The sequence below is a fragment of the Odontesthes bonariensis genome, chromosome 7 (assembly GCF_027942865.1).
Source record: "Odontesthes bonariensis isolate fOdoBon6 chromosome 7, fOdoBon6.hap1, whole genome shotgun sequence".
Classification (NCBI taxonomy): Eukaryota; Metazoa; Chordata; class Actinopteri; order Atheriniformes; family Atherinopsidae; genus Odontesthes; species Odontesthes bonariensis.
In genome coordinates this window covers 14401068-14460743 of record NC_134512.1, presented here as the reverse complement: position 1 = coordinate 14460743, position 59676 = coordinate 14401068, and the positions used below count along the sequence as shown (strand labels likewise).

The following is a 59676-nucleotide window of genomic DNA, read 5'->3' as shown; positions in this document are numbered from 1 at the left end:
TTTCGGAGGAAGATGTGAGAACACAACACCTCTTTGTATTCTCTGTGTGTTTCCACATGCATGCCATAGTGTGATATGGCTTTTTATTCCTATGTGATGATTAAAAATGTTTATGTAGGAATAGAAGCCATTTCACACGTGGTGAGAGAGCAACATGACAGAAGCATGACACAAGTGAGGGCTCCATGGCGGCCTGCTGAACGGCACTCGTGGAGACAGACATATGGTTGGATAAATGTATCTATCTTCTGTTAAACGTTTCCCTGTAGTAAAGGTACATTTATGCTCATCTTTCAGATGATGACTGAGCTCACTGAAGTGCTCTTCTGAGGGGGAAAAAAAAGAAAGTCAGACTTTGTTGTGAGTGTACCTGTTTTTTGCCTCCAGACACAAGCACTGCTTCCCCCATTTGATGCATATGGTGACAGATGCAATCCGCAGGGAAGCAGGAACATTTGCAAAAGTTTCCATGAAGAAAAGAAGAAAAGAGCAAGGAGAGACCAATACAGATCTTTAATGACCAACTGTAAAACAGGCACTTAGTGAACCACTTTACAACTCGCAAGAGGCACTGCATTTCCCTTTCTTTTCAATCTGATTCATTTTGCACATTATTAAAATAAAACTTTGACATGAAGCATTACACCAAAACAATAATCTACCTACAATATAATACAATATAAGGTACATACAGTATAAACAAGTTAAAGCACCTTTGTTGTCCTTGTAAATATCATTCATAATTAAACATTTGGAGTTACAGACACAGATGAATGAGTTTGTAATTTGTGTGTGGTATTATCAGTGCATGGGAAGAACTCCAAATACAGGTATTGGGACTGTGATGTCCTTGTGTGCACCTGAGTTTATACAACGGAAGCTTTCCTAATCATGAGTTTTATCAGCCTACATATGATGGACTTGGATGGTTTACACAGTATATTCAATAAAGAACAGAGAACCAGTAAAAACGGTTCAATGTATGTACTGCAACTACTACAGACCTCATGTTCCCTTCTGAGGACATTAGCATTCACATTACAATTAAACATAATGTAGCACCAGGTAATGTTTATACAAAAAGCCAATAATGGTGAATGTCAATGCAGTACACTAACGTTTAAGAGTTACACAACGAGTATGTTGAAAGCATGTATGAAAGGTGCACAGACAATAGTCCAAGTCAGTTATGACACCATTTGGTCCTTTTGTAAGAAAGCCCGAAAGAATCGTGTGATGAAGGCTAAATGAACATGCATTTCTTAAATGAACATATGTTACCATGTTTTCAAGTATTCATTTCTTTCTCCTTTAGGTAAATGATATATAATCTCTTAAAAGTTCAATGATTTCCCCAACTAGCATATTCCTTTTTGACCCAAAGTTCATATCTGCCATTCGCCCTCACATTTGTGTATCAAAAACACATGTACAAAAGAGACATAAAGTGACTATGTAAGTATTTAAAGATAACATTTCACAGAAAAGAGCTGTGCAAACTCATTCACAAAAATAAACTGTCTTAAACATTTATAACTGTGAAAATTTACAGTCTCTTATTCACAGAAGCCCTATACCCCCCCTCCTCCCTCAGTTAATAGATTCTGATGTGTCCTTCCTCAAAGGAATCTTAAAGCTAGTGAGTTTTTGGCCAAACAGCTGACTCAGAAGATGGTTCTGCGATTCTGCTGTCCGGTAGGAGTGACTGTCCATTGACCTAACCCCCATCTTTGGTCTTGGTTTATTCAAAGAATTGTTCATAGGAACTGAAGACACCTTAGATACAGGAGAATGCACGGATCTCACCAGAGGTCCCTTTTTGGCTTTATAATCCCCATTTTGAAGGGTAACAATCTCAGCTTTCTTTTGGGCACAGCTATCCAGCAAACTTCTTTTCGTCTGCAAACTCAAGTTTGCAGTCTTGCACTTGGAAACTATTTTGTTGCTGACAACATCATCACGTACTGAGGATAGCACAGGGTACTCGTTGGCTCCATCTGGCTTCCTTTGCAGAGAGGGATTTGCACACTTGTTCGGGCGAAATTTCTTTTTGGCTTTAGAATCAACACCAAAGTTCTCTTGTGTGGCTGGAGAGGAAACCCGCTGCAGAATGTGCGAGGATTTCATGTCCTTCCTCCTCTTCTGTAGTTTTATAGAGTCCTTGTCCTCATTTGAGGCTGAAGCATTCAGGGAAACCTTTGAGTGGAGGACTAGTGACAATTCTGTGGCCTTTGTGCTGGTAGTTGCAGTGCTGTTATTGGTGTTGTCAATCAGTGATGCAGGGGTAACATTATCTTTCATCTGACTGCTACTTTCCAGCTCAGCACCATCAGATAATACCTGCTGTTTACTGTCATTAGCAGACAATGTGTGATGCCACTGCTCAACTTCCCTCAATTGGTTTATCTCATCAACAGCTAATACATGCTTTGCAGACTCAGGTGTCTTTAAAGGGATTTGATTTTCTCTTGAGCTGACAAAAGAGTTCTCACTAGCTTGAGGCAAATCTGTTTTCCCTTCAGTTTCAGTAGTGTCACCTACCTTAGCTTCAACTAGCTCCTCCCCCACATTACTACTGTCTTTGGATGCTGCCCATGTTGTTGTCTCTGCTCTTATGCAGACTGACTCACTCTCCTCTTTCACACCACATGCTTCAGTAATTGATTTTTCATTGCCTTCCTTATCAAGATTAGGTGAGGGAGTCAGGTCAGTTTCCTCTTTCTTGGGTGTAGCAGACTCAGATGAGCTCATATGAATACATTTCTCAAGTTCTACAAGTAGTTCAGAGTAGTCCTCAGCTATGTCCTCAGTCTTCACATTTGTATTGTTTGTGTCACTGTGGTATTCATTTGAGATGGTCTGTGTGGAGTCGTCAGCGGTGGACACAGAAGGTTTTGAAGGCTGTGTGTCAGTGTTCTGATTTAAGTGCAGTGAGCTCACACTGGCAATGCCGCTGTCTGAGCTATTTTCTTGCAGGCTGTCAGAGAGAATTCTCCTCTTCTTACTTGCAGGTGAATGACATTCATTTTCTTTGGACCCTGATACTTTGACAGGTCTAAGAACGCCTCGGAATTTGAAAATTTTGTTCCCCCCTGACAGGTGCTTTTCCATGTGACGATCAAACTGCTCTTTCTTGGAGAAGGTGTAGTTACAGGTGCTGCAGATGAAGGACTTTTTAATCACATGCATGACATCAGCACAGAGCTCACAGGTGTAAAGGGTGGTGTGCTTTGAATCTAGCTCATCCAACTCCTCGTGTGCTCTCTTCAGATGCACTTTGAGGTCCTGGGCCTCCTGATAAGAGACAGGGCATTTGTGACACAGGAAAATCCTCTCCAGATTGTGCACCACCAAATGTCTTTGGAGTTTAAATGGTTTGGGAAACTGTTTCCCACAGTGATGGCAGTCTCTTGAAGGGTCTTTGCAGTTGGGATGTATCTCCACACTTTTAGTTGTTTCTGTTTTGTGGAGGACCTCAAGTGGGGTTAATGTGTTCTGCCTCCCAGTTGCTCCGCCGCTGGTTTTAGTTTTGTGCAGTTTTGACTCAGCCTCTTCTGAGGTTTTGCCCTCTATTACAGTGCTATCTGCAGCTGCTGCCTGTTCTTTAGTCGGTTTGCTGGACTCTCGGTTGGCTTTGATGGGTCGGTGCTGCATGATTGAGGAGATGAAGTTCTTCACTGCTGTTTCTTGCATGAAACAGCCCGGAATGCTTAACATGGAGCTTTGAGTCTGACCTCTCCTGGCAAACTGAGTGGCGTGCTCTCTTAAGTGTTCATTGTACATCCACACATCCGATATCTCCTTCAGGCACATTCCACAGGTCCAGATACCAGTCTTGTTCTTGGCATGTTTCTCCCTTAGGTGGTCTCTCAGTTGCTCCCTGGAGCTGAATTTGCGCTGGACGCACATGTAACAGGTTGGAGGTGGAGAGGGGTTGTGGGAGAGCTTGTGAAAATTCAGCTCTCCCAGGGTGAGGAACCAAGTGAAACACACTTTACACTTGTACTGCTTATCTTTGACCTTTATTCCTCCATCTTGTCGTTTCCTACCTCTCCGCTCTGTGACTTTCTTTGACTTTTCATCATCTCTGCTCTCCATATCTGCAGTTTCAAGAGGAGGGGCAACTGAGATATCTTTGTCAGAATCAAAGAACTGAATCTCGGGAAGCTGAAAGGTGGTGTTAATGTTTTGGATGTCAATGCTGTGGAAGGTTTGGACACCTTCTGTGACACATGGCTCTACAGTGTATGGGGCAGCAGGTAGAGGTAGAGGGCAGGGCGCGATTGGCACGTCCGGTTTACAAATGTTGGATTCAGAGGTTACTGCTGAGCAGGCATTAAAGCCATTGAATTCACTGGGGCCGCTCCATTCAATTGAAGATTTATTGACAGCGCTCTCCAGCGGATTCAAGAGGTTGTTGCTGAGCTCTTTGATGCCCTCATGAACATCCTCCTGCTCACTTTGCTTAACCTCTGGCAATGGTTTACCATCACTCTTTATAGTGCTGTTGTGGCACATGTTCAACATGATGGCATCATCAATAGAAATGGTCTCATATTCACAGTGGTTAGTCTGATTGTCAGTGAATGTCTGCTCACCTTGGGCTTCCGTGTAGTGATCTTTATTTTGCGTGAAAGTTTCAGGTGGAAGGCAGTCTGAGGTCACATCTGAGGGAGGCGATAATTTTTGTCTTTTGTTTCTTTTGCTGTACACCCTCTGGCATTTTTTTCTTTTTGCCTCCTCATCTCTAGGAAACAGCTGTGAGAATGTGGTGTCATCGTCGAGTAAGGCTCTCAGATCGTTGCTCATGCTAGGTGGACTGAGAGGGGAGGAATTCAGACAGGAGAGAGAATGCAGATTATCTGAAGGGCTCCTGATTTTCTCACATTTTATCTCTGCTGACACTTTCCTAAGAATCTCTTGAGCAAGGCTGTCCTCTGATCCTTTCAGTTCACACATCTCCTCCACTGGGCACAGAGACGTTCCGGATTCATCACATTCTCTGAGACTCTCCTTCTCAACAGATTTGCTTTCCACATTTTTATCTGTACACACTTCCACATTTGCCATCTTTGCCATGCTTGGACATTTCATCACCTCTGTGTCAGTGATGTGATTTAGCTCCACAGTTCCATTTAGTACATTTGCTTCTTTTGTTGTAGTTGCATTGTCAAAAGCAGAATCTGAAGCACCATGGTGAGGGAATTCCTCTGTTCCACCAAAAGCTCTGTCACTTCTTTTTATATTACGGGATTTGCAGTGCTCTTGAAGTGTGCCGCTTTTGAATTCAGGAGTTATAGCTTGAAGTATGTCTGTTTTTATTATATTCAGAAGCTCATCAGAGAAAGGGTCAGGATTTAGCTCAGCGTTCTTATTCTTTCTAGCTTTGCTGCTCTTCTTTGTCTTTACTGGCAGCAGAGAGTTTTGATGCCCTATGTCATCCACTACCACTCCACTCATCTCAGTTGTCATTTCCTCCTGGGCTGACTCAGGTTCTGCCGTTTTCGAAATGAGAGAGCTACTTATCTCAGGCAGTCCATCTGTTTTTTTAGTGAAACAAGTCTGTGAATCACCCTTGTGTTTTTTCTCTGTAGTTTGCGATGCTTCATAAATAAGCATAGTCCCCTGATGGCTTGATGCTGTGCCAATGTATTTTTCAGCTCTGATCAAATGCTTCATGGCCTTATGTCTTTTTAAGCCTGGTACAGTTCTGAAACACATTAAACAAATCTCACAAAGCACTTTACCCTGTTGAGCATTGCTCTGTGTCTTTTTTTGCATTGTTTCTTTGTGTGTCTGGTAGGTTGTTGAATGCTGGCCAGGCTCTATTTTTGGTTGCTTCTCTGATGGGTCTGGTGGAAGGGGCATTTGCTTGTTTTCACAGATGATGAGTGGTTGAGGAGTGGGTGGACCATCTGAAAAGTCTTTTTTGAGAGGAACGCTGTCTTCAACAGAGGTCTCTTGAGAATCTGAAGTTTCCGTTTTACTCAGGAGGTCAGCATGTATATGCAAATGATCTGCAGGTTCAACCGGATCATGGTAATCTTCCAAGCTTTCCTTTACAATAGCAGATGAGGAATCTGTCCTTTTGATTTCAGCTGGTAAACCCAGTGCAAAACATGTTAATTTCATACTCTGCTGGAGGACCAGTGGTTTTTCTGATGGTTGTAGTTTAGCTGCAGGATCTGAGTTCAGTGACACTGCTGTTTCTGTCTCAGTTTGGTTAAAAATCAGTGCAGGGTTAACGCTCAAGTCGCACGAGTCACAGTCTCCTCTGGATCTCTGCTTTGTGTCTAGATTATCCTCAGGTTTACTGGCAGGTGATATTGGTATGTAGTCATACTGATTAAGCGGTGGAGGTTCATCTGAGATTCCGTTGTAGTTGAGAGGGCTGAGCTTTAAATCATACATTATATTACTTTTTTCAAGGCTGTCTGTCACCTCTGGTGGTTCTGCTGTGCTGCTCACAGGAAGTGGAGAGGAGATGGCGGTTTCAGAACTGGTAATTTTACACGCCACAATACTCAAATCCAAGTGAGGTGTGCTTATCAGTGAATAGTCCATCTCAGCTGTTGTGTTGATTGCATCACTGCTCACAGTCTCTTTGATGCTTTGGCTGTTATCTTTGATTATGTTAGATTCTGTATTTTGAACTGTGGCCTGATCAAGAGATTTATTATTGCATTCATGTTTGGACTCGCACAAATCCTCTTCTGTGTCAAATTTCTGCATGGCTCTTTGATGAGATGGTAACAGAGGACTGATTGGTGAGGTTGTGCCTAAAAAGACGCTGTGACTTTCTTCTGCTTCCTCCCTGCACGGGGAGTTTTGCTGACTTGCCATGAAATTAACAGGAAGATGCTCTTTGATGTCCTGAACATTTAGAATCTCTTCTTGTTTGTGTGTGGACTCAAAGACAAGACCGGCTTGAGTTTTTAATGAATCGTTATATGGAGTCATATTGCAAGCATCGCTGTTAATGATGCCATTGGACTGTGACAGTACCAACAGATTGCTTTGTCCCTCAGTAGACTGAGTGTCATGGAAGTGTGAGCCGCCGCTTTCTGTATTGGTTTCCATCGCTATTGGACTGCAGGGCTTGTCTGTGGTAACCATCTGCACTGTTTCACTGTATGTATTTAAGGGGCTGGACTTTTTACACAGGGGAAGTACAATTAAATGGTCTTGTTTTGATGTTTCAACTGCTACTTCCTTAACTATGTTGTCCACCGTCAATTCACAGTGATGTGATAAACTAATGTCTTCAAGATTGTCATGGTCATTAGCATATTGTTGTTCCAGTGATGCTTTCATCACATCTGCCATTTTCTCGCCAATATCTCGAGTAGAGTCAGCTAGCGCTGGTGATGAAGAATGACCTCCAGGTTGATGAGTGATTCCCTTCACTGCCTCTGATTCTTCATGGGCATCTGTAGACAAAAATTCTCTTTCATCACTATGGTTTTTAATCACTTGATGCACATTATCCTCTGCATTACTGTTCTTGCAGAACTTCTCAACCTCATGTGGGTCGTGCGTCACAACACCTGAGCAGTGAGCAGGCTCCGTCACATGACTATTTGTAGTGATATCCTCCTTTGATGCGACTTTAGCCTCTGCTGTGTAATCCCTGTTCTCAGTGGGTTCACTTTGCAGCGATGAAATTGGCAGGTTTCCACTGACTAAAGGGTCAGTCTTCTTGAAGAGAGATGCCTGTGACTCATTGAGAATTAATTCAATTTCGTCCTTCCGCTCATTGATGTTTGGAAGTGATGAAATATTCTCCTTTCGAGTAATTGCCTCCTTTTCACAGTGATCTTCTCTTTCAGCTGCATCAGTAGCTTGACATTCAGTTTCTTCATGTTGTTGACTTGTGACATTTGGCTTCTTATTTACTGATATAATAGGTTCTTTTTTGAATATAGAGTCTGAAATCACCTCCAGGCTTTTCATTAGATTTTCTGTGTATCGTCTCTGTTCCAAAATCTCTTCTTTTGTGACTACAGGACTCTCTTTGTCATCACTTAGCTCCTCTGATTTTTTGCCAGAAAGGAGCTGTTGGTGCTCCAGTGCCACTGGTTCATTGTGAATAGGAGTCTGAGGGCTCTGATGCTCACCCATTAGCTCAAACTGGAATGCACCAGGCCATGGGAGTGCTGGTTCAGTGAAAGGCTCTGAGGGCATCCTTGAAACTGATGCATCTATTTGCTCTGAGCACTTCATGTTCAAACCCCTGCCTTCACTCAGGGAGTCATCCACCAGACGTAAAGGTGAAAATTTGCTCATTTGCAGCTGCTTGGGGACATCCTGAGCCAGTAGCGGTGGGCTTTCCAACTTAGTCGTCTGCAGCTGGTTTTCAAGCTCATTCACTATTCTTTTTATCTCTAGCTCGTCCTCTGATGCACAGCTGTTGAGATTTGCACTGTAGTCAATTATTTTTTCTGGCAGAGACAAAGGAACATGATCGTAATCTGGCTTCTTTTCATTTGATTTTTCTGAGTTGCCTTTGTACTGAGATATCTCATCTGGTAGCACAGGGCTAACTATGAGGTTCCAGTCTCTTTGTTCCAAGAAAGGGGAGAAAGAAGACACAAACTCTTCCTTTTTATCAGCCGTGCTCTCAATTGAATGAAAACCGTCTTTCTGAATGGGCATTTCAGCGTAAAGACCACTGTCAAATCCTGTGAGATCCCCAAACATTGATGAGGTGTCAAACGAAAGTGGGGATTTCAGGAGCCCTTGCTCCTGATCCAGAGGGTACGGCATGAGGTGGAGAGCATCTTTTTGGCTTTCTGTTGGGGATACACACACCTCATCCATCAAAGATGTGCAAAGAGGTGCAGGTTTGTGTGTGTCTAGGTCATTGACTAAAGTAATGGCCTCTTTAACCATGCAGACACTGTCACTCTGTTTCTCCAATCTGGTGGTGGCTGATAGCTCTGGCTGTGTGGCTTGGGGCCCCTCTCCTCTTTTGCCCTTTGTGTTTCTGTCAGACTTAAAATCTGTTTCATTAGTGATGGCAGGTGAGAGAGAATCAAACCGGAGTGACGTGTTATCTAAGCTGCTGCACTGTTTTGGTTCTTCTTTGGTGCACAGATTGTCTGTTCTCTTTAGGGTGTTTCCGTCTGAGCAGCCAATTGAGCCCACTTCCTTTTTATGGGATGCAAGTTTCTCTCTTGATCTTTTATGAGAGCTTCCTCTTTTTTCAGAGTTCTTCACTTGGTCTTTAGCTTTTTGTGAGGATGACAGCCGATCAGTAACTTCTGGATTTGACTGATACTTCTTTGGATCATCTTTAATGTCTTTGTCATCAGAAGGAATGGCTTTTTCTGTATTATACTTTTTGACAGATTTAGTGAATGTTAGTGCTAGAGTACTGGACTCTTTAAATAGCTTCTGAGGGGAGGACCTGTCGTGGGTTTTCTGCTCTGGAGACTCTTTCTTCTTCTCTGTCTTCCTCTCGCTGTCTGAGTCAGTGCGGTCAGTGCTTTTGGGGCTGTTGATGCTATCGCTTGAAACACTCACAGATGTGCTGAGGTCACTGCTTGTGGATGACCTGCTTCCTCTCCTCCTGAGTTTTTGATGGGAGCCATGTTTCTCAGGAGACGGAGACAAGTCACTTTTTTTCACCTCAAAACACTCTTTCGACTCATGTCTCCATGCTGCCTGGTCCCTCTCGCTCCGTGCTCGCCATTTGCACTCTTTAGTGTATGTGTATTTACAGCGGCTACTTTGATTCAGTCGGCCTTGGCTTGCTATCTTTACGGGCTCACATTCATCATCTGAATCTGAGACGTAGTCGTATTCTCCAAATGCAGGGTTCTGCACAGTGGGAGCGAGTCTCTCCATCACCAACGAAAACTGGAGGTTTTTGGTACCTTTAACATGAAGCTTGTGGAGTTTATTTTTCTGTTGAACTATTTTGTGAATAAGTTCTTTGCTCCAGGTGCCCCCTCCAGTGTTTTTCCTCTTGCTTTCTTTAGGTGCAGTTCTTGTGGTAGGAGATGTGGTGACCTGTGAGGGTGCTGATCCTCGAAGTGCAGAGCTGTCCTGAAAGCTTTTCACTCCACAACGCTCAGAAAACTTGCTGGATAAGAGAAACCTTTGTGTGCTTGTGTTTTCCTCCTCTCTCTTGCACAGCTTCCTTGCCTCTTTCACTTTGCTGTCTTGCTCCCACGTCTTTTCCCTTGAGGCAGTTCTTGAATTTTTATGAGAGACTTCCTTTTTAATGTTAATTTTCTCATCTTGTTCCAAATTCATAGACACTTTCTCTTGGCTTTCAACATCAGAGTCATAAAAACACTTTCCCTGTGTGAAAGATCTGTCATCGACTGCTTGTTTATTTTTGCTCTCAAAGACCAGGGATTCTTTTGTTTTCAGACATTGTTTGTTTGAGGATGTTTTGACGGTGGTGAGGTCATCATCAACGAATGCATCAATAAAGCTGCTGTCTATCTCTGCATTGTCTGACTGATATCCCAATCCATTCAAAGCTTCTGTGATTAGGCTGTCTAATTTGGCATCTTCCATTTCCAGCTCTGGGAGAGGGACAGGGAGGTTACCCGGTCCTGCAAACAAACTGAGTTTCAGTGGATCATCCTTATTGTCTCCTTTTGTTTCACTGTCAGATATCAATTCTCCATTTTTGTTGAGGCCCAACAAAGATAGGTGAAGATCAGATGGACACCTCGATAGTGAAACATTTGACACAGCTGGAACTGATTTAACTGGTTCTGGTTGGAACTTTTTGTTGTTCTCCATCTTTGAAATGTCTTTGAGGTCATTTTGTGCAAATGTGTGATGGGCGCAATATTGCTTATGGCCTAAAAAAGAAGCCAAGTTGCTGAAATTCTGATCACACTGTTTGCATGTCAGAAGCACATCTAGCTGATCAAGATTAGCTGTGGCTAATGAGCTTGTTAACAGCTGATGTGCAGAGTATGGTGGTGGAGGCTGTTGATGCTCCACCCCAAAACTATCCATGTAACCTTTGCTCCCATCCATAGTTGTTTTTGGAGGTGTGCTGTTCTGCAGGTAGCTCATCATGTCATCTTTGGTTCTATTGGGTGCATAGGGAAGAGGTCGTGGAGCATCAGAATGAAACTGGTGAGAGTGCGTGCTCAGGTGGTCCGAGGGTAGCTGAGTTTTACCTTGGGGCTGGTGATAGAATGGGTGAGGAGCTGACTTTGACATCTGACTGTCCTCTGAATTGATGTTAACTGGGCTGGTGGATGCTGGGGAGAGGGAGGAGCAGGTACTACTAGATGCAGGGTTATGAACTGGAGAGGGCAAAGGGGATTCATATGGTGACACCATCATAAGCCCCATAGGTGGGACCTGTAATGGTGGATATGAAAAGTTTCTTGTCGGTGCTGCTGGAAAAGACTGATTGAGTTCGAAGTATACAGCCTTATTCTTGGACTCACATACCTGTGCATGGCTCATCTCTACTTTAAAAGTCGAGACTGTATTGCTGTTATGTTTTACAGTTTCCTGCCTTTGGTTTGAAAATCCGTCACTACCTCGGCTGTTCTGGAATGAGCTGGGGTTTTTTAAGGAGTTATGCTTATGTAATTTATTCTCATCCTGCCAGTCAGAGGGGGAAACTATATAAGCCAGTTTTTGATTGCTTATATGTCTTGTTAACTCTATTCCATTTGAGTTTGGCACGACAGTATTTGGCCGTATTTGCTGCCAAGGCATTCTGCTACCTTTAGATGAATTTGACCTTTGGTCAATAGCTGTCTGATGTTGAAACTGAAACTTCTCATTCATATCAGGGAACTGAATCGTGTTCTGATCAGCTGATGAATAGGACTTATCAGGCCCTTCCCATGAGTGTGATAACCTATTTAAAACCTTATTGTTGATGTTTTTATCAAAAGGTATTGAGCCTGTGCGATTGTTACTTACTGGCAGATTGTTAAATGTTCTGTTGGGAAAGTGCATTGGGGAGCCTGGACCTTGTGAAATATTTCTTGCATGCACACCTCCTTGAATGAGTGCTCTTTGGCTGGCAGCTGTGTCTTTGGGGTGACAGTTTCTCTTATTTCCCGAGGTGATGGCTGCATCTCGACTGTCTGTCTGTATCAGTGTGTCTGTACTTTCAGGCAGGGCAGTCTTCCCCTGTTCTGACTGCTGTGAGCTGGAGCCAGAGCTGTCACTACTGGCTGAGTCCTCACTCAGATTCCTGGGACACTGGATGGATGACACCACCCCTTGAATAAATTGTGAATGTGGGGGGTTGGAATAAGAGCCTCTGTCCTCTGGCTGGTGCTCACTACTGAACTGAACGCTGTTCTGAACAATGTTTTGCCCTTCTCCAGCTGTAAAGGAAAAAGAGTTGTGGGCAACAAGAATAGAGCTGAGAGACGTGTTTGAGAAGTCTTGGGATTGGGGGTTCTGTTCACAGGGAAAGGAGTCAGAGGTTGATTCTTCCATTAAATGATATCCATATTGGAATGAACCAGGCACAAAGGAACTTGCCTTACTGGTTTCTGAAGGAGCAGTGGATTTTTGTGATGAAACTCCATAGTTAGTACCATTAAAAGTCCGTTCAGGAGACTGCCATGTATTAGAGCCACTCAGCTGAAAGTCAGTCAGAATCAACTGTCCCCCAGGCTGTGCACTGTTGCTCTCCATTGATCCCGGCTGCTGTTGTTGTGATAGGGGTGGATGTGTGTGGGATGATGTTCCACTTGAGGAACCCAGTGCCTGTGAGGTATAATTTGGGGAGGTAATGTTAGGGGCAGTCTCCTGAAAGCAGCGGCTATAGTTGAGCTCTTCTTGCTGTAGTTCAACCTCTCTCTCTGGTATACTGGGAGTGTGGAATCTGTAGCTGCCCAAGACTGGGCCACGACTGGTTTCCAACTTCTTGGGTGGCGAAACCTTCTGCTGTGGGTAGGCAATACCAACGGTGCGTGGATTTGTAACGCTTAGTCTGTACAGCTGTTGCGGGTTGCCACGCTCTGTCTTTCCTGACCGCTTTGCCTTTTCTCGGCTGCGTCCCTTTCCACTTGGTGACTGGGGACTGCCTTTCCCACTGGACCAAGTCCTGTCAGTGGCAAATTTTGATCTGTTCTGTAGTGATCTGAAGTCAATCTTCCCTGTCTGCTGTGGCCGTATGACAGCTTCACGCTGCTGAGGACAGTCCCTTTCTTTCTCTAGTTTTTCAGCCCTGGCCACTCTGCTGCTGAGTCTGGCCTCGATGCCTGTGCTTGAAAAGTGCTCTGAAGACTCTTTTGTGATTTTGTCACTCTGCTGCTCCAGCGCTGTCCCCTCATCCTGCTGTTTGGACTCAACATTCAGCTCATTGACTGCATGTATTTGCTGAGTCTCTCCTGCCATGGTGCACAGTTTGTGCGGTGAAGGCCTGGTCCTCAGAAATGCTATCTGGGAGACAGAAACATCATCTTCTGGGGAACAGTATTCAGTAAATATCCAGTGGCAGGAACTGCAAGGACAGGGCTGCTGGCAGCAAGCTCATCTCTTCACCCTCATTGCAAACTGCAGATCTGGCACTGAAGCAAAGCAGACCTGGAAGAAAAAGAAAATAACAATAAGATTAGATTACATGTTTTCATTTTTCATGAAAAAATATGTAATTTAAGAGATAATATTTTGTGTTTTACTTTTCAAAACATGGTAATACAACCTTAAATGTGAAGGGAAAGCATTAAACACTATTCTGCTTCACTGTTATGCATCTTTAGAAAAATGATTTCAGTTCAGATATTAATGAGAAGAATGAGAAGAATTTCTACATAATACAAATTACATTTTTAAAGGTTAGGTTCTCGCATAATTAGTTGAAGTTATAGTTTGAAATAAAAAAATAATTGCCCACAAATAAGTGACATTGAATACAGATACAATATTCCATATTTCTGCCAGTAGAGGGCACCATTGCATTATAAAACAAGAGAGCTGCTGATGCACAAAGACCGAGTGTGATCAAACTCCTTTTTCCATTCAGACTAGTCTAACAGATAGTACCAATACTTAAATTCCCTGTTCACAACATAAAGAAGACCTCTCCAACATGTAAATTCAGATTTTTCTGTGGAAGGGATTCCTGCCTGACAGCAGTGAGTGGATGGTGCGAAACAGTGAAAATCTTCAATGCAAATAATCACATAAAACTAGTTCAGTCATAAAGATGAATTTAACTACAGGACTGAGGATAAGAATAATATAGTACATGGTTACAAAAAAAAACTTTGCCAGTAGATGAATCACACACTCCTTAAGAGCAGCAACACAATGCCACAGTGTTCTGTTCCTACAGAGGGCTTCAGGTTTAGATCATGGAGGAATATCGAGGATTAGTCAGCCAGCCTTAGACAGTGAGAACTGTGGGCACTGTGATGTTTGTTGCCTTTCCCTAGGCATCCCAGACACCACTTCTCAAGTCAGAGTTTACTTTGGCCCTTTGCTTCTTTTGAGGTCCAACCAAATGAAACCTGGAGTTTGCACCAAAATGTAATTTCTAGGCCTGGTAACCGAAACTTTCATCCCACTCTCTTGTCTGCTTCATGGCTGTTACCAAAGCTGGGGGAGGCCTCTGGTTGGAGAGGCAACTATTTACCTTTGTTTTGGCCACCATCATCCATAATGAAGTGTCTCCAAGTAAGATACATTCCTGAAAGGTTTTGGGGTGCTCTTGTGACTTTTCTGTAAGGGTTTTAAGTGAGGACTAAGAACTTAAAGAAATCCCAACTATGTAAAAAGTGTGGCATGTGTGCATTATTCCATAGGTTCCTTTCCCCTCAGGCAACAACATCCCAGAAGACATATCTACTGTAAGATGCATTCACCTATCCGCATCATAAATATTTGAACCAGCTGAGGTCTGGTCAAATCAGAGATAAAGCAAAGATAAAAAAGATACTGTAAATATATTCATCCTCATAAATCTCACAGGAGGTTGTGTTTTAAAACCTCTCAAGGTCATTTTGGGATCAGCACCTGATTTTGTTTCTTTTCTGAAAGCCTTTTTATCAGACTGAAGACTTATGCTTTATCGGCTAACTTGAGCTAATGCAGTGATTTAATTGCCTAAAGAGCTCAGTGTCAGACAACATTTTCCCTTTTAAAGCACCAAAAGACAATCAAAGGTTTTAGCAAACAGGCTCTTGGATGGAGGTACGGTAATTTACAACATTGAATTTACAGTTAGCTTTTATAAAAGTTGGAGGTTTTTTTTTTTTAGTACATTAAAATTCCTTTTCCAGAGATCTTATCTGATCATCTCAGTATCAAGCCTACAATAAGACTGTTTGACAAAACTGATTAACTGGTAGATGATGACAGACATGCCCACAAATGGATTCTTTGTGAACCCTGGCAAAACAATAGTCATGATGAAATATATGTGTAGTACACTGCAGTTGTATGGAACTTAGTGTTGTTGCCTTATTATTGATAAAAGTTAAGTGTATGAATGATCTGTTTTACAGAGTAATTGAGGTCTGAGAGTCTGGCAGGTCTCAAAGGTTGATTCTTTTATACATAAGTGTATAAAGTCAGGCTTTTTCACTTTCATGGAAACAAAGACAGGACACAGGTATCAAATACGATGCTTTGGTCTATAGCAGAGGTTTTAAAAGTGTGATGTGGGACTCCCCAGGGGGATCCAAACAGTATCAAGTGAAGATCAGACAATCAAGATGAGAAAATATTACATTAGATATCAATAGTGTAACATAAATATATGCTATGTGGTTAAAGAGCACAGATGTCTCAGTTCCGTTGAGATTTGACTGTTCTTCACAAAATCAGAACATAATGAATATAAAAGACCATTTGTGTTTTAAGAGTCTGAATATGTCAAACAACAATATGTGGCTACCTTTTTCACTTCCTATGTGTGCTCAGGATTTATGAGATGCCACATAATCATGATCCTATAGGCGAACAGGAATTAATCAAGAGGCAAAAAGAGCAAGTAAGGTGTCTATTTTTCCCCAATCTTTATCTGAGTGTTGGGCTTACTGTCTCAGGATTTAAAATCCCTTGTCTTACAGCATTGCATCTTGAGGACTATATATTTACATCCACAGACCAGCAGATAGTGTGTCCAGATGGCACTTTCCAAGTGGAAAATCAAGATATGACTTTCCATTTTTACTTACTCTGGTGTGTGTTTCCTTGTTCCATCCTCTGGTAAAGCCTCCAGAGGTATTTAACAGGTTGGGAGGGAGACTTGAAGCTGAGACCTAGCTGGGTTTAGGTCTGGTTGTGAAAAATCACATCCACTTTACAGCTCTACAGAATCTGAAAGCCAGAGTGTTTGCAGCTATCTCTACCATGGGTTGGGGAAACTGGGGTTAATGGCCCTGCCAGCGTCTCCAGCGGGTTATGCTTGATCCAGCTCCGCAAAGTCAACAGTCACAATCATAAATCATAGCCCCAATTGTATTTGCCTAGACCGGCTGTTGTGGTTTGGGCCTTAAAATGAATGCCTCTAGCAACAAAAAGAGCTGTATGATTATCACAGGAACCTTAGAGAAGTAGCACCAGAGCCTGAGCTGTCAGTTTACAAAGAGTAAGGAGTCATTTATGTCCTTACAAATGTCTTGTCAACTTCCCCTACGGCCCTGTGCAAAAAAGTAATTCTTCTTGCAGCAGTCTCCTCCACATTTCCTCCACAATTCCTTCCTACACAGATTTTACGGATGTTAATCTGACGATTTGGTGGCGTCTTTGGTATGGCTTTTTCAGTTTTATCTTTAAGTATAAATTGCTGTTGGACTGTGTACAAAGAGAGTGTGGTGGTGACAGAATTGCAAGCTGGGCATAACCTGATATCAAATCCTGAAGGACTGGTCTAAAATTTGTTCCATAAAATTGCGTTTTAGTGGAGTTTTACAAGTCAATTAAGGCTATGTATGTGTGTGTGTGTGTGTGTGTGTGTGTGTGTGTGTGTGTGTGTGTGTGTGTTCTGAGGCCCTCCTGTCAGATCACCAAGTTTCTCATACAGTGGTGCCCCATATGGCTTGACCACAACACCACCCTGATGCTTGAGACTGCTGAGTGTTTAAGAACTGGTGTGTTTGTGGTATAAACCCATATGTGTTTTTGTGTGTGCCTATCTCGAACAAAAGTGGATAAACCTTTTTTCCCCCATTACTCTCACAGGAGTCTGTGTTGTTTTTTCACAGGAATGAGGGAGTGGGTAAAAGGTGCTTGAATGAAAACTCAATTTCCTGAAAGTCTTTTTCCTGTCATTTTGGTGCAGGATGTATGTGGTGTTGGCTTGAGTGAATAAATGGTGGTAGCACTGCGAAAATCTCCGTCCATTCATCACATCCATGTTTTATGTAGCAGCTTTTGAAGTTTCTATTTTCCAAGAAGCCAAAACCTCACATAAGCTCAGTATATCTTAAAGTCAGTAAACTTAAAAGACAACAGACTCTCTTTCCTCTCAGCTTCTCACAATTGCCGTTGATGTGTGTTCTGTAACAGGAGAGTACCCAAAGGTGATTGCAAGAAATGGTAAAAGCAGACCATAGATAGACAGTGCAGCAATTTAACATTTGCATAAGTACCACAGAAAAAGTTATATCCCGAAGACAATGATTCCCCAGAGACACAAAGCACTATTAGAGCCAATAGAAGGGCAGTAGCAGGGCAAGCAATCCACTTTTACAAACAATGGTTTCCTTTATATTAATGTAAATCAATAACTGGCATTAGCAGGAATTTCCCAACTTGTTCATCTTTTCCAGATGCTTGCACACTGAAATGTCATCACAAAGTGGTCTCAGAGATCTCTGAGAAGGAGAAAACAGATGAAGATGAGAGATTGTGAGGTCAGACACGAAGGAAAAGACAGACAACGAATTACCAGTGGAGCAGGGAATGCGATTTAAGAGTGGGGAATTTGTACAAAGTGATGAGTGTCAGGAAGCAAAAAGAGAGGAGGTTTCAGTGTGCGTAGCCCAGTAAACTGTGTAATCTGAAGGATACAGGGGGAAGGATCAGGTGGCAGAATGAAAGCCCTCAGACTGCTCCCCTCACACCTCTTCAAGCACACGTGGTCCAGCAAAGGCAAAGCACAGTGAGAATGGCTGGCTGAGGGCCCATGCTGGGGCGTGCTGCCAAAACCTCGGTCAGCATGCCTTCCTACTCCTCTGTATTTTTGGAAACATCCATTATGCAAGCATTTTGCCTTTAAGATCTCAGGGCTTATGTCTGTTTAAAGGCAAAAGGGGAGGAGAGATATGTCAGAGTCCAACACGCTTTCACAACTCTACTACCATACGGTTTGAGAGACAGCAGCCATTGATGTTGATGTGTGAACAATGGTGGCCTGTCAGTACATTGCAACTTTAATTTCTTAATTCATTATCACACATAGTTACTGAGTGATCTGTTTTACTGCTGGTGACATTTTGTCAGAAGCCTTCAGAACATTTGAAAGATGATAATGTCTGAGTGCTTCAAATTAAACAGAAAGCACAGTTATACTAGTGTCTCCATACCACCACCAACCCAAAGCCAAACCCCACCCTACACCCAATGTGGTTAACTGCTCAGTGGGGAAGATACAGGGAGTGTGAGTGTGTGTCTGTGTGCATTCATGTGTGTGTGCACGTGTAAGGGGTTATGGCATGTAATTCCAGGGGCTCCCCTTACCCCCTCACAAGTTTTTCCCTCCGTCTCAGACAAGTTTTTTTCTTATATTTATTTTTTTTTTCTAACCACTGGATTCTGGACTCAGTCTGTTTCCATATTGCTAACCACAACATTCCACAAACATGATGGAATCTTTGTTTTATAGTATTTAAAGTTGTTTTTTCCTAATTTTGATTCAATTTCCCGGATTTCTGAATATCCATGGAATAATGCGTGTGTTGCTGTGAAATAAATAGGTATAGTGTGTGGTAGACTGTAAAACATGACGGAGTAGTAATGAGGATATTAGTGAAAGGCTAACCTAGACAAAATTTCCTGACTCCTACTTATAATCACAATAACCTTATCTTTAATTGACAAAATCCTTCTTTCAGGTGTTATTCCTCTTGCATTCCATTTTCAACGTGTCAATATTTGCTTGTCGTTTTTTTCTGTCTGGGCAAAAGTATTTGGTTGCTTCCCAAAATGACTAAATTTTAATTAAATGTAAAAGAAACTGAGATGGAATGAGAAAAGAATATGTTGACTCTGGTGTTATGTAGACTCAAATGTAATCACTGCAGTGATGTCTGGGGTTGCACTCTTGCACATTTAGAGGTGTTTTCAATCAGGACAGAGTTAGTATTATAAGGGAAACACAATCAGTACGTTCTTCATCGACACATATCATCAAAGGCACCCTTAACTAAATACCACCTCTTTGGTGACATTTAATGAACAAACATGAGAAACTAACTTTCTCTTGGTTGATGGGGCTAACTTAGCACACAGCTAATTGTCGATAATACATAATAGCACATATTATCTGTGTCCATTGCATGTCCTTCAGCTTCACTCTATAATGCAGGTGGAGCCGTAACTGCAGAGATCTTCAGTGTGTTTTTTCCTCTGCCTTGCCAAAGTAGCAGACAGACTTTCTCTTGAGCCACCCACATTTCTTTATGTTTTGCTTCTGAGGAGCCAGACTTTCTTTTAATCTTTCAAAGTGGTCTTGAGTAATAGTTTTCCAGGCTTTCTTAAGGTTTTTCAACGTTTTCCTTTGGAAATTTTGCACTCATTTTCATAGCAGTCCTCAAACCTGACCATTTTCAGAGGAAATTGTTTTTTTTTTTGTTATTCAACACTAGCCCCTTTCACACTGAGGAATAACCCGTGTTTAATCCGCGAATTTAGCGTGTCCACTGTTGCGTTCACACTGCCGACCCGGGCTGCCGCGTCAACTCGACTCGCCTTTCGACCCGCGTTGGACCATAGTCTTTTTTGCCGAGCCGAGTTTGGTGTGAACGCAATCAACGCGGGTCGGACGTGGGCGTGGCGTGACGTGAGGAGTTTAAAAGACAGAATGGACAGCTGATTCAGAACAACAGCGACAGGTGACGACAAGTTAGGCTACTCTGTTTTAGCCTACATCAAGTTTGAGACATTTTTTAATATGGCCAACTGGGGAGACAAGGAGGTCCGCGAGCTCCTCAGCCTCCGAGCAGAGGACGTTATTTACCGCCACATTTCGGAGACTATTGAGAATGAGGAGTCACGTGACTCCGGTAGGCCGGTCGGCCATGTTGGCAGAAGAATCTATTGGTTGCCAGGGGCAACGCCATTAACTTAAAGGGATATGCCACCCCCAGGCCAAATTAAGTGTATCCCCGCATTCCCGAGACATAAATAAGTGTGTGGGAGCGTTTTCCTGGCGACCCAGGCATTGTCCGAATCTCACAGCACTGACCACTGCTTGGTTGCGCGTAATACATACATGCTAGCGTCGCCAGCGTCGCCACTCGAAATATTTCGCCCAACGTGAATTAATTTACTTGATTTACCTTCTAATTACTGTGTGAGTGGTGTACTTTCACATCGAGTGCAAATGACTGTCTAAATCTACAAAGAAGGCTTGTTTTGCTCATGTCGGTTTGGGAACTAGTTTCAGGTGCGGAAAATACAGCCGAAGAACACTCCCCGCTACGTCTTTGGGAATCCCCTCCCCCGACTTCTTCAAACAAACCAGCGTGAAGGGGGGTATTCCCAATGACGTAGCGGGGAGTGTGCTTCGGCTGTGTTTTCCGCACTGGAAACTAGTCCCAAACCGACATGAGCAAACCAAACCTTCCGTGTAGATTTAGACAGTCATTTGCACTCGATGTGAAAGTACACCACTCACACAGTAATTAGAAGGTAAATCAAGTAAATTAATTCACGTTGGGCGAAATATTTCGAGTGGCGACGATGGCGACGCTAGCATGTATGTATTACGCGCAACCAAGCAGTGGTCAGTGCTGTGAGATTCGGACAATGCCTGGGTCGCCAGGAAAACGCTCCCACACACTTATTTATGTCTCGGGAATGCGGGGATACACTTAATTTGGCCTGGGGGTGGCATATCCCTTTAACAGATATCTTAACGGATATCTTCCTGCATTTGTCATTTCGGTAGGGCAGAGACCACAACATAAAGAGATTTTTAGAGAACGTACCCGAGTGAAAATGCAGAGAACACACTCTCAACCACGGAGGGGCGCAATCGAAAGTAAGGTCCTTTCTTCTTATTGCAGCCAACCAAGCAACCCGGCGTCTCCTGGTCAGGTCAGAAACCTGCTCTCCCTGATGCTGCATCCATTTAGGAAACCTAAAATAACGTATTTCGTTGTTCCTATGTTTCCCAAACGTATTGTGTGAGGTACTGGAACAGTTCTTCACACAGCATTGATTTCCAGGCATGTTCTTGCAATTCCGTACTGTTTACACTTACTGATTTAAAAACACACGCGTACAATGTAAACGAACGGAGAGAATGGCATTTTCTCGCTAGCATTCTGCCAACATGGCGGATAGGGGCGGGGCTCTGTACTATGACGACAACTCCTCATTCTCAATAGTGCTCTTGTATTCTCCGCATATGTTCTTCGGCGGCATCCCACGTTGTAACCATCCACACCCCGTAAAATAACATCTCCATGAACTGCATACCCAGATAGCAAGCTGACATTGAAATGATATTGTTTTTCCATCTGAATCATCAGAATGGTTGACATTGAAATCTTGATGCAAAATAAATGTTGAATCAATATTGGCAAACTGATGAAAACCCGACACAACATAATGTTGACCGCAGTGATATTGAAACAACATTGATACATAGTTATCCTTAGTATGATTGATGCATCATTGATATTTGGTTTCCCGGGTGATAATAGTAATGTTGAAAAGTCATTGATTTTGAGTTGACCGGGAAAGATGATTGAAAAGTCATGGATTTATAGTTGACCGGGAAAGATGATTGAAAAGTCATGGATTTATAGTTGACCGGGAAAGATGATTGAAAAGTCATGGATTTATAGTTGACCGGGAGACCATCATATGGTAGACCGGCGGTACTGCACCCCATCCCATTCATTTCGGAATCAATTTCAGGTAAGAAAGCACTTTGATTTAATCTTTTGAATGCTGAACTGCCCTACACAGTTAAATGTATAGTTTACATGGTGCATAGGCTAGATACTGTCATAGCATTCTGTTATAAATCAAGCAGAATTCCTCCGATCAACAACCCTGCAAGTTGTCAAAAGCAAGTTAACTGCAGGCTTCATAAACACCCTGACGAAATAGTCAGTTAGCTAGCAATGCTTTATTCACCGGTTTATTTCCCAGCAAGGGGTGTTACAGTATATCTGCATATCCTTGCCCTACCTTTAGCTAGGATCAGCGATCGAAGAGGCAAGGTGTCTAATAAAACGATTGAATAGGCTACTTAACAATCAGAAGATTGACTTGAATTCAACGTTGTCTGGATGAATAAGTTAGCATGCGCTAGCAACACGTCAGCTTGCGTGATGCCTGGAGGCTGTCACTATCTTCTCGTCGTTTTTTTTTTAATTAGTGGTTTATTGATTCAGAATTAAATTGCTGTTTACTGACATTGTGATTTACTTTTTCTCTTTTTTCAGATCATTAATCCACATCGTCAAGTAAGTCCTCAGTTTAATAAGCTTCGTCTTAAAATATAGGATTCTATGTCTATATTTGAGAGGGAAAGATATACCACACACACACACACACACACACACACAGACACACACATAGTGTTTCTGTCACAGGCAGAAGTCTGCTATGCTTAACTGAAATGTATTTTTTGCTTGTTTTTTTTATTTTAGATGCCCTGACTCAACGACTGAGTACTGCAAATACATGAATTCGCACAAGCTGTGCAGAGCGCTGCGCTACGCTCCAGACCGGGCGGGGGGGATCTGGACGACGGCCACTGCAGGAGATAGCCTCGCGCATTAAAAGAAAAAAAAGAAAAATGCAATAAAAACGATGTTTGATTTAAAAAAAAAAAAAAAATGCATGGGGTGTTATTTGTGCTAGGCGATATAGCCTACAGGCTTAGTCTGCTATAGTTTCTATATTTTGCTCATAGCCCATCCTGGCTGTAGATAGCAGGATTAATAATAATAATAATAATAAATTTGTTTTATATAGCGCCTTTCATGGTACTCAAGGTCGCTTTACAAGATATTAATGTTAATGGTCTAATAATAATGTTTTTAATATTTTAATTTAGACCTTTTTAGATTAAACCTGTGGTATAGGCATAAATACCATTGAAGTTTCGTTGATGATTTCAACATTGTTTCAATATCCATTGTAATCGAAATATCATTGAAATCTTGTTGATCTCTAGGTATGATTTCAACGTTGTTTCAATGATAATAGAGGGTGCAAAATGATGTTGAATCAACGTCAGAGTTCGACGTTGATTCAATGACTTTATCGTTGACAGCGGGATGTTGATTTAACATCGTTTCAATGACTATTTGCTATCTGGGTATACAATTGCAAAAACGAGTCCTCAAGGTGTATTTAACCCTACCTCCGACGCATGGCTTGTGCCTACGTCATTGTACACGCCCAGCATTTTATGTGTTTCGTGTGACGCTCTGCCACTAGGCAACGCCCCCTGAACTCGGCTTCAGGCGACACGGGTCACCAACACGCCAAGCGTTCACATTGCTCGACGTGGGTCGAAGGTGCAATTTGGACCCGCTAAGATAGCGGGTCGCAGTGTGAAAGGGGCTACTGACTTATGAATCATTCAAGCATAAAGAAGGCACCTAACTCAAGGGATGATCCAGTTCAGCGTCTACATATAACAGACTACTTAAAAAAAAAGAACAAGATTTTAAACAGTATCTTTAGGCGCTTTGTTGCTAACAGCCCGTTGCAGAGTCACATAGTTTTTTTCAGTTTATTTTGTTGCATTTGCGAAAATGCCAAAAATAACACAGTTTGGCAGTAATAAAACTTTTGCATCAACAAGGTGATTCCCAAAGAGCTAATAACAGAGAACTTGACATATGTAAGCACAGCATGCAGTGTCCTTCAAGAATTTGATGACATTTGATGGCAGAGGACAAATGAAGAAGATGCAGGCCTAAAAACTATCGATAGCAGAAGAACAGTATCTGAAAGCGACGTCCTTAATAAAAAGGTATAGAAATCCAGCAAAGACCTGACACAGGTCCTGAGAGATGCATCTCACCCTTTAGTTGATCCATCTCTTATTGGTCAAAATCTCAACCAAAACAATCTCCATGGAAGGGTGGCTGTCAAGAGACCATTCTTATAGAAGAAAAAAGGCTGAGGTATGCCAAATGACACATGAACTATACTGAAATGGAGAGGTGAATCCTCCCCAGAGCCTGTAGGAGGACATTGCTGAAGCATTGTGGAATCATCTTAACAGAGAAGAGAGCAAAAGGCAGCCAACATCCAAAGAAGAGCTTGGGAATATCCTTTAAGAAGCCTGGAGAATTATTCTAGTGAAGACTAGTGAAATAAATTACAAGAAAGCTTCTCTAAGAGGATGCAGGCTGTGTTGAAGAATAAAGGTGGTATCACTAAATATTGATTTTCAAGCACTGTACAAAGTCTGTTTTTGCTTAATATACTGTATTTCCATTTATGTTTACAGATGTTTCAATAAATCACCAAATCCATTCCCTGTTTTCCTGGCCATGATAGGAAAAAATGAGCGGTGGCTCAAAACTTCTGTATAGTGCTGTACATATCAGACATACTATATATAAATCTAAGGCAGAAAAGGTGCCACTTAAGACTGGTTTAAAGGTCACCAGAGTGCAATGAAAAATATTTAATCTGGATTCATTGGATAGGCCCCCCACACATGTAAACAAGGTGAGTGATAAAATAGGGAAACCTTGATTTTAACTGTTTCAGCTACATTCTACAAGGAAATAATAAATCACAAGTTTAGATTTTCCATCAAATTATTGACCACAAATTAACCAGCAAACAACAACAAAGAAGTGAAAAAGCTATTTCACATTCTTATCATCAAAATAGTGCCACTCAGTTGTGTCAGATAAAGAGAAAACTCTTTTTTCTATTAGTGACAGTGTTTATATTGGGAAATTTTTCATCTAGAGATGAGACAAATATTATTGGAACACTTAATCTCCCTATCTTATCTTCATTTTCTAGTTCTGTTATGACATAAACATAGATGTGTGCAGAGTAGACTTACAGCCCAGCTCCAGCTTTATATAGAGAAGTTTTGTGTTTATCTATTATCTACTGTAAACATTTTTTTGGCAGTTCCATGGTCACTCAGTAATTTCTGCAAGCATAACTTAACAGACTACCATTGATCAATGGTACTCAAGAAATGTATCATGGAGGAAGCCTTTTATTTACGCAGGAACTGCATGTTTTGCGCCATTACCTAAAGGAAGCCAGAGGCAGTGAGTGGAGTGTGGGGCCACCACCACATAGGTGAAAGTCCAGAGATGAGACTGGGCCTGCAGAGTCAGAGTTACAACCCAAGTGTCAGTGGCCTCTGGGGACCCAGCCTTTTCTTACTGACCCGTCACCCTCCCACCCATGAATCACTGAACAAACTCACCTAAGACAAGCGTGCACAGACAGGCAGGGGTTGTAGATAACCGAGTCTTCCTGCCACTATGTTTTGAAAGAAGTTCCCTTTTCCTCATACATGATGCATACATGGCAAAATACTTATTCAGCACTACACATGATATTATTTGCACAGCGTCACAAAAGCCCAGTAATGACTTTCACAGGTGGCCTATGGTTGGTGCGCCATAGTAGGGGCTAATGTTTTGAGCAGATAAGAAATTCTATATTCCTCTACGAAAGAACAACATACAAACCCACCATCATCTGGAATTTAAAACGTCTGTGTTTGGGTGAAATAAATAAGTTACAAAGACAGTGCAGACCACGTAAAGTTTGACTTTCTTAAAATAAAATCTATCTTTTAGCTGGATGTATTTCTCCTATTTCTCGCCTTCACACCATGAATTATTACAAAGTGACACTTGTGGAAGTTGAGAGTGGCAGATATACATTGAAGAATCAGGTGAAGTACTGTCAGACCCCAGCATGCCTTCAGGCCACACTTATAACCTTTCACCTTTTGGTAAAAGTTTTACTTGTAAGACAGTGGTTTCCTTGCACTCAGACAAGTGGTGAGACAGTCGAGTCCCGACTTGTGACTGAGAAAAGGGATCTTCCCTGAAACCTTGAAAAAGTGGGCTATATAAATGCCCCAATGCCAAACAAAACAAGCTAATTTTCATTAAATATAGTTTTCCCGTGAGACTAATGAGGTGACAAATCTACACAAGCACCAATTGTGAATGAACCTTTGGTCAAAGTTCATGTTAGCAATTAAGAGAGGGGAATGTTTTGGGCTTTACATAAATGCACTGTGCGTGTGACTGCATTTTCCATTTAAACATGTATAATTGTATATGTGTGAATATCTGTGAGTTGGTTTGCTGCATTTAGGCATACAAGTGCTTTCATGTATAATTTGAGCATACTTTGTGGCAGTGAAATGCACAAATGGGAGGGGATTATTCAGAGTCATAGGTATACTAACCCAGAGGAAACAACAAAATATTTTAGTCTTAAATAGGGCTGGGGTCATAGACTGGCACATAGACATTTAAATAAAAGAGAAACCAGACTCATGACAGGAAGCAAGTTATTCGACTTCATCACCATCACGTGATGAATACCAACAGAAAGAACTCAGAAAAAGTAACCAGCAGGGTGGGACTCAGACAACAAGAAGGCTGGAAAACCATCATAAACAAATGTCCATCTTCTTAAGTTCCTCTGCTTCAAAACCCCTGAAATAGATGCACCATCATTCTTCTTCCTTTCTTCTTTCTTTCTTTCTCCAACTCATTCTTATATGAAACTAAATTTCTTCAGTTTGGCATTAAGCCACAGGAACTTAAGGGCGGGGGGGGGGGGATTGTTGCTGGGAGGAAATAAAAACATTTATAGAAGATTTAGGATGAATGTTAGTGGAGCAGGCGAATGATTGGCAGTCATGGCTTAATGCTAGAGGCAACACAGCTAACTCAAAGAATGAGAGCATGAGCTGAGGTTATTTGGAGTTAAGTGCTCTGGGGGCGAACCTGAGAGCTTTTCCTCTCCAGTTTAATTCTCAATCTGATAATAAGATGGTTGAAAAGGACAGAAAATAAAATTAAAAATTAAAAAATGTCACTGAGTAATATTTTTCTCTCTCTCCTTTTTTTTGAGTTTTAAAGTCCAATTTGCACCAATGCCAAAATCAGTATTCCCCCTGGCCAAAACCCCTTAGTAAAGAGGGAATTCCAGGCAGAGTTAGCTTGAGTCAGTACTAGCATTTTCCAAATTCACTCTTGCTGCCTCTCTTTAAATAGCCCAAGGAAATGTCAAAATGACCCAATTACGACTCAGGGTTTCCTAAGTAGCCTGTGTCAGTGCATGACAAGGTATTCAAAAATATACACCATCACAAAACAGCAGGATCTTGGGGGCAGTACTTTTCTACTTTTCTTCTGTCTGGTTTTATTGGAAATATGTTCGAACAGTGAGCTGGACTCTGTCAGAGCCTCTGCTTCTTTCTTTTGTCTCTCGGCTCTCAAGGTTTTCCCAGGTCAGGGCAGTTCTTCAAAGACTCACTGGAGCTAAACGGTCTGCCAGAGACATATATTGGAGTAGATTTGACTAGACCACTTTATCACTGTATGTTGCAATGCAATGCTATAAATCACAAACTCTGTTTCAATAAAAACAGTAAGAATGCCATTGAACTGTGACATGGATGGGCACTCATACACAAAAGTTACTTTGCCTGAACAAACACCACTAAAAATAGCTTCTAATTTAGTATCCCAAGTCTTTGGTCCATTTCAACAGCTTAGCTGCACCTAAATTAGCACTTGGAAACAATAACAATGAATCCTGGTTGAATAAAAGCCTCATTCATACAAAGTGAATCAGAGTTGAGTTGTCATTTAGCGAAAATTCAGGAGGATTCTAACTTTACTCTTTTATTGTGTTTGTTTGTTTAGTCCAGCAGGAGACAAGGTGGTATGCATCCTGTTAAAACCCCCTTTATAGTGATGGTTTGAACAAGCCGTGACAATTAAAGCAAAATGAGGTGGAATGTGATGGATTAGTTGGAGTGCCTAACATTCCTGCAAAGCATTCTAACGAACTGTTTTGTCAATGGGCTACCTTTGTAAGTGAGGCCCTTTTTTAATTTGCAGATTCAAAAAGTATTTAGAAATGCAAGAAAAACGTGGTGGTGTTGGTGGAAGCTGATCTAGGGCAGTTACAGGAACTGAAATAAGATACTGTAGAACACAGTTAAGCAATTTGCCCGTGAACCTAAAAGTCACAATGGGGAGAGAAATTAGGGAGAGGACAGGAAGTCAAGCAGATAGGAGACAGATTCCAGCTCCCAGGGCTCTGAGTGCAGACTGCCAGTCTACCTCACATACAGGATGGATTGATATAGTAGCTTTTTTGCAACAGACAGACGCATTTCAACAGGTTCTCTCACAATGGGATATGGAAAAATGAATCTGCAGTACACTTGAGACTTAAACTCTGATTTTAGTGCATTAGCATTCCTTACTCTGCAACAGAGAATTTAATAGACAACAACTTGGAATATCATCCAGCCATGAAAATGTTTGGCAAAGGCCTCAGCAGCACTCTGGTAAACAACTTTTCCTATCTGATCATTGACTTGAGTGGCAGATGCTCAGTGTCAACTTCCTCGGGCTCCATCTTCTTTCTGCACAACATAAACTTTTGTTTCCCATCTTTCTTTCCTCTTTTCTATCTTTTGCTCTCATCTCACCCTCCCTCTCTCCCCATCTGTCCTGTGTAGGTGTGGCCTGTGTCTTGATGCTCCTACAGCAGGAGGACTACCTGGTGTGTCGCTGTGCAGAATGGGACAGAGGGGTCTGCTGTTGAAAAGGAGCTCTGTGCTGCATCTGCAGATCGTCTTACACGACCACTTCCTGCTTCCGACCTACTCCTCACAGGCGGCCCTGTGTGCCAAGGCCGAAAAAAGCTCACACAGAGGGGTTCAGTCCACCCAGGGGCTGAGCACAGGACCCTATTCATCCTCTTCCCAAAGCTCCTCCCTGCTTCTCCATGATCAACCTCAGGATAGCTTTATTTTAAAATTCACAAATATTCCCCCATCTGTGGCACTGAGGTAAACTAAGTACCTATTGCTTTTTTTATACTGGAGCTTGACAGACAATCTGTACCAATGCTGCTCTCAGACTTGGTAAATGAAATGTGCCAGTGGCAAGCATTTGTTGATGTCTGTCTATTTGGCATCTGTTTGGTTACAAGATACTTGAAAGAGAGGAGAATCGGCCAAAGATAAGAGGTAAGTTTGAGCTATGACAAAGAGTTACAAAGATGCTTCATCAGTGATGGTTCCATATAGGTGTGCAGCAGGTGGGGATATGGGGGAAGGGTGGGTTGCACAGACAGAAGCAGGTGGGTATTGAAGTTGTGCTGCTATTCCTGGAATGCCCACTTCCCCAAGCTAGTCCTGGCAACATGGTGGAGGACAGGAGCTCAAGAATACTGGACTCCACCTGAGTCGGACTATTTACACAGGGAACCTGACGGCCAAAAGGGCAGGGGTATTTAAGATTCTTGGGGAAATGGTAAAATGGGCAAGTGACTTCTAAGACAAACAAACCTAGAGCATTAATGATGAGTCTTTCACTGCACTGGATGTTTTTGCTTTTCCTTCTGCATATTGCAACAGCACTGCCAGAGCCACAGTCTGTTTTCACTAATGTCCTTGTCGTTCCACCTTAGGTCGTTGGACACTGCCTTGTTTTTCTTTTTTAAACACATTAAAACAGCACCCGATACATCCACTCCTACCAGGGGGATAGAAAAACATTTAGCTTGCAGGCTCCCCGGGTTTCCCCCTCGGATGTCAGCCTCAGATGAAGGTGAGAAGAATGAGGCTCTGTACAACCACTGCAAGAAACCATTCATACGGCCACAGCTTTGCCACAGAGAGTGTGGAGAACTGACCCATGGTGTCTAAAACAGAATCAGAACTTATCCAGTCCCTGCTGTCCCAACACCACACAACATCAGTATTGATCTAGTCTTTGCTGGACAGCACAGCGCTACTAAGACTACATGTCCACTGAATTAACAGGATGACTGCTGAGTCTCAGCAATGTAGACAACTCCACCACGGCTTTAACCAAAAGGACAAACTTAAGCAGGATTAAGCTCAGGTGGCTCAACACCTGCATGGATAAGAAGGTGCATCAAAACACTCAACCTATTCATGATTAGCCACAAGCCTGCAGAGACACTGCTACTGTATTAATAACAGAGCACCGACTGAGGCATATTCTCAAACTACTATATATTCTTTGTAGTTGAACTCTCCCATTTGCCCTTGCCATGCTGAACAGGAGGCCTTATTGTAGGATGGTGGCTTACTGGGGGCTGTGGAACAAACCAGAGACCCTGACAGAGCTTGTTCCCCTCAGACCTGCTCAGGCTCAATGGAGACCAGCAGTGGAGGCTGGGATGCAGAAAGTAGCTTCTGTGCATCAGCTATGCCCAGCCTCCCTGGCTTCACATGCCTGTGTGAGAGGCTGGCAGTTGGGCCAAGCCAAAGAGTGACCAAAGAGAACGCTGTGTGTCTAGGAATATTTTTCTCAACCAATGTCTTGTGGAAAGTATGCAGGGGCCTTTACTTTAAATTGACAAAGATAACACAACACTTTCCTGCAGAGATATGTCAACCTCTTGACATAAGGTAGAATGAATGAGTGTGATTTATTGCAAGCCCATCAGGTGATGCTACACTAAGCGTCCAAAACACTAAAAACTTATAGAAGCGTGGCTTAATGTAGTGGCCTTAAGGCAAAACATACCTCTGAGAGTTTGCTTACTTACCTTAAAGTTTAAATACTTTGCTTTGAGCAAAAATGCACATAGTTTCATAGTTGGAGTTGCCACCTTATCAAAATGATCTTTTTTTCCACTCTATCTTTGCTATATTTGTTTTACTCATTTAGGCATATGCAAAAAAATTTAAACCCTTATGTATACCTGGAGAATATAAATGTAATGGTAAGTGCAAAAGACCCTTAAAAGGCTTGATCCTGTCAGTCTACAATGCATAATTTAGTGCAGAAGTGAATAAAAACAATAGATACAACTGGATAAATAGGCAGATATCCATGTACAGCATAAAAGTATACAGCAAAGATAGAAAAAAAAAAAAAAAAACACGCTTTCTTAATTGTGTAAAAGTTAAAAATGGACATACAAACAGTGTCAAAAGTCATAAAGAAGACAAAGATGATGCCCGTAGCACTTTCTTTTCAGTCTCCACTCTTATTAGACTTATCAGTAATGTAAGACCTTAAGGACAATTGTCCTGGAAGAAGAGCGGTTTTTTCTGTACCTAAACTGGTGTTCAGAAAGAAAGTTTTCATTCATAACAGTCAGAATTGATCTTGGTTCTTGATCACTAAAAATAACTTAGAAATTGATCAATTCGAATAAGTTGTGATTCTTTATTCATCTCACTCATCTCCCGGTTGCATGATGGCGCCAGTGTGCTCGTCGGCCTGCCGTCTGCTCCGTGAGCTCTACCTGTCCGTCTGAAGTTTTGTCTGCTCTTGCTTCTCCTCCTGCTGCACTGGAAATACTCCGCTGCTCTTCTGATCTATGATCGCCAGTTATTGCTCCACATTAAGGACTCACTGGACCACTTCACCAGTGCTAATCCTGCCGTTCATCACCGGTTTCATCCAACGTTCATCCAGCCGTCCCTGGAGTGCATACGCCGGCTCTCTTGCTGCTCTGTCCACCGCAAGAAGCGACGTAAGCGTCGAGGCAATCGTGGAGGCCTTCGGGTGAAAATCAGGAGCTGGGCGAGACTTGCCCACTCGCAGTCAGGACTAGGACCCCACCTGTGCCATGCCTTCTCCTTAGGCCGAGATGACATCTTCCTGACTCGGCGTTCGTGGGATCTGATCTACTCCTGTCATGTCTCTGCTGCTCCACCGAAGTCCTCAGCGCCCGTCATCCCCGCCCGACCGAGGCTACGCATCCGCAGTGGTGGAGTAAACCCCCGAAACATTCGTTCATTGGACTACTCGCCATGTCATCAAGCCGCAGCTCTTGTCAACTGCAGGTCGGTGCTAAATAAGACATTCATATTGAACGACTTTCTCTGCCGTCATGACCTGGACTTATTTTTTCTAACGGAGACCTGGATTGTTGCCGGAGTTGGTGAGTCTGCTGCCTTCGGTGAACTGTGTCCCACAAACTATTCATTTGTTAGTACCCCGAGACGTGTTGGAAGAGGTGGTGGCGTAGCTCTTGTAAAAATGCCGTGAAAATCCGGTCGCTTCCAACAGAGATTTACAGTACCTTCGAACTTCAATGCATGACAGTGGAATCTAAAACGAACTCGCTGGTGTGTGTGTTGATTTATAGACCTCCTAAACCAGATAAAGATTTTATTGCTGAATTTTCAGGTTTCCTCTCTCATTTTGTGTCATTGCATGACCGGTTACTAGTACTGGGTGATTTTAATATTCATGTATGCTGCCCAGATAAGCCAATGGTAAAAGAGTTCTGTGATGCTATGAATGCATTTGGTCTCAGTCAACATATTGATCAAGCCACCCACATATTAGGTCATACCCTTGATCTTGTTTTATCTTATGGTTTTTCTGTAGACAATATTATGGTTGAGGAAACGTCCTTCTCTGACCATCTACCTGTTTTATTTAACTTTGTCATCTCTAACCCTGTGCAGGCGGCTAAAGCTACTGGCCGCTACTCTCACTGTATAAATTCTCAGTCAATAGCTCAGTTCTCTGACTTTTTTGTCAAAGAGTCCATTGCTACTACCATGTCCTCAGCCTCTTCTGTCTCATCCAGCCCAGATGATATTGTTGCTCTCTTCCACTCCTCCTGCCTAGCCATTCTGGATATGGTAGCTCCTCTTTGTCACAAGCGCCCAAAATTTAGATCTCAAGTCTGGTTAGATGATGCCTCCCCCTCACTCAGGCAGGCCTGCCGGAGAGCTGAAAGGAAATGGCTAAAAGACCGTCTTACAATCTCCCATGACATTTTTAAATCTACTTTAGCATCCTTCCAGGCAGCTGCCAAAGCAGCCAGAGCTAAATACTTCTCTGATATTATCAATCAGCATGCTAACAGACCCAAAATCCTGTTTCACACTATTAATCAAATCACCAACCCTCCACTCTCACCGGCTCCCTTCACAAATGCTGATGCTTGTGAGAAATTTAAGACATTTTTCATTGATAAAATTGAAAACATCAGAGCACTGTTCTCTCCCCCTCCTCTGCCTTCCCCCGCAGTTAAGGTGTCTTCAGGCCCTTTATTTACTTTTAGTCACTTTGCTGATGTATCGCTGGCAGATCTCAAGGACATAGTCCTCTGTATGAAACCCACATCTTCCCCTGGTGATGTTGTCCCCTCTTCTATTTTTAAAGATGCTTTTGATGTGCTGGGCCCTTCCATACAGTTAGTTGTCAACTCCTGTTTGACATCCGGCGCTGTCCCTGCCTGCTTTAAGCATGCAGTGGTCCAACCCCTGCTTAAAAAGCCCAACCTGGATGCAAATTCTTTAAATAATTACCGTCCCATCTCTAAACTTCCTTTCCTTTCCAAGGTACTGGAGAAAGTAGTGCTGGCCCAGTTGCTTCCCTTCCTGGCTGAGCATAACATCCTTGAGCCCTTCCAGTCAGGTTTTAGAACACTCCACAGTACTGAATCGGCTCTGCTAAAAGTCACCAATGATCTGCTTCTCACTTTAGATTCAGGTCAAAATGCGATCCTGGTTCTTTTGGACCTCAGTGCAGCGTTTGATACTGTGGACCACAACACTCTCCTATCCCGTCTTGAGGACTGGGTAGGCATAAAGGGGACAGCATTACTCTGGTTCAGCTCCTACCTCAGACACAGAACCTTCTCTGTATCCCTTGGTTGCTCCTCTTCCTCCTCAGCTCCTGTTTCTTATGGGGTCCCGCAAGGCTCCATTTTGGGCCCTTTGCTGTTTTGTTTATACATGCTCCCCCTTGGCGACATCATCCGGCGTTATGACATCTCTTTTCACTTTTATGCCGATGACACCCAGCTATACCTGCCCCTAAAATCTGATAACTCCATTCAGCCTCTTCTGGATTGTTTCCAGGATATTAAGCGCTGGATGAGTAGTAACTTCCTTCAGCTAAATGATGGTAAGACAGAGGTCATCATTTTTGGCCCTCCTAAAGCTAGGCCCCTGATCGAAGGACAATTAGCCCACCTCTCCCCTTTTGTCAAGCCACATGCCAAAAATCTAGGTGTCACCATTGACTCAGAGCTCTGTTTTAAAAGGCAGATTAGCTCTGTTATCAAGAGTAGCTTCCATCAGCTGAGAATTATTTCCCATCTCAAACCCTCCCTGTCTCCCAAGGACTTAGAAACAGTAATTCATGCATTTGTTACATCCCGGTTAGATTATTGCAACTCCCTCTATCTTGGTCTCCCCCAGTCCCAACTTTCTCGTCTGCAATTGGTACAGAATGCAGCTGCAAGGCTGCTAACTGGCACCAAAAAATATCAACACATCACCCCTGTACTGGCCTCCTTACACTGGCTCCCCATTAGCTTTAGGATCCACTTTAAAGTCCTGCTGATTGTATATAAGGCACTGCATGGGTTGGCTCCCTCATATATCTCAGGCCTCCTCCATCCCCTCTCAGCATCCAGGTCCCTTAGATCTGCCGACAAGGGTCTTCTCTCTGTGGCCCGCACCCGCCTCAAGCAAAAAGGCGATAGAGCTTTTGCAGTAGCAGCCCCACGTCTGTGGAATTGTCTTCCCCCAGATGTTAGACTGTCTCCCTCTGTGACCACTTTTAAATCAAGGCTCAAGACCCACCTATACTCCCTGGCTTTCCCTGCTTCCTAGCTTTCCATCTCTCTCCTCTCTTTATATTCAAGTGTCTTCTGTTCTGTTGCTATTTATTTGTTAGTGCTGTCTATTTGTCAATTGTATTTCTGTATTTGTCTTTCTTACTCTCTTTGTGTTTGCTTTTATATTTTGCTTGTTCTGATTTGCTTTTATTTTTCTATTTTTTTTAGCCATATCATATGTACAGCACTTTGGTCAGTGGAAACTGTTTTAAACGTGCTCTATAAATAAAAATTACTTACTTTTACTTACTTACTAGTGTATGCATGGTTGTCTATCTCTCTGTTTAGTCCCTGATGGCGTCTTGTCTGGATTGTATAGAGAATCAATTGAGGAATGGTACATAAAAAACTGCATTTGCAAGCTGGAGAGATGTTGTCCCTTATCTCATGAATCATACTCTCCTTCTGCTTCATATTTTTACAGCTGCTGCACAAGCAGATCTGCTCAAATGCTTTAATCCTTGGTGACTGAAGAAGACAACAAATCCAGAGACTCAGGTTCTCACGGTAACTCAGCCATCAATGATCCCCTCTCGACCTTAAATACACGTAAGTATTCATGCCCATATATGTGTATGTGACCATGACGTATTTCATAAAACCTTATCTGAGAAAGATTCACAGAATGTTTCACATTTCTGACATATTGTAAACTCAATAGGTCAAATTAAATGATTTCAATGAGTGTTGGAGCACGGTTTGCTGTTTTTTTTCCCCCCTTCCTGGCTCATCAGATGAAAACGTTTCTATTTGCACAAACTCAGACTAGGTTAACACATTGTAATTTATGTGTCAAACTGAGTATGCATGAAACTTGCTAGTGTTGCACCCTGAGCAGCTCTGATGAATAAACCATTTGGCCAGGCTGTTGGGAATGGAAATTCTGTCACAGTCCATTAAAAGTCTGAGGCAGAGTGACAAGCTAGTGTCTGTGCCTCTGCGGCGTAGTCTTCTCAGTTCAGCGTTTCAATCTTCATGCTGTTTTAATGCAGCTCCACTAGAAAAACTCTAAGATTGGGCTCAGTGCTGCTTTCTGCCCCTTTGCACTCACTTCAGTTTTTCATGCCAGCACCGCGTGTCCAACCATTTTTGTTGGCACAGCCTGTATCTCTGGGCCAGAAAAGCTATTAATCTAGAGATAGTGGGTCTTTAGGGCCCATGTGAGGACCATTGGTCACTAAAGCACACTCTGATCTGGTCAAAGATTTAGTCAGTAATAGGAAGCCACGATTTTCTAAGTATGCACATTCCTCTTTTGAATGCAGTCACTACACAGACATGACATACAGTAAAAGTAAAGTTTCCCTTCGCATCTACTTCAAAATTAACTGAAGGGGTAAGAATTACATCAGCTTCTTTTTTTTTTTTTTTTACAAAAAGAAACATTCAAAGTTCATGTACTAAAAACTATGTGGAGGAGGCTCTCTTGCAACCATTCGAGGACAGAATAACAAATGGACATATTCTCATCTGATTGGTGTCCACAGAGTAAACACTCGGCATCCCTTAACCACCTTGCTATCATGTAAGCCAACAGAGGAGCCGAGGGCAATTAAAATGAAATATAAGGTCGTAAAAGTGTTGAGAAAATTTGAAATGTTAAAAGCTTTAAGCAACCTCAAAGAGCAAAAAAGGAAATCTGTTTTGGTCATTTGAAGGGTTAGTTCAAACTAATCGAAGATATGTGCATGGGAATCTGTCCAAGGGCAGGTTTTTATCTTACACTGGAATACCTTCCTTTCTATGGTGAGGTAGTCAGCCACCATTCCTTCTAACCAGCAGAGCAATTACAGAGTCAAGCAGTTCACACGTCATCAGGTCTCATGCTCTTGGCAGCTATCTAGGAGGATTTTATGAATGGCGTTTGGTTTGTCTGTTCAGGGGCTCAGTTATTTCTCCTCTGTTTCAGTTCCCTCAGACGGCTGCTGCACCAAACGGCTCGAATAACCTTGGTGATGCAATCTCACCACAAACCCCCAGCTGATGTTCCATTGTTAAAAATAGGAAAAAAGGGAGGGCTAAACCCCCTGCCTTAAGTGGGAAAATGACATCACAGTGGTAAAAATGCACAGCTGATAAGGAATGCATATGTAACATCTTTGTGTGATCTGAACTTGAGAGGTCTATATGTTCTCCAGCCGCAATGCTGGGTAATGGTTCCATGGTAATTGTGTACTTGGCAGCAAACACTGTGTTCTTTCTATAATCTGAGCAAATATCTGAATGATATTTGATCACTGGCAACATCAGTGTAAGCGTACAGGAATTTAAACTGGAGTAAGGCTATGTTTACAAGCCCCAGTTAAAGCTGTAATGTTGAAATAAAACAAAAAGAGAATATAGACTTCACTGCGCATCAGAGAGAAGGAGATATGATGTAAAGTAGATTTGATGAGCACAGAAAATCCAGAGATTAAACTTTTCTATCATATCAACAAACAAGTTAAGTACTGACAGTCAGTATGAGAAGCAATTTTTAACACACTAGGTAACCATTAAGATTTCTTTAGACCAGTATATGTCTTGAAATAACAAACTTCCACTTGGCAGCCACCTTGGACACACTCTCAGGCAGATATTTTGGTTTGAGAGGACCAGGTTAATATTGAATTAATATATTAACTTCCTATATACAGTAGAGTAGAATCCCTAATCAATTTTGGTGAAAACCCTTTAAAATAATATGTGAATCTTTCTTCAAAATTAAGTTAAAACAGCCCCAGAGAGACAATCTAAGATTGTCCTCACCAATTGGTCACCTTCCATGTTAATGCATGATATTCTATGTGTGATATCCAGTGTGTGATATCCTGACATCCGCACATGGCTTTAAGCCTGCAGACTCGAGGTCAGGTCCTGTGACTGGACTCAAATATTTTCCTTTCAAAATAATAAAAAAAAAATCCTTTTAGTTGCTTTTTGCTTAAAGTTAGGGAACAAAAAAAAACGATGGTCAAATGAAAATATGGTTTATACATGAAAAGGAGATTTAACATGTTTACTACATGTTAGATGGCAGTATTCTCCATTCTACAACAAGCTTCTCCTCCATTTGCTTTGCTATCACAGTGATGTATTCTGTGAAAGTAACGTCACCAGGAATTTCATCAGAGAGTTCAGATGTAGTCTATCTGACCAACTGCCCTTTAAAAAACAGCCTGAGTTAAAACAGGTTGCGAAATAACACAACAAGTGCATGGAGGGAAGAGACATCTCCTACACTGGGTAGAGGGATGTTAGTGAATAAGGTCAAGGATTGTTTTAGTTTCCAAGGGAAAATATTTCACTCCCAGGGGCTGTGCCTTGTACTTTTGGAAATCTTTCTCTTTGTTAGATGCTTCTTATATGTCTTTGGTACAAATCACAAAATCCTACTGAAAATAAACACTGTCCTATTCCATTAATTTTCCTGGAAGTCGGAGAAAAAAGAACAATGTAAGAGGAACAGATGAGGATGAAACATCAGACTGGGTGGCTGGCTGTACTGGTACAGTAGCCAGCTATGAGTCAGACACTGAGACTGGAAAGCAAGGAAGCATCTGAAGAATGGGTGACTGTTTGGTATGTGTGTGAATCAGTGTATGTGTGGAGAGCTTGTGAGAGAAAGGCCATGCCACAGGGCCCTGTAAAAGTTAGTCTGTTATTCCACATTTCCAAGCACTAGGTGCTTTTATTGCTTCACCAACACTCACAGAAGCCTTGGGGCCAAATATTGTGGGCGTGTAATAGATCTGCATTGGGTTCGGTTGGCTGACTGGCGTGGTGAGAGGGAACAGTTGACATCGTAGGAGTTTCATCAATTAAGTAGTCTCTTGAGCTTCATGAATTCATTCTCACTCTATTGAAAATTCATCTTTTTCCAGTACTCTTCTCTTTGGACGTTTTGCTATTACTCTGCGTCCACCCTCCCACTTGCGCTCCATTTTCCATCTTTAATCCCTCCCTCTTGTCTTGACTCTTCTTTTTGTTTGGCCCTCTGCAGCCCTCTGACTCTCCCTCTTTGGAGACAGACTCTTTTAACAAGCCTGCCCCAGTGGGCAGGAGACAGAGAGGGGAGGTTATTTTTAGATTGCACACAGATTAAAAGTGGAACGTTTTTCTTCATCCTTGTAAATAGTTCTCTTCCTCTCTTTCAGTTTGTAATGGAGCTTAGCATCTCTGTAGGGGATCTGTTGTTACTTCCCCCACACAAACTATTCTCTTCCCAGACTCATCTATCCCCCCCACCACTCTCACACTCATCCTCTCCAAACACTGACATCATCCAACAGACTGAACTCTTTCCTCTGCTTGTGGGGGCTGCTCTGTTCCGTCTGTACAGCATGAAATGGGTGAGCTCTTGACACAAATCAAGTAATGGGAGAAAAAAACAAGCTGTCAGAAAACACACATCTGCTCAGGAAAATGAGCCCGATACAGCAGTTCTCCTCGCATGACCTTTTCCTAAGTGACACAGCTGCATTAGACTAGATGGTGGCTTTTACACGCTTATATACACACAAACAGGTACACGCGTACACACGCTGTTAAAGAGTGTTAAAAGTATAAATCACAAAAGCCGCATCAAGTATAATTAGGCCAGTGCTTTATCCTGGAGTCTAGGAAATGACGGGTGAGCTTACTTCAGCATTTTCCTGTCTTGGACCCAAACCAGAAGCTGACTTTTTCCTCCTGTCTCTACAAACACACACACACACACAAACACACACACACTCCCCCCACCATGTGGATCACATCATCTCTGGCCTGAACTGGTGAAGTAAAAGGGGGAGACACGGTCCTCTGGGTTTTACTAGTCCTACTCTCACTGACCCATACCGGGGTCTAAAGTCGGATACAGCTCCTATTACTTTTCTTGAAAATGGTCCCATTTCATTTAAACTATTCTGTTTTTAGAGTGCAGCTTTTCCCTCACCCTTAATTTGAAGGAGTGACTTCTTAAGGAGAGATATTGCGTGGTTGTTGGCCTGGCAGAGACCAAGCAGGAAATCTTTCATTAAAACTCACTCATGGCCCATCATGACTTGAAGCCTTGTGTTGGATTTTGAGTAATAGGTGATACAGAGCAGCTCAGTTGAAGGTTTTATAATGCCCTGCACCATAGCCTGACCAGTGAACCCTGGGAACTCTGTTGAAAACAAACAATGCAGTAAAATCATAGATTAAGCTCTGAGATTCAAAATATCTGACAGACAGCTGTGTTTGAAGTTTTCTCCCTACCTATGTGTGTTTGATCAAAGGCTTTTTTTTCCTATGAACTTTCAAGATATTCTCACAATAAAAGTATTTGCAAAGAGCAGAGAGGGTAAGCTAGCTGTTGTAAAATGAGATTGAAAAATGAGAAGGGAAAGTGATGAAGACAAACCAAGAGAAAATGACACTGTGGTGAGCTACAGTACATCAAACCATTTCAAATCGCTCCTCCTCAAGCATATTTTACTGATGCACTGGGAGCTGTCAGAAAATTAGAAACACATTTGGGCTAATTGTTGATTACACATAAAAATATATGTGTGGGTTATGTTACTATATCCAAAACATATGGTGCAAATAAGAGAAGCAGCTCCCCAACCAAAAATAGATGTATCAAACTTCTCTGCTTAAACTGTGCCACCCTCTCTGTCTCTTATCCTTCATCTCACTCACTCAGGAATGTCATGGAAAACAAAATGTCTGAAATAATGGTGAATTTCTTCAGGGAAATAGAAAAGCTGAGACCAAGCAAGCTATTTCAAAAGCAAAATGCACATGAGTGCCTCTGGAAATATGAAAAGCCCTATGGCAGTTCTGGCTCAGACCTCGTCTTTGCAGTCGTTAGAGAGAAACCTGATCGTAATAGTTCAACTCTGTTCCCCATATTTTTTCCCTTACTGCTCTCTTCTGAATCTGTCACTCTAGTTGTAGAAGGTGTTTAGACCATACCATGCTTTTGCCTACATGTAGGGCAGCAGAGATTATGGGTCTGTGTTTATGTCTGAGGACAAGAGAGAAAGAGTGGCAGAGATGGGAAGAAGACAGAAAGGTTCTTGTTCAGACATAAAGAGAGTAAGAAAAGATAACACTAGTGCTCCTTGTTGATAGTAAGAGAGTATGGGGGATTCTGTTACACCCCTTCCCAGGTGTACATCTCTATGAACAGGACAACTAAGATCCTCAGACGTGTTTAAGCTTCTCAGTTAAAAGTGACAAAAAGAACCGTTTGTGTTTTTTTTTGTGATGATCTGCACATAAATGTTCTTCCGTATAACAAAATCTGAAAGGTTTACATTCTCAAAATGCAGCAGGAATGGCCTTTCTACCCTACGGCTACAGAGCATTTATGTTGTCAGTTGAGCCTTCTGCAGAAAACATTCTAGTGCAGCCTACCACTTTTGAAAATGACAAGCTGAGATATTACTTTAAGGGCCTAGATACTACACACAATAGTTGTATATCCATGTACTCTATATTCCCTAATGTTTACTTGGAAAAATAGATGACAAAATGATTAAAAAAAACCTTTGCAACTAATATGGCATGCTTGATTCGCTCAAAACCAGCTCGAGCTTTCTAGCAGTTTCAAAACCACATTTCAAACTCACTTTTGTAATGTGGAAAAGTTAATCTTCTGCTGAGTTATATACACAATTGTTGAGTTCTGCTAAACATAACATATTTGACAGCAGGACAGCTGTACTTTAGCTTAAAAACCACTCAGCAAACAGCAACACCAACTCACAGCAGCTCAGACATAGGGAACATTTGTAGGCTAAAAACGAAAGAGTAACTGCCACAAGCAGTTAATGCTTTTTTTTTCCCATGGAACAATCTCTATCTGCCATTCTTACTTGTGATGATACTGTGGATCTCTTCATACAGATATCAAGTAATAGTGCCACAAAGAAGATGACCTCATTATGCTCCTGTATAGTTTGTATTTTCTCAGCTTTGCTCGTTTACGCTGACCGAAAAGTGATGGTTTAACTCCTTATCAGTGCATGCTTTCAAAGCTTGTGCTTGGCTTGCAGAATCAAAGGATTGTCAACAATGTCAGTGTCTACAGCCACGTCTTCTGCTGTGCCAGATCTCTCTTGCACTTTTCTTTATACTTCATAAACAGAATGGTGAGGTGTAGCAAATGTCAGTCCTGTCTTGAAAGGAATAACAAAATCAATTTAGATATGTGAGCTTTCTTAACTTGTGCCTCAAAAAAAAATTCCAACAACCTATAACTATGCAGTATAAAATTACATACATACTGTAGTCCTAGATGTGTTAAATCAAAATGCTAGTTATCTATCTGGGCTGCAGGAAAAACCTATAAGTCCAATACAGAATAAAATCACACTTATCTCTAACATCAGTGATCATTTTCGGTTTGACTGGCCAGTTAAGAACTGATAGCATCTCCCACACTGCCAGTCTCAAGTCTGCCATCCGATGGAGAGTGAAAAAGCCACAATATTTGAGTACACTTTGAGTACCCTGCTGCTTTAACCTTTTCCCATCTGCATCAGCAGTCACATATGGTTCACAAAGAAAATCACTTTCTTCTTTCAACTTGGTAGTTTAAAGCTACATACAAACTCGGAAAGATATACACTACTGGGCTGAGGCTTAATCCTGAGGGTTGCCACTGGCATTCTGCTGCAGAGATATAACCAACAGATAGCCATGAGAACCCATAAAGAGGGATTTAAACAAAAACACATATAATTAAACCTACACAATGCATTCAGACACGGATAAACAAACCCACACACAAACAAACACCCTTACATGTATGGATGTAAATATACGCTTAACCAACCTGTTGTGTCGATGAAGATGACCATTGTGTCCAAAATTGGTTTAAAAAAATTCAACATGAAATAACTACATTTGTAAAAATATTTCTTGATGACATTTAATATATAAAATCTATCGATTTATTAAAGGCATGACCATCCACTTTGGATAAGTAGCACACTTATATGAATAGCCTGATATTTATAGATGTACAACTTTCTTCAATATCTAATAAAAAGAAATTGAAGAATCTGAGATGTAAACTAAACTAGATAAAACAAAAAATAGAAGAAAGCAAATGAAGGTAAAATTCAATAAGCCTGACTCCACCCTGTCACCTCATCCATCTGCGCCTCCCATTTCACTAGCCCCACCACCTGTTTTAGCCTTATAAAAAGTGAGTGCATAACTCTTGAAAAGTGAGTGTTTTGCACTTGAGGAGCTTATGTGAACAAAAAGTATTTTCTGCCCACCGTGATTGTTTATGGTCAGACCTGCAGCAGAACTTCTCTGTGACTTACAATTCCTGCAGCACAAAATTATCAGGGTCTGCTCTCTTGTGAAAGGAAATGTGAGGGCAGGGAAGAGGGTGCTTTTTTTCAAAGAAAGACAGGCTGTCACTGATCAAGAGAGAGGAGAATACTGAACTTCTATGGGAGTTTCTGTTAGCTTGGATGTCAATCCTTGTGTAAGCCTGTGAGTGTTTGTTTGTGTGCCTTAGTTTAAAAATGTGTGAGTGGCAGGGGAATATTAGTTCAATTCAATGAGTTCAGAAACTTGCATACACAAACACACACAGACAAGCAACACCTACACCACAAACTCACACGTGTCCATGCACATAGACACACCTTGTTGTTTGTGTTTCAAATATTTAAATGGACATAACACTAATTCATTTCTTGGAAGCCATCCCTAACCCTAACCTTAACCCTAACGCTAGTCCCTTTTCCTAACCTTAAAGCCAGTGCACTTTGAAATGTCCTGATTTATGTTATGGGGACTTTTTGTCCACAAAAGGGAGGTGAATCCCTACAAAGGGACTGTGTGAACAGATTTATGTCCCCACAACATAAGTTACGCATATATACACACACAGACACACATGGACACACACACAATACTCCCCCTTCCCTAAAACAGACTCTGCGAATGTTTGGCTGTGCCAGCTGTGTGAGCTTGAGAATGGGTGCAGGGTGTATACAATTGTCTGACAGGCTGCATGGTGTGTATACACATAGCCATAAACAGTATCTGGAGCGGAAACACTGATCATCTAGATGCGCTTGACCCTCTGACCCCAGGGTTGAACTGTTATCGTTTCACTGTGTGTAATATTTGGTCTCCACGGCGAGAGTAAAAACTGGGTGCTGTGCTGGACAGCAGCCAGGCAAACTGCTTGTGCGTGTGAGAGCCTGTGAGTGTGTATCTGAGAAAGGATACACATGTTGACTTTTCTTGATTTCATCTTTATTGTTTATATTCTTGTATGAATGTAAATATAAATTATCCAAAAGACTGTTTGCGTGTCTGCGCATGACAACGAGTAAACATGTCTGTGTCCAAGTCTTTGATGTTGACCACAGTGGCATTGAACTGTAGTGAACTTTAAGCTGAGAGGAAGAGACTCACAGAGACTCACAGAGACACACACTTACTGTGTCAAAAACATCTGCATTTATACATAACTAGTTAAAAAAAATCAGAGGCAGAAAGGCAGAATTATATGTGTGCTTCGAAAGTGGGAAAACTCAAACAGTTACTAACTTCTTTGCTCTTTACCGTATCCTCCGAATAAAACAGCAAGAAAGAGGAACCATGTGAGAGAAGAAAGAAACAGCTCACCTGGTTTCTGAGGGCTGTCATACCACACAGGTGAGGCAGCCATACATTTTTCATTCAATGACAATTTTAATTTTCTAACCCACAGTTATAGTTAACCTATATGTTTCTCATGGTTAAGAGTCTAAGAGCAACGCTTTTGTGAGAATGAGGATCTCTTACACTGATACAAGGTAAAGTGGGCTTCTGAGAAGGCTCTAAGTGGAGGTAGACTGGCTGATGACTATATAATCTAAATGCAACTTTCCCTTTCACTGATTCTGTTTGTGTGTGAGTATGTTAAATGATTGAATGGAAATATACCCATTGTCTAATGGAACATCATTTCATTCATTTAAACTCAACTGCTGACAAAGCCACTGTGAACTCCTTCAGCAAACACAGTGGAGTGAGGAGAGGCAACAGCAAGGGATGAAGATCTGGCAAACATGCCCGTTTGACCCGGATATATTCAGCAGGGTTAGAACTTTGAGCTGTTTGAACCATGGACACTAGAGGGGACCTGGCAAATATAAGTGTGTTTGAAGGCCAAACAGTGCTGAAGGCAGAGCTCCCATGGGGAATCTGACAGTCGAGTCTGATAGTCAGCTGCTGCTAACTCTCCACTGTGCTGACAGTTTGAATAAGAAGGAACAACCAGCTCAGTCATCAAAGAATAGATTCCTCTGTCCCGTCTATGAAGAAAAGTTGTTGTTTGAACTCTCAGAGCTGGAGCCTAATAAATTATATGTATTTCTCGTGGTATACAGTAGATGCACATACCCAACACAAGGCGAGACAAATATTCATTGTCCCAGTCCTTAATGGCGTGATGTTCAAAACTCATTGACTGACAGAATTAATTATAGAAGCATGAAAGTTTAAGCAAGTTTGTTGGTTCATTTGAAGGCATTATCTTCCAATTTCATTCTGCTGTGGTATCAGATTTCTCTAACGCCATAAGATACCATAACTAGCCTTTGTACAAATTTCAAATGAAGCAGCAGATTATTCTAAATGATAGTGAAACTGAGGTAACCTCAGAAAAACCTGCGAGTGTAAGATAAAGATAAAGTCTTTGGCTTTTGTGAAAACTTACGCCTCCTCTCTGAACCTTTTTAAAATAACATGTCTGTCAACACTTAAAATGAATGTGGTCATCTGTCCATGACACAGATTGCTGTGCCATGAATGAGAGTCATCACTAGTCCTAGACAGAAGCTTTGAAGTGAAACCGCAGTGCACTTCTTTCCACCCAGTTCTCATGGCTTTCCTTTAAATAGAGCATGACATCAGACCCTGCGCAGGTCTACCGGCCCAAGCCCAAAACAAATGTGTCCAAAACAATGCCACATCTGGAGCAAAACGCAGGAGAAAGAGGGGAAGAGAAGGAATGTAGCGGAAAAGGGGTTTAAAAGGGAAAGTGGTCCTGAACCTGTTTAGCTCTCGGAGCCAGGCCAAGGCATCTGGAGATGTAATGTAATTTTTCACTGGTGATTCCCCTCACGCCTCCCTACCAAAGATATATGCCACAGCAGATACATACAATGGAAAGCTAACTAAGGTCTACAAACACTGATTAACAGGACTACAAATCATTTCCGCCAATCATTTCTCTAATTTTGTATGGTGGGAATACAATTGGTATCTGATCTCAAAACTCCACGAAAATGTCAAACAGAGAAAAGACTTAATTTTTATTTCTATAGAATTTTCTGTGCGATACAAGGACTACTTCAGAAAGTCTCCTCAGGAAACCTGTTCTTGTTGTTAGTGTCAGAGGAAATCAGAGCCTTCCTGCAACAGAGGGAGCAGAGGCAAAAACTCAAGCCAATTTTTTTGCCATTTTTGATAAAATGTCCAATAAACACACAAGTGCTGATCCAACGGTAATTTATCAGCAGACACATAGTATACCGCCCACAAACTGACAGATATTTGGACTTGCATTTGAGGATACATAAAATGTATGTTGTAAGACATAAAACATATACACACATGTATACTAAGTGTATTTGTATGGGAGCTCAGGCAGCCCCTTAAACTGTAGATGTCACTTGACGAACAGGGATATATGGTAAGATGGAAAATATGCAGGATGTGTCCTGTTTGAAGAGGAAGATGCAGATAGCGAGAGAGAGAAAGAGTGGCAGGCAGTAAGGGAAAGAGATGAAATAATGAGTTTCTGGGAGACTCACCTCTAGTCATGTCTTTTATATTCAAATTCCATTTACAAGCCTGATATTCTGTGTAGACTATCAAATTTGTCAGGAAGAGTAATGAGTAATGCCTGGCTGAAAACTTTGTGCAACAGTGGAACTGAACTAAGAAAGACATAGAGAAATCAGGTCAAACAGCTCAGTACAGTGTATTGATACCCATTCCATCAAAAACCTTCCAACAAAACTTCATCTGCACTTTTTTTTTTCTAACATGAATAATTCAAGCTGAGAAAGATCCTTTAAAAAAAAAAGTAAAAACAAACAAAAACAGGCATTGATATCACTCAACATTGTGCCCATAAAAGCTAATTCAATTGTCTGTAACTAAAAAGCTTTTATAGCTCATTCAAAAAAATAAATAGATAAAAAATGCTGATGTATGGCAGCATGAGTAACTATTTCTAAATTGCATGAATAAAAACTGAATGACCCTTTTTAGATGGCTAATGTCATAAACAGGCCTATATTTTCTCCAAGGATCAGCTGAGAAACATCAAATTTTGATTTTCGACCATGAAGGCATATCTCCAATTGTGTATTTAAATTTAGCTGAACATTATATGGGCTCAGAAATTAAGGTTTGGTCTTCTAATAGGTCTACTGGGTACACAAAAAGGAAACAAAAAAAAATCTAACTCAGATGTTCTCAGAGTTTTGTGTGTGTGGGAACAAATCTGCAGCAATAGACTGAGTCTGTGTTGGCACGGACTCTTGGTTGGATAATTTGATAGTCAGCTAAATTTGTAAAGGATGCTTTTCCAAAGATAGAAATCTACAAATCACTGCTGAGAAAATCTGAGATTTCTTGCCACTGACATCAGTGTGGATGATGCACAGATTGCCGCAGGGCTGTGAGCTTTTATTTTCCTCTGGGAAAGATCCCATTTGATGACTGCCCTTTGATTTTCTGTTTAAAATAAGACATTCAAACATAGGTTGCAAAATGCAAAAGGTTTTGCTACTTAAAAACATAGCAATGTAGAAAAAAACGAGAATCACAGGAATATTTGAGAAGGACTGAAAAGATTGATTTGGAAATAAGAAATCACTTCAGAATGTTTGGGTGATTCTGTAGGGAAGTCCAGCTCCATATAAAATAAAGTTTATTTAAAAAAAGCCGAAAAAAAGACTTTTAAACTGACGACTGTCTTTGAATGTGAACCATATCTTCTTAGCTTGTACATCAATTCTGAATAACTGGTTTCAGTGCACCAAACTCAGAAGTGTAAAATCAGTTAAGGCTACAAGGCTTTGAACTCATCGTGCAGAAATTGGTGTTGCAGATTTCAATGATCCTTCAAACAAAGCAACACAGTTACTTGGCATCCATTAAAGGGGAACTGCGGTATTTTCAACATTAAGCCTCTTTTCTGAGTCGTCTGCAATGTTTTAGAACCCCCCACGCCGCTTTTTTGATGTTTACTGCTGTCTCCAGTATTTGCCTAATTTTGATTCATCTCAACCTGCTTCAGAATCGCAAGTCATGCGCATGTCCAAAAAGGTCCGTAAAAGCACCATAAACGTCCGTTTTCAAAATCATCAACTCACCACAGTGGTTACTGGTGTGCACTGGTAATCCATATCAAATGTCGTTGCGAAAAGTTGCTTCTGTCTTGTTTTATTTGGCAGCTCGTTCATGCTCGCACTATTTTCTTAGCGGTGGCGGAGTAATATCAACCAGCATCCAGTACAAAATGTCAAATAAAACACGACAGAAGCAACTTTTCGCAACGAAATTTGATATGGATTACCAGTGCACACCAGTAACCACTCCGGTGAGTTGATTATTTTGAAAACGGACGTTTATGGTGCTTTTACGGACCTTTTTGGACATGCATATGACTTGCCGTTCTGAAGCATGTTGAGATGAATCAAAATTAGGCAAATACCGGAGACAGCAGTAAACATCAAAAAAGCGGTGAGGGGGGTTCTAAAACATTGCAGACGACTCAGAAATGAGGCTTAATGTTGAAAATACCGCAGTTCTCCTTTAACAAAGTACTTATCATTGGATAACATCATCCCTTTGTTGCCTTTTATTCTGTTTTGTCTCGTTCTTCTGTCATTTCATTCACATGCAAAGCCTGCCTGAGTTTTTTTGCATTTCAAAAATTCAACAATTTTGGAACCCGTGTGTCATAGACAGTAACATTATATTTCACAAACTCACAATTCTTTTGGCTGACCAGATATTACAGGTCCTGTGCGGCCCTGGTTTATCCATAAAACTACAAGCAGGGGATATTATAAATTTGTCAGACACAAGGTCAAAATAACCATTCAGTAATGATAAATTACTCATCATTACTTTGCAATATTTTAAACCAACATCCAAAATGCCAAAATCCTGAAGATCAAGAGAAGTTTAAGTAACTGACATGAGCCTATCCTTATTTTGAAATCACTATTCAGCTTTTACGATCAAAGTCTAATAAAATTCAGCTCAGCCAGCACAGTAAGGTCAAAAGTCATGACACTACTGGCCAACATCGAATTAGGGGATGAATAACCTCCATAGTATTATGTAACTGTTAACAAGACTTGCTAGACTGGTAATAAACAACCCTTGAAGCTAGTATCAGCAGCCTTTAACAATGAATTTGAGTTTTTAAACTTAGCAAAGTAATGTCATTGGCAACTGATTAGAGAATTATAACTAATCCAGAGTTTATCAATCCTAGTTTTTGGCACAATGGATTCATTAGTTCCTAATATAATCAAGAAAATGTACGAAAACAACAAAAAGAACACAGCAGGCATGTGTCACTCTGTTAAGTGTTTAATTACATTTCCTCTGGTTATCTGTCTGCTCACGAATCTTGTGAGGTTAAAATGCTTGAAAGCTTTCCGTCATCAAAATACTGCGCATAAGAAATACATTTAACCAAAACCTGATCCGTCCATATTTTTTTCAGTGTCAGTAATGGTGAATGTGTGTGGCGGTGGGGGTGTCTGGGGCAGTCTAGAGTTACATTAACTGGTAGTGTGAGAGGCAGGAGGTGGTGCAAGGTCAGGGGTTACTGTGCCCTGACAAACAAATGAGCCACCCAGTGAGGAAGTCAACAAAACATGCTTTCCTCTGAAGCCCTGGCAACAGCAGCTGCTGGCAAACATATGTGCAACAAATGTGCCATCTGAACCAATGACAGTAACCAGGTTTACATGACACTTGAAAAAAATGTATTCTTGTGCTAACAAAACCAAAAACAGACTTATAAAATGCATGTAAACATAATAGTCGGACTCAAACTGTACAAAATCGAGCTACTAAAAACTGGACCAAACAGATTATGGTGTTGGGGATCGAATCATTCTGTCTGTATACGCTTAGCTAAACTGGAATGAGCTTTGGCTCTCTGTATACGCTCCGAAGTTCCATCTTTTAGCAAATAAAATAAAAAAAAACAGTAAAGCTAAGTGTTTTTTATAAGGCCGAAATTCCAATAAAGCTGCTTTCATTCAAAAGTTTTTCTGTTTCTTTGGTCAGATTGTGACTCAAAGCCAGCCCGTTAGGACCACATGTGAGTTTCCAGTCGCTTAAAGCATTTCTGTATTGCCCCACTGCCATATTAAAGTCCTGATTTTATAACTGCAGCATCATCTCACAAAAGCATCAATCACAACACATTTATTTATATCACAAACTCTCTTTTTCGCGCCGTCTGAAAAACTTTAGTGAATAAATAAATTATGCCTGATGTATACTGACACAAGGTTCAATTAAAGGTGATAGAGAAAGGTTGAATGGGGCATTAATCCTTGTTCTGTGATGTGATATGTAGCCCAAAAAAAATTGGTTGGGTCTGTAATGGCTCAGAACCTCCCTAAAAGGCTCTCTGAAACAGCTGTTACTATGCTGGGTTTAGAATGCGTCTTTTTCCCTTATTGGCGTCATTTCAGAGCTTATCTGGCAACCTCATTCTGAAATGCAGGTAGGTGTTGGCGCTATTCAGTTGCCGTTGCTTGATTGGCTGCCGTTGCTCTCACTGAAAACAGAGCTATAGAGTAATACACTGACTGAAAAGAAAGCTCATTCCCTTTAGATGAACAAGCCAGAGCTAACGTGCAATTCTTACAACAGGAATATGGCACAACACACATTTAAAACAAAATAAAATGTGATACTTACAGGCTGTACTGATTGCTGGGGTTGATTTTGTTCAGAATCAGAATCAGAATCAGAATTCGTTTTATTGCCATTGTTAGTGAACAGTGTTCACTAACTAGGAATTTGCTGCGGCGTAAGGTGCAAACGTAACATAGGATATAATAATAAAAAATAAAGAATAAAAATATATGAATATAAAATGTACAAGGTGTGTACAACAATACACAGTATCCAATATACAGAGCAACAACAGTGCAGCTTCATTAGTGCAATTTTAATGATGGTAAAGTGACTGGGGCAGGTTATGAGGTGGTTATGAAGTGTTCATAAGTCCAACTGCAAGGGGGAAAAACTGTTTTTGTGACGGGAGGTTCTGGTCCGAATGGACCGAAGCCTCCTGCCCGAGGGGAGTGGTGCAAATAGAGAAGGGTCAGCTGTGATTCGACCTGCTCGCCCCATAGTCCTGGAGACGTGCAGGTCATGGATAGATGCAGCCGATCACCTTCTCAGCGGAGCGCACAGCTCGCTGCAGTCTGTGTCTGTCCCTGTCGGAACTGACCCTCTAATGAGCAAAATTCCGACTGAAGCCTGCTCGGAATCGTGCAAGCTTTGTGAAACTGTACTCCGTGACATGCGCAGTGCAAAGGAAAAGTCGGCGGTTGTATATGGGGATGCTGTTAAAAATATATAAAAGCCAATGATCGCGAACATTGCTTTCCGGGGGAAGAATATGTAACGATCGTAGTCCGCTTTCACAGCCTTGGAAGGCTCACCTGTTCCTGTTTCTCGCCGAAGGGGCGTGTCTGAAACGGGGTGGCTGTGGATTTGGGTGTGGGGGGGGCGATTGCTGAAAAAATGACATCACTTTTTCACAAAAACGGATTGGGGGATATTCTGGGGGATATTCAAAAAAGGGGAGTACTTGAAACAGAGGTTCTGACACTTGCTGGCACTTCGTGTGTACTCCCCACAGCGGGGAGACTCAGAACTAACACCAAAAATGTGAAAAAGACGATTTTGATTCTCTATCCCCTTTAAATTGCCATGTCAAGCTGAACCATAGTTCGACTTAACTTTGCATGTAACTGAGCAGAGAGGCTATCATCACCATTTGAGGTTGCCACAGAAACATGTCCCAAAAACACATCAGAGAGGCCAGGAGAGAGAATGCAGGAGGAGGGGAGAAACAGAGGGCGTAGGAGGGGTGGCAGCAGACACAATAAAAGATAATAGAAAAGATAGTTATGTTTTGGGTTTTTTTCATATGGGAAGTCGATATTTAAATCAAGACTTCTCATTCTGGCTTTCTTGTTGCAATGCAAACTGCATTGTAAGATGAGACTGCTTCAATAGGTTTAAATGTTATGAGGACTCCTGATGAGAAAATGATGGGAGATATGCTGCTGTTAGCTAAACTGCAACCAAGCCAGTTTTACTGTAGGATCTATTGTTTCCCTTTGGGACTAATGACTGACAAACAGTCTCTTGATGGCTCTTTTCTGCTATTCTGCCCTACTAAAATCCCATTTAATAGAGACTCTCATGAGAGACCAGATGAAACCAAACTGCTCTATTTTCCTTCAGGGTTCCATCACAAGAATTTGACAATCTCTCTTCTTTTGCCTCTAAATCTACTTTGCACATCACCAAAGTTAGTTTTCTCGATTTTTCTCACTGTAAATGTCATGAATTTATTTTCTTCAGCCTTCTGTCTGTCCTCCATCTCATGCTCTTTTTGTATTTCTCTCTCCCCTTCTCTCCCCTTGCCAGCTCTGGAAAGTACATTCACACAGTTCAACAGTGACACAAGGACCGTCTCCTTCATGGCAGACCATGCTTATGTTTTTTCAATTAAGCTGGGCTCCTGTACATTTGGGAAACCATAATTCTCATGGCCCAGCAGAAACTAGTGGAAAGTCGCTTAGTTTCTTTTTTTTAATTTTTCTGGGAGCGGTTTTGGAAAGACCCATTCCCTTGAAGCATGTCAGACTAGTGAGGATGGAGAATAAAACCATAGGAAAACTGTCTATGAGAATACAGGAGGTGTTGATAGGAGCTGAATGGCTCACTGAGGGGTTTTAAGGTGCAAGAACCCGTGGGTTGTATGGGATAAGGAAGGAGGTGAGTGAAAGAATACAGATGGATGGATTTCCAAGGGAATGTGGATGAAAGTAAGTAAGTTGCAAGCCGGATCTGAATTGCCCAGCGGGGAGGAACACAGATCCACTGAAATCACATCAAAGCCTGGTGTTACTGAGCCGCAGATGCGTCTTGTCCTTTCTATTTACAGAGAAAAGCTTCTGTAGCCTGTTGGATTCATCAGCCTTTAACAGCAATCAACAGTGCAAATAAACAAATCTCCATCGCATTGTATGCTATATAACAGCTCATTTAAAATTCCTATATGGCTGCAATTTACATTAACCCTCGCCAAAGCCAACACTTAATTAACCTGACACCTTTATGATACAGCATTCACCTCATCTTACAGCTAGAGACACTCATTAAGAATGAAAGACTGTTGATTTCTGAATGCAGCAGCCAAGCAAAGATGACTTCTTTTCAGTGCTCCTTTAAAAGCTATACTCACCAAATTCATGGATGCACACAGTGAATGCAGCATGAACAACAACTATGCTACCCGACCAAAAACAAAAAGCACCTTTATATTCAAAGCTGTGGTATAAAATATGTGACATAAAAAATGGATAAATAAAGTATTTTTCTATTCTATTCTATTCTATTCTATTCTATTCTAAAAAAAACATCACAATCTGAGGAGTAGTAAGTTTGGTTTATTTTCTCAAAGCCATACTCCCTGAAGACAAGACTTTTGGTTTAAAAGTTATCAAGTAAAGTTGTGTTGCACAGGCATGGATAAAAAAAACAAAGCTTTTGATATAAGATATAATACCAAGTTAGGATACCAAATTTTACTGTGTTCTGTGACTTCCTCCCAGTGATTTCTTACCAAGCAGCAACATCTGAAGGAGATGAGCCAATTCACAAGTAACCAAAAATTGCACTTCCTTAACTGTCCACGTGAGGCTGAGGCCAAAAGTGAGTCTATCTTCCTGGAACTCTATTTAAAAGGCTAAACTTTATGACAGAAACAAACACATTTACAGCCATGTTTTGACCTCTGTAACTACTTTTTTTTAGGATAATTGTATATACAGTCCACTATGTTTCTGACACTTCTGCTTCTCAGGTTCAGTTCTGTTTCCACAGTGTGACTATTAATAACCTCAATCTGATCCACAGGACCTCAAATTTAAATATATTCACAATCAGAAAAGCATGGTTGATCACGTTGGCCGTTATAAGTTGCAGATATCTCTCACACCGGCTCTACTAGTCTGGGAATTTAGTCGCTGTACAAAAACCATCCATCCATCCATCCATTATCTATACCGCTGAATCCGTCGATCGGGTCGCGGGCGGGCTGGAGCCTATCCCAGCAGTCAATGGGCGAGAGGCGGGGTACACCCTGGACAGGCCGCCAGTCCATCGCAGGGCCACATAGAGACAAACGAGACAAACAACCATGCACGCTCACACTCACTCCTAAGGACAATTTAGAGATGCCAATCAACCTAACATGCATGATTTTTTGGACAGTGGGAGGAAGCCGGAGTACCCGGAGAGAACCCACGCATACACGGGGCTGTACAAAAACCATCTAGTGCCAAATATTCTTCCTCATGGAAAATGTGTGGGGATTTGTAGGATACAAACGATAGTTTGTCGCAATAGTTCCATCTGAGTCACTTTGTTTGTCCCTTTTATAGAATGTATAAACCATGGAAATAGGGAATGGACAGCTAGAGGATCACAGGAATATAAATACTTTATCTAATTAGAATGACTGAAATGACACTTAATTGTTTCTAAAGTTCTCATCTTATTTTGAATGGCCCCCTCATCCTTTTTCCAAAGTATGTCAGTCGCCTTCCTTCCAGTAGAGGCAATTTATCACAGTTAACATAAACCTCTGACAGCTAGTTAGTTCACATTGATACATGAACTTAAAAACAGCATATTAATTTATGCATGCTCATGAGAGCACTTACGCACACATATGCCCACAAACACATGCATGTTTAAAGTGGGAGTGACCTAAACAGGACGGCCTCCATTACACCCCCACTCCCCAACCACAACAATCAACAGAGACAGACAGTCAAGGAGAGCACTTCCACAGAAAATGGTAGGAGCAGCAAATAAGCAAGTCTGAAGTCTTACCTCAAGAGTAATACTGTGAAGCCAAAGCCAGCAAAAGCCTCATGACTGTAGCGGTCTTTCTCTGTCTTGGGCTCTTTGTATCTCTCAGCTGTGGCAGACAGGAGCAGTGAGGCACAGGCGGTGCAGAGCGGAGCAGCTTTCGGCACACTTTACAGGCAGAGAGGGCTGTGGAGCAGCAAAGACCCCAGTCCGACCGCTCACACTCTGCCTTCTGAGGATGAAAAGAGAAGACTTCATTACCAACACAAGACCACGCCTCCATCCCTCCGGTCTCCCTCCTCCCAAGCTCTCTCTTTCATTCCATCCCTGCCCTCCTCCTTCACTACCTCCCGGGTTCCCTTCCACACTCCCAGCCAGTAGCACGCTCCAGGGCCTGTCCCAGCCAAAAGAGGGGGAGCAGACTGCCAAAGAAAACCTCCCATCCGACTGCCTGCCAGTGCCATGTAGTGCACATACAGAGAAGGACAGAGGGACAAATCAGGAAAGAGATAGAGAGACAGAGAGGTGGCATACACAGATGGTTAGAACTTTTGCATAAAGTGTATTGACTCATAATGATTTAGCACAGTTATGCCTGTGATGCACCTGAAACTGCAATAGGCAAATGTGAGTGTGTGTGTGTGTGTGTGTGTGTGATGGCAGGTGGCAGTGAGTATTAAAGGAAAACTAAGAGGGGAAACAGGATGAGAGAATTAAACTTGGAATAAGTAAAGGGTGTGAGGTAGTAGGGCTTAACTTGACAGAAGTGGTAAAAGAGACTGAGGGGAAAGACACCGACAAGCAGACAGAAAGAAAAACACAGACACACTCAGAATGAGACATAAGATCAATTAGACAGTTTCAAAGAGAAAAGTAAAAAGACATATTCAACCAGGGGTTGTTGGAAGTTCTAATTAAGACTGTGAGTAAAATCACATCAGAAGACTGCTGCTCAAAAAGAGTATGTGTGTGGGTTGTGCTCAGGGTGTGTGGACTGTCTCTGTATATCTGTGTGTCTATACTGCCATAGTTAACACCCAGAATAAAACTGAAAATCTTTGTCCATCTTCAGACTTTCTCTCCCCTCCTCTTGCTCCTCCTCCTCCTCCTCCTCCTCATGCTCTCTGTCTTTTCTTCTTATGCCAAAGTGAACTCTCTCCCCATCAGACAGGGAAAATAGGCCTAAAAGCACTAGCTGTTTACTGTCTGTAATTATGAGGGGCTGGGTACAGTCAGCCCAGGCAAGCACTGCACCCTGCCCCCAGTGCCACCACACACAAACCTAGCACTACCAAGTCTGCCAATTTAAACTGGGTTGTGGCACAGAAAGGGGGATGTAAAGTAAAAGAAAAGAAGACTCAAAGAAAGCTGAGCTTAAACTTAATTCAAGTTAGATTAAAGTCAACTTGTAATGATCAACTTTAGAAATATACAGCATTGACTACTCCTTTACAGTTAGAGGCTAAAATTAAAGTTCAAAGTCGCAACTTGCCAAAAATCTTGGGAGATGTTGCAGATCAAGTTCCAGCACACACCATGGCTTAGTTAAACCTTGACTTGATGGTCCAGGAGATTATTCAGAGACACTACCACAGCACATCACTACATCCACCAGGCCTACAGATTTTGAATATCCCATCACACACAGAAAAAGTCAGAGTTGACTTAAAACAAAATTCCCCATGTTTACTTTGAGATACAGTTGTAGTTTCATGATTTCTCAGCAAGAATAGGTAAACAAGTAGTGGGGCAAACATAGGTAGCTTACTGCATACAAAACATCACAAAGAAGCTAAAAGATTTCAGAAAAAGCCTAAAGATCATAGGGAAGGACATAGGGATGAAAATGTCAGCATGATGTATCAAACCCGCATCATTTTTATTTGGCAGCACACAATGGGGTAAACAGGGATTATACAGATCTCTGGCAATCCCCCACATTAACATAAACACCTACAAAGACCCTCTCTGTGGCATAATGGTGTCAAATTTACACAGGTCCACTAAACAGTATTTAAAGTTATAGGCTGCCTTTATTGTATGTTGCGAAAGCTTAGGCTCAGGAGTTGGCATTTGAGACATTTGGAGTGGGTTTGGTGAGGAATGACAGAGAAAGGAGAGATTAACTCATTTTACTGTGCTTTATTACTAAGAAACACTAATTCTCCAAAACCAGAGACACCAACAGCCTTTCTGTGGTGTTTTATGTCTTTAATCAAGGGATTTAGTGCCATAGAATAGACTAATCCAACATCTGAAAGCTGTTGTTTGTTTACTGTCTACTATGTAATCAAGTATTGTCATTACCGTAACGACAGTATATAGGTATATATAGCACAAAGTGGTCATATAATAAGGAAAGTTCGAAGCATAATGACAAGCTGTCAGTCACACTTTGCTGCAAAAAGAAATGAGTGTGTTTCAGTGTTTAAATGTGGGATTTAAGGATTGTGGTAGAATTGATTAAAAAGATGCAATATCCTATCTAGCCACTAGGGGCTGAGCGGCACTGTACTGTAAAAGCACACTCCATTTGCAGACACCAGTGAGGAAAGGTTTGGCACACACACTTTTATACATCTCTGTAATGCACCCTCCTCCATGTTTCTGTTTGCGGGAACACTTGAGTCTCTTGATAACTGTTGATACTGTTTCTCTTGAGTCATTCCAACCACACACTTTATGTGTTGAGAATTATATCTCCTGCTGCAAAAATCTAAAAATCTGCAAACACAAGATTAAGATAATTTAAAAATATATGTTAGAAAGCATTTACATTGACATATATCTAATTATGGGCTAAACTTGTTTTAAGGTTCAGGAATTATATTGGTGAAAGACTACACACTGTCTTCATTAAACCTTTTTATAATGCTTTAGAAAACAAAGGGGAAGCAAAGGAGAAGGAAGTATGACAATATCATAGCATCTTGAGGTTACCACAGGCAGCCTATGTAACTGGACTTCAAAAGCTAAACATCTGACTAGCATGCAATTTTGGAAACTCGCATGACTGGAATGGGTCAATGGGAGTACTGGAATGTAGTACACAGCAAAACTCTTTTAACACCTAAAATTAAAAAATGTTTGTGGAAATATCACTTGCAGAGGATCTAAACTTGATGAATGAAACAAGAACATAACACAGGATTTAAAAGTTAAGTACTGCTTCATCAATTTGCAGTTGGATGGTCTAGTGGTTATATTAGATTTAGTCTACATATTCAATTTCAGAATTAAATTGTAAATTTAATTTTTCCATTTGATGGCTGAAATTGTAAGCAGAATCATACAGATAGTTGCGAGAGGACTTTCTGTCTTCTGCACACACACAATTTGTTTTTTAATATGTATCAGTGTGGGATTGATCTTTCCATGAGGAATAAGAAGAATGTTGTACACAAATTCTGAGGCAAATGCATATCAGAACAACAACTGCTGGTATACTACTAGTTTAAACAAGTATTCTTTGGTCATACAGGAGTTTAATTTCATGCTTTACGCTGAAACACACAGACTTTCTGCCAGCAGCCTAAGGTGTCTAAATAGCTCTTCTCACTCTCTAATTCACTGAAAAAGGTTGTGTAAAACACCATGGCCTAACTTATAAAAGGTTTTAATGGCCCCAGAATATTCTAACTTATCCTCGGGGAGCAACAACTGGGTTAAAGAAAAAAAAAAACGAATTAAACTGACTCAGTAGCAATGTGCATGCAAGTTTTTACTGACCCATGGCTTTCATTGAAAAACGTTGAAATAGTGCAACTATGAAAAGATGACAGTTGATCATGGTCTTCCACCTTGTGCCACTTTCAATGCTGCACTCTGACAAGCACTGTTAAAGTGTGGTAACTGGTGATGCTTCTGCACTTGACAATTAAGTGTCTTAGTTGGTAAAGAGGACATCAAGTCTCCAGTTTGTATTGTATAAACAGGGCCAGCTGCTACAGATCAACACTCATATAACCTCTCAATAAAGTAGCACTGCTTTGCTTACAAGTTGTAAAATGATATCTGCAACCTGATTTTGCCACACTTGCGGTAAGAATTTAGAGTAGCAGGGTTATTCCAGGTCATGTTGGAGACACACCCAGTATTCCAATGAAAGGCTTCTCCATCACCACCAACACAAACTCTCCTGTAACTGTCAATTAAGGGCACTGAGTGCAGGCACTGACTACATGTGGTGACTATTCCATGACTCATTGACTGTTTCACACCTGAAATATCCTGTAAAAACAGTCAGTGTAAGGTTTAACAGCAGGAATAGATTATATTTTACAAACATGAGGACTAGTTCTATGAGTGCATTGAGACAACAAAAGACCTCAGAAAAAAGGGAGACTGTGGGTTTCAAATCAGACACAGGTGATTGTGGCAAACAAAAAGGTGCAACACATCCATTCCCTCCCTCTGTCTGTTCAACTGTTGGGCCTGTAGTTGCTGGTCTGAGTGGACAGCCTAAGCTCTGGGAATTTCACACATTCAATGGCCATGACCAGCCATGGGTAGAGACCATCACACCCTGGTGTTCCATTTCTGACCCAGAAAGCCCACTAG

The 59676-nt window shown here is 41.6% G+C and overlaps 1 protein-coding gene and 1 long non-coding RNA gene across 3 annotated transcripts; one reads left to right on the top strand and one right to left on the bottom strand.

The window, feature by feature from the left end:
- Window positions 1–505: 505 nt before the first annotated feature.
- Window positions 506–55344, bottom strand: znf469 (zinc finger protein 469). Its single transcript, XM_075469572.1, has 2 exons — window positions 55138–55344; window positions 506–13536 (listed from the first exon to the last, which is right to left on the bottom strand). Exon 2 carries the CDS (start codon window positions 13345–13347, stop codon window positions 1591–1593), a length of 11757 nt encoding a protein of 3918 aa, XP_075325687.1. The 5' UTR covers window positions 13348–13536; window positions 55138–55344; the 3' UTR covers window positions 506–1590.
- Window positions 31852–56147, top strand: LOC142383824 (uncharacterized). 2 transcript variants are annotated; one of them, XR_012770007.1, is made up of 4 exons: window positions 31852–32271; window positions 35399–35523; window positions 44545–44616; window positions 52663–53644. It is a non-coding gene; the product is annotated as an uncharacterized LOC142383824 (long non-coding RNA). The 2 variants fall into 2 exon arrangements; XR_012770008.1 differs by lacking the exons at window positions 44545–44616; window positions 52663–53644 and adding an exon at window positions 55226–56147.
- Window positions 56148–59676: the final 3529 nt, after the last annotated feature.

Excerpts from the sequence above, each read along its gene's own strand:
- znf469 (XM_075469572.1), bottom strand. The coding sequence starts at position 13,347 with ATGGCAGGAGAGACTCAGCAAATACATGCAGTCAATGAGCTGAATGTT.